The 72,089-nt window shown below is 32.9% G+C and overlaps 2 protein-coding genes across 4 annotated transcripts in view; both read left to right on the top strand.

The window, feature by feature from the left end:
* The first annotated feature begins 13,197 nt into the window (after positions 1-13,197).
* On the top strand, positions 13,198-52,771 carry LOC126770978 (guanine nucleotide-binding protein subunit gamma-e). Of its 3 annotated transcripts, none has more exons than XM_050490618.1 (4): positions 13,198-13,247; positions 18,478-18,540; positions 33,270-33,392; positions 49,833-52,771. In XM_050490618.1, the coding sequence occupies exons 3-4, from the start codon at positions 33,280-33,282 to the stop codon at positions 49,936-49,938; spliced, it is 219 nt and encodes a 72-aa protein (XP_050346575.1). In that variant the 5' UTR covers positions 13,198-13,247; positions 18,478-18,540; positions 33,270-33,279; the 3' UTR covers positions 49,939-52,771. The 3 variants fall into 3 exon arrangements, with proteins under 3 accessions (XP_050346575.1, XP_050346574.1, XP_050346576.1); XM_050490617.1 differs by lacking the exon at positions 13,198-13,247 and adding an exon at positions 13,587-13,720; XM_050490619.1 differs by lacking the exons at positions 13,198-13,247; positions 18,478-18,540 and adding an exon at positions 31,088-31,130.
* Positions 52,772-69,268: 16,497 nt separating this feature from the next.
* LOC126770968 (apolipoprotein D-like) overlaps positions 69,269-72,089 on the top strand; it is a 3,828-nt gene continuing 1,007 nt past the window's right edge. The window contains exons 1-4 of the mRNA XM_050490605.1: positions 69,269-69,436; positions 70,509-70,716; positions 71,177-71,266; positions 71,631-72,089. The exon at positions 71,631-72,089 is cut by the window's right edge and continues 1,007 nt beyond it. Coding sequence (XP_050346562.1) covers positions 69,323-69,436; positions 70,509-70,716; positions 71,177-71,266; positions 71,631-71,842 — 624 coding nt within the window. The 5' untranslated portion in view covers positions 69,269-69,322 and the 3' untranslated portion in view covers positions 71,843-72,089. The remainder of the gene's footprint in view (positions 69,437-70,508; positions 70,717-71,176; positions 71,267-71,630) is intronic.

Raw genomic sequence — 72,089 nt, 5'->3', positions numbered from 1 at the left:
TGTTTAACCTTGGTGTGGATAATCTTCAATGATTTTAATTTTTCATAACCCTTGGATGAAAGCCTAGATAAGGCAAACAAGAGAAAAATCCGGGATCCAAAAAGGAATATCGTAGTGAGAAATCCAATAATACTTGTGATCCGCAGAGATTTTGGACCAGAGATTATGATAGACTAGAGAAATAACAGATATGGTATATTTTCTTTGAATGTAATGTAACTTGCCATTAGTACTGTTTCCTGGGTACTCAGTTCTAGGACAAATAGTAACAGCCTGTTAATGTCCCACTGCTGGGCTAAGGCCTCCTCTCCATTTTGAGGAGAAAATTTGGACCTTATATTCAATGAAATTAGACACAAGCAGGTTTCCTCATGATGTTTTCCTTCACCGCGAAGCACGAGATGTATTATATATACACAATATAAAGTACTTAACATTTCAATGGTGCTTGCCCGGGTTTGCACCCCCGATCATCGGTTAAGATTCACGCGTTCCAACCGCTAGGCCATCTCGGCTTTTTTCTTCAGATAACTATAATTAACTTAACTTAATAACTTCAGATCACTATAATTAGATAGTTACTAGTGGAATAAACCAACACAAAAAAATTAGGTGTATCAAATTAAATTGTAATTAAAGGACAGAAAGGTCACTTTAATCGCTCTTGTACTCTGCTGGACGACAACATACTCCAACATCATTGATAACTAAAATATTAGTTTACTGTAATATTTACACTGGCTCACTCACCCAAGTCGGAGTTAGTACACCAATATTATACAAGATTATTATGGTATTAATATTTTGCAGTATTATTAGGCACTGATCAGTGGAATAGTAATAGAAACTGTAAATAATTGATTTTGCCTCCAAAAACCATATCTGTATCGTTGATCTATTAGAGTTGGGAAGGCAATATCAGAGTTATTGCATATGCTCATTCAGTAGCCACTGCGTACCTAAAGCGTATTGACTCAAAGGCGTCGGACCATATATATCTTTTACTCTTCGACGTTCGACATTATATATGTCGTATGTATGTTATATAAGAACATAATAAATAATATAAATTATAACTAACAATTGTATTGATTTTTACTCTGAAATAAATGTTTATTATTATAATTATTTTATAATAAAAATCATCATAGCCAAATGTGACGAAGATTTAAATTATGTTTTTTTTTTAAGTATATAAGCTAACGCTTGACTGTTATCACACCTGATGGAAATTGATGATACAGTCTAAGATGGAGCGCGCTTGCCTAGAAGATGCCTATTCACTCTAGACTTGAAGGTGTACCCATATTGTAGGTGGTGGGAAAAACGGCGGTCGGGAGGGTATTCCAGATCTTAGCGGTGCGTATCAGAAACGAGGAAGCAAGTCGTTTCGTACGTGTTTTAGATACATAAACAACGTACGGGTGCAGATCTTTACGCAGTTCTATGGTAAAAATGTGACGGAAGAACCAAATTAAATAGTTCCGGGGCACACTCTCCGAAATATATTCTGTAGAAAACCGATGTGAAATGTAGGACTTTGCAAAAGCTACTCTGTAATAGACTAGAAACTCACTAGAATTCACTTCATTACGCACCTTGTAACTATTAACTTGACATGTAATCTATTTCGATGCGTGTATTGTGTTGTAATTATTATGGTCAATGTCGCATGTCACTTTCTGATATTTCACGACCATTTTCTGCAGTGAGATGCGAGTTTGAATACAGAATAGTCCAACAGATTATGATTATCTAATGGCAAAGATATTCGACAAAGACTATAATAATTATAATGCGCGCATAGAAATAGAATAACACTATGTTTGCATATGAAAATTGCTTTTAACATAATATATTATTATATTAAAATTTTTAAAAACAATAATATCAGTATCATAAATTCTATCGAAAGTAATTAATGCGTTGAGCAATAATAAAATAATATTATTATATTTACTTATGTACATGAGTATTAATCCCGCCAGTCAAATGATAGTTGTCCAATGATATCTGTCTATTGGTTTCGGTATTTCAAGAAGTCATTTCTTATATACTAATTCGCTTCTGTTATATCCAGACTCAATTTTCTGTTATTGTCAGTTCTTTTATTTCCAGACTTCCAGTTTTGTACGATGAAAAAGAATTATGTTTATGATTACCGTTTGTTATACCGTTTTGTTTTTTTTAATATGTATTTGTGCTTATCACTGACCATAGACATTCCTTATATTCCTGGGAACTAAGATGTTATGTTCCTTGAGCTTGTGCGAGTAAGCCAATCAGTTCTGCTTAGTAGTAGAATAAATGATGAGCGGTGCCTAATTAGACGGGCTTATATAAAAATCATCGTAATGATTATGTAAGGTATGCGATTCTTCCCGCCGTGAGCGTCGCCGGGGCTAGGGGGTCTCTGTACCCCGAGAACCTTCTAGGATTTGGAGGCCTGCAGAAGCGGGCCAACCGTCGGGACGGCACGGTAGTATGCGCAAGCGATCCCGTGACGTCCCCCGACAACACGGAGTGGGTACCGCTGGTTTTTTAGTGGGTATTCCGGCGCCTTCAGCGCCGGCGAGTCCCACATACCCCCCCCCCTCATGTGGGGGAAACACATAAATGTGTTTTTCCAGCGAGAAAAAAAAAAGGTATGCGATTCTAAAAATATTTCACTGGTTATAAGCAAGTAATTAATGATGCTTTACGGTTAACTATAAGTTAATAGGTTTTTAGTACCTACTACCTACCTACAAGTAGAATCTAGAATATCACTTTTCTTGGCTTCGTAATTGAATTAAGAACAATACTCTGGGAAACATCAAAAACTTCGCACTGATCTAACAAAAAGTTCTCAGGTAAAAGGTTTTATGAGATAAAAAAAAAATCTAGAATTTCTTGGAATTGTTTTAAGTGAATAATTTAAAGACCGCTTTATTTCTCTTTAGGTAAGCAAGTTGTATAATTATTGATTTTACTTAGCTACATAAATTTACTAAAAGAATAAAACACACTTCCACATTAGAGCGAAACGGACGTGATGACGAAAAAAAAACAAATAGAAAAGTAATGCCAAGATGAATATGGGATCAAAAATTCCCAAGATTGTTCATTTTATTATTAATATATTCTTTATGTGGCCGTAACTAGTATTTACTGATGATCTGCGACACGATCATTTTTGTATCACTTGGTAGCGGAAGCGAGGACCTGGAGAAAGCTACATTCAAACTTGTACGGCTAACTTTGAAGTCTTTGTTGTATCACTGTATTACGCAGGTGTGGCTTCTACAGAATCCGCAGCATGGATAGCATTTAATTTTGAAATGAAGCTGTGTAATCTGTGTAATCTCGATAAATTTTGTTTAAGTGTAAAGTAACTACGTCGGAAACTATTTTTATGATATTTTTTATTCCCTAAGCAGAAAAGGCTGATAGAAAGAAAGCGTCTTAAAACATTTCCCATGAACGTTATGCTTTTTCTTAAAACAAAAAGAAAATAACTAAAGATAAGATGCTTAAGTCTTGTAAGAACTTGTTTTAAAGTTGTGTTTACAGGAATGTTCCTGAACAATTTGTAACAAACCTTAAGACTAAGGACTTCTTAGTGTTCCTTTTCTTTAGTACATCATTTAAAACTTGCAATGTTGTATTAAAGTTAAAAAAGTAATGTAAGCTTTAGTACCTGTAAATGTTCCACAAGTAGGATCTAATTTCCCCCACTCTACTCCAACCCAGGTTGGTTACAAAAGGCTGATTGTCGTCGGATACATGCAGGTTTTCTCATGATATTTTCCTTCACCTCCATGTACGAGACGCGTACACAAGACACAAACAAGCTCATGAAAATTCCTTGGTGCTTGGAATCTTCGGATATTGTAGTTTTATTTTATAATGGCCCAGCGGATGACTCAGTCGTTAGAACACGTGATTCTTAACCGATGATTCCGAGTTCAAGCCCAAGCAAGCACCAATGAAATTTGACCCGTAACCTTTAGCATGCCAGTAAAGTTTAGAAGCGTGATAACATATGTCAGAATTGAACCTTCGAACGTTAACAAACCATTGATGCAGTTTTATCTTCCGTCTACTTGGAAATAGTATCCCATCGCGGAACTTGAAATAAAAGCATCATTTGAACTCCGTACCTAAATACCTATTGAATTACTCATTACAGTTCATACATATATGTAATAAAGAGAGCAGGATAAGTATGCCGGTCCATAAATAGACGCGAATGGCATTATGACGTTGTATAGAAACTACGGCATTCTACAAGTAACTTGAATTTATTTCTAGTAGGGCTGCGGGTGTAATTAAAATGTTTGGTAAAAAATGATTTATTAAAATATGATTTAAGCATATTTGTCTACGCTCTTTTATTTTTTTATTAATAAAGACACGAAAAAATATTTTTTCGGTTTTATTCAGTTTTTGTGATAAATTATATCCTTAATATTGACCAATCATAGAACAGATTGATAGCTATAAATATAATTTTATTGGTTTAATTTATTTACATAGTGTGTTATTTTTAAAATTTCAATTGCATTGGATATTAGATAACTAACATTATAAATCAAATCAAATATTGGTTTGGAGCTTATTTCACCACGCTGCTCCAATGCGGGTTGGTGGAATACACATGTGGCAGAATTTTAATGAAATTAGACACATTCAGGTTTCCTCGCGAAGTTGTTCTTCACTGTTAAACACGAGATGAATTATAAACACAAATTAGGCACATGAAAATTCAATAGTGCTTGCCCAGGTTTGATCCCACGACTTCACGGTTAAGAATCACGCGTTCTAACCACTAGGCCATCTCGGCTTAGTGGCATCTTAGTAATCTTTATTAACTGTGTTAATTTTAAAACTGATTTAATGCTTACTTGCTACCCTGTGTAAAAACCTATTCGTTTTATTTACGGGTCTGATGTTTAAATATTTTTTTTTCATTTTTGAAACGGAAGTAACTGTCATTTATCCCGCTATCCGTCATCTGAACCAGTAGCAAGTTAACATTAGCTTTTGAATTACGCTTCTTAGGAAGTTCTACTACCCGAAAGCAAAACGAATTGTTTCTTGAATAGAGTTGAATAAACTAGCAAAATCATCTGACGAGCATCAATCATTATTTAAATACAAAAATACTAAAAAGTATTAATTAAGTTGTTACAATATAATATTACTAATAGATTTAAAATGCGCACAAAATACCCACCAGTCCAGACCGTCTCGAATGAATGGAAGGCATTCATCTCGCAAGCAAATTGGGAGCTGCTCCCTGGAGTTTTGAAGCAAGCTAGCACAAACGTGTGCGATTACGTTCATCGACCACTTGGGACCAATTTCATCACAGTTCGAGATGCTGTGAAGAATTTTAAAAGTAGATTTAGCGTTGTAAAACTATTCGGTATTCCGTAGTCAGATAATTTTGTTATCTAACTTTATTCCAGAGTGATTCTGGTTAGTGCTATAGAATAGTAATTTAGACGGGGATGTTGGAAAATAATGCGGCATTTACGACACGCCAGCAGAATTAAAGAAAATATTTTGACGAACCAGTTGGCGTGGTTGGTTGGATGTTTGCCTTTCACGCCAAAGGTTGTGGGCTCGATTCCCACCCAGGACAGATATTTCTGTGTATGAACATGTCTGTTTGTCCTAAGTCTGGGTGTAATTATTTATAAAAGTGTGTATTTACATAATTAAAATAGTATATGTAGTATATCAGTTGTCTGTTTTCCATAGTACAAGCTCTGTACAATCTAATTTGGGATCAGATGGCCGTGTGTGAAAAATGTCCCAGGATATTATTATTATTATAAACCCCAATGAAAGGGACGGAAGGATAGTGTCATGTCGTTTTCCGTCATGGCATACGATTCGGTCTTACCCCCAAGGCGTGCCAATAGATTTGATTGATTTTGATTTAATTTGTTTGACATCAAAATCGTCGATATATGTATAATTGGTATGAAATTTACTTGGTGATAGGGGTTTGTGATGCCGTTTTGGTAGGTATAGTTATATTTAGTATTTTTAAAGGGTGAGTGAGCCAGTGAAACCCCAGGCACAAGGGACATAACATCTTAGTTCCTACGGTGGTGATGCAGGGAATTGTTAATATTTCTTACGACGCAAATGGTGATGACCACTTACCAGGTGGTCCTTTGTCTACATTATAAAAAAAACATACTCAGGAAATAGTATGTATGCGTATATATAGTAACGCAGCTATTTGACTCAATAATAATAGTCAAATCTAATCAATTCTCTATCCACAAGGAATATTAGTTTCGATGTTAGGCGAATGAACGGCGGATAAGTAATACCTATCAGATTGGTTTGCAGAAATCCATTAATCGGTGGTAGAGCTTTATGTAAATTGGTCTGGTTAAGTTCCATCCATCCATACTTTATGATACCGCTAAATAGCATTATCTAATATTTCTGGTGAGTGACAAGTGGGTGGGCCAGTGTAATCATAGGACAAGGATATAATGCTAGTTATTAAAGTTGGTGGCGTATTGGCGATGTAAGGAATGGTTATATATATGGTAATATATCTCTATATATAGCAATATATATGGGCGATGTTGATCACTTACTACCAGGTAGCTCATTTGACAGTCCGCCTGCCTATTATATTAAAAAAAAAAGATTCATCACAGAAAATGTTTAATTAATAGTAATATCATATTTTATAAGAGACGTTCATTTGACATCCCTATAACACAATTGGACTGACAATAATTGTTCAACTGCCAACAGCGACAAGGGTACAACACAATAGAGATGAGACGTCATATGGAACCGTGTCACGTTACGTATTGATTTAGCGCCGTTTTGTTAATGTGCATAGGTTCTAAGTTATAACAGCTATCATTGAGTATTGAATTTTAAATACTTTTTCATATTAAATTCATAGATTTGAAATGGAAATATGTATTATGTGTTTTATTTATGTTATAATTAATCATTGAGAATATTAACATCGCAGCTTATACAATGAATATGTCTGTCTGTCAGCTAGCATCTCATGTTAAGCTCTTACTGTACGGGGAATTAAAAGATTTTATAATTTATTTTACTAACTCCCAGTTTCTGAACGTTGATCAATGTCAGATTAAAATATTTAATGTTGGTTGCATAATACGTGATCTCCTGCCATCGACCAATGGTCAAATAGTAGTGAAGTTAGTGAATCATAAAAGGAAACAAGAGATAAGAGGAGTAACATCACACCGCGTCGTCCCTCACTTCAATTATAACAACGCTGCAGTCTCAAGAATGCATAGATTAATTATTGTCTTAACTATAAATTGAAATAACTCGAAGAGCGTAATCAAGTGTGTATGTTTTTTTTTTTATAAAATAGGAAGACGGACGAGCATATGGGCCACCTGATGTTAAGTGGTCACCAAACGCCCTTAGACACTGGCATTGTAAGAAATGTCAACCATCGCTTACATAGCCAATGCGCCACCAACCTTGGGAACTAAGATTTTATGTCCCTTGTGCCTGTAGTTACACTGGCTCACTCACCCTTCAAACCGGAACACAACAATAATAAGTACTGCTGTTTTGCGGTAGAATATCTGATGAGTGGGTGGTACCTACCCAGACGAGCTTGCACAAAGCTCTACCACCAGTAATGTGTGCTTGTGCGCGTGTGTACATCAAATATGATTCGTATGTTTAAAAAAAAAGGGTGTCAAAGGTAGATGGACATTCAGCCGGTTGTTTCATCCAAGCGATAAAGCGACGATATTAAATACTTTGATTAAAATGATATGGTAATTTTAATTTCATTATCTTATAATAATTATCTTACAATATTAGCAAAGTATTCTCCAACCTACAGAATATTGAATCTGTATAACGAATTATGAGCAGTGACGCAAAGTATTGATATTTTAACCGATTCCTTGACGAAGTTGAAGGTAAAAACTAAGATGTTAGTCTTTATAATAATTTTTTTATTTATTAGATATATTATATTTATTAATTTTAATCATTTTTTTCAAGCACTCGACTGGAGATTACGTTATCAGAGTTGTACGTACCTGTAATAGTTTTATATATCAGATGAATGTTATTTCATTGTTTAGAATTGATGTGCCTTTTACAAATAATAAATATATTATTTTTTTGTAATACGGTTTTAGTATATAACATTATTATATAAGCTTCATAGTTTCACTCGTCTTAAGTTAAGATTATTTTCGTGATAAGAGTGAATTTCATGTTCAGGTAAATATATATAAGCACGCGGAGGAAAAGATTGTGAGAAATTCGCATAACGTGTCGAACGAAAATTTAAGTAATATCTCACTGTCTTTAGACAGGTAGCGTGGTAGATAAAAATCGTATGCTATTCAATTGTAAAGCATTTGCTCACCTGTGGAACATTAATTGCAGGGTACTACTTTACTTTTACCTTCTCCTTTTGATGTGAGATCTTAGAGCTTAATCCTGCTGCTCCAATTTGAGATGATAGAACACATGGGGCAGATTATAATACGATATATACAAGTCGCCAATCCAAGATGAATTAGAAAAATAAAAATCAATGAAGCATATTAAAATTCAGTGACGCTTGCCCGGGTTTGAGGCTGCAACCTTCGGTTAAGTGTACATTGCTACTAATGTGTCATTGTCTATTAAATAACTGTTTATAGTTTTAATGAGTGATTTCGTTTTAGTAATTGAGTTTTTATTGTAAAATTGATTTTAAAACGGTAAATAAGACACAAATAATATTATATATATAATGTACAAGAGTCGAGATGGTCCAGTGGTTAGAACGCGTGAATGTAAACCGATGACCGCGTGTCCAAGCCCGAGCAAGCACCATTGAATTTTTATGTGCTTAATTTGTGATGAATTGTGATGAAGGAAAACATCTTGAGGTAACATTAGTAACAGCCTGTGAATATCCCACTGCTGGGCTAAGGCCTCCTCTCCCTTTTTGAGGAGAAGGTTTTTGAGCTTATTCCACCATTCTGCACCAATGCGGGTTGGTAGAATACACATGTGGCACAATTTCACTGAAAAATTAGAGATATGCAAGTTTCCTTACTATGTTTTCCTTTACCGTCAAGCAAGAGATGAATCATAATCACAAATTAGCACATAAAAATTCAGTGGTGCTTGCCCGGATTTTAACCCACGATCATCGGTTAAGATTCACGCGTTCTTTCCACTGGGCCATCTCGGCTTCCCTGATAGCCAGGTATTTTGAGGTAACCTGCATGTGTCTAATTTCATCGAAATTCTGTCAAAAAAAGGTAAATCGAAATAAAAAAAACTTTATTAAATATAGAAGTGTTAGCATCGCGAGATAGCAGCACTGAGCGCTTTCTATCGTCTGTATCACGGCGAGTGCTCTGAGGAATTATTCTCTCTAATTCCTGCTTCCCCCTTCCTTCTTAAGTCCACGCGAGCTGGTTCCCGATGTCACCGCCTAACTGTGACATCAATTCCATCGCGCACAAAGAAATTTGGCAACTCCTTTCTTTGCCGCACCACCAAAGAACGGAATTCCTTACCAGCTCACGTGTTCCCCTCCTCTTACAACCCGGGTTCCTTCAAACGAGGCGTGAAGAGGCATCTTGCGGGCCGGCAAGGCGGGGACGGCTAGTACAGAACATTCTTCCCGACTGTACTGGCCGTCGTCGAGTTTGGAATCTACTACCACTTACCATCAGGTGGAGTAGAGCCATTTGCCATCCCGGGACATATATAAAAAAAAAAAAAAACACTAATTGATTGTCATAAGTCTACCACCAGTTCAGAAATAAACTCCTCAGAAATAATTGCCATTGTCACATATGCATCAAACCACATTGGAGCAGCGTGGTGGAATTAAGCCCTAAACATTTTCCTCAGGGAGAGGAGGCCTTAGCAAAGAAGTGAGACATTCACAGCGTTATAGTTTACTTTTTTTACTTTATGTACAATTGTGGTACTTTTTTGACTATTGTGACATTAAATTTAAAAAAACGGCGATGAGAATGTTCCTTATTATTTATTATCTATGTTTTATTGTTGTAACCCAATTATAAGTAAAATCAATCCGAGACAGCCGAAGCCATAAAAGTTATATAGTATATTTTAGAGGACAAAAATTCATTTTCAATTCTGTTTTTAAATAAATAACTATTTCATAATGTTTTTTTTTTAATTCCGATGACGATAATTTTTTTATTAAATAAATTTTCTAGAAACAAATCGATTAATATAGTATAAAATAAATTTGTATTAAAATATATCATGCAAAACACACATAGCTACATTTTTATATACAACGAAAAGAGATAAACTATTACGCAATTAAAAACTCTTGGCTTTTTGAACATTCCTTTGTCATTTTACGATCACTATTTCTTTCTTTTAAAACAAGTTATCATTTTCATACGAATGTAGAACAGTTGATATTATGGGAAATTTATACAATTTTGCACCTGTAAGCCCTATATACACAGCCGTATAAATTATACAGCGATGTTGCAGCGTCGTCCACCGCTATAGGGGATTGAGTTCGTTTCCATTGTTCTCGATAGAGCTGAATGCTGTTCATTATTAATACAGCTTGAATTCGAGCACTTTGAATTATAAATTGGTGTAATAATTTGAAATAAAAGTCATTCATTCATACATTGGTTTCTCATAATACTATTTATATTGGTTTTGTAAGCTTATAAATGACCACTAGTCCGTATTTGTGTATGAACGTGAATGTGGTGAGCGAGTCAGTGTAAATACACCCAAAAAGGCCCGCACTATTGCTGGCAGCGCATTAATAATATCAGTATGTTTATAGATTGAGGTTACTTATTGGCTAATTTGCTCTCCTGCATTTTTTTTGTTTTTAAAATATAGGTAGGCGTACAACTGCCTCGTTGGTCAAGTGGCTTGATATAAGGCTGCAGACTCGGAGGTCCTGGGTTCAATTCCCAGGTCGGGCCAATAAAAAAAAAGTTATTGGATTTTTCTATCAGAAAATTCTCAGCACCAGCCCGGATTCTGGAAGATGGATGTGTGTACACTCCCGTGCCTCGGAAAGCACGTAAAGCCGTTGGTCCTGCGCCTGAACTCTTTCCGATCGTGTCGGATTGCCGTCCCATCGGATTATGAGAGTTAGGGAATAGAGAGTGCACCTGTGTTTGCGCACACACTTGTGCACTATAATATCTCCTGCGTCGTTGGCTAATCTCACTTGAGATTGGCCGCCGTGGCCGAAATCGGTCTGGAGGACATTATTATTATTATTATTAGGCGTACAAGAAAATGAGTCACCTGATGGTAAGTTGTCACCAATACCCATAGACATTGGCATTGTAAGAAATGTAAACCATTGCTCACATCGCCAATGCGCCACCAACCTTGGGCACTAAGATGCTATGTCCCTTATGCCTGTAATTACACTAGCTCACTCACCCTTCAAACCGGAACACAACAATACCAAGTACTGCTGTTTTGCAGTAGAATATCTGGTGAATGGGTAGTACCTACCCAGACGAGCTTGCACAAAGCCACCAGTAGTAGTATTTTTAAATAAGCCTCACACAAACTAAATAAATACACACTATAACCAATCAAATACCTTCACCTTTTTAAGGCCTTAACTGTTAAATAAAATACTTTAACTCTATTAAGAGCCAGACGGCACCAGAAATCAAATATGGCGGACAATAGTCAATAAATCAAAGACTGTTTTAGTCGGATTTCTATATCTTTTAGAAATTAATAAACATTGAATTAAAACGAGTAAATTTTTATTTGGACATAAAAATATAAATGAATTCATAATACCTCAAGATACTAGGAAATTTATTAAGGTAATAACAATTCGAAAAGAGTAATACGATCTGAAAGTATCAAAATTGAAAGTTCGAATTTTATGACATACTTGTCGCCATTTCTACAACCGACGCGATATTGAATTTCGATCGTATTCACGTCATCCTTTCCACTTTCTGTTTCCACGATACAATCACATACGATTTTTATGCTAAAAAAACCCGTGTCATCGAACAGTGTGCACTAGATCACCTTACTCATAGGCATTAAACGGTCAATATGCATTCGTGTGTGAGCTGGTCTTTGTGTGTGTCTTGTTAGTGTGCAGGGCCCTTGTGGACGGTGTAATGCAGTAAATGTGCATTACGTAATCATATTTCTATAAGAATTTTAACCAGGAAGTGTTAACATGCTTATTTTTCTTTAGAGTGAAAATGAATTAATTTTTTGAACACCTATCACAAAATAAGAGTTATGTTTCGTATTTCTAACTACGTTAAATCATGCAAGCGTGTCTTAACAATTGTGAGCACAATTTTAATATCACTAAGCTCGATTATTAACTAAACAATTTTTAATAAAATAGTCACTGTTAGGGAGATGCTTTTCCGTGTTCTTGGCAGTAAACATTAAAACTCAATATATTATGAATAACATAGTAAAAATTTTAAAACGGAATTATTTTCTTATTCGGAAGGTTTAATGCAGTTTATTCACTTGAATTACTTGGTGATAGGGTTATGTGAAAGCCCATCTCGGTTGGTATCACCCACTCGTCATATAATCTACCGCTATCGTTGTATTCTGGTTTGAAGGGTAAGTAAGCCAGTGTAACTGCAGGCACAACGGACATATCTTAGTTCTCAAGGTTGGTGGCGCATTGGCGATATCTCATATCGCACAGTTCATAATTTAGATTAATAATATCGCCATTGTGTATGAGTAAATCATACCATTTATATAGTATGAGAATAATTACATTTGCTTTTTTTATTTCTTTCAGACTAATTGATGTATAATCAATTTATGCTTGTAAAAAAGCTGAATAGTGTGAGTGAGTCAGTGTATAGACATAAAGGTAATATAGTTAAATTGGATAAAATAAAAGAGAGTAACATTATTTATGTAAAGCTTAACGTAATTAATTTAATATTTGTTTGCTCATTTACCTTAATCTCAAAAACTTAGCGACTTAGAAAGCAATTCCACTTAAAATAATTCAATGATTAATGACAATGATTATAAAAGGATATAAATTTCTGAAACACGCGACAGAATATTTACTAGTACAATAAAATTAACCAATTAATATTTTTTACACTGTGCATAACACATTCTCAGTCAAATGGAGCGTGGACATTGAAACCATACTAGGTTTGTATTACAGTACGAGTGGCACTCAAGAACGCCGGTTGCTTATTTAATAGCCAACACGAATCACGGTATCAAAATTTTAAAATTAGAACGAAAAAAAAACAACAATTTTAATTCATTAAATATTCGTAATTGGAAACATACTAATTTGGTGATTTTTAAATTTATGAACAAAAGAAAACATTGTTAAATAATTAATAAACAAAACATAACGTTGTTCGAAATTTTTAAATGGAATTGAATTATTCAAAAAAAAGTTTGTTGTTTTTTTTTAAGTGTGTAGTGTGCCAGGATTTTCGTTTTTAATTGGGGACAGTGTTAACATGAAAATATATATGTGTACATGAAAATATATATCTCGGTTTGTGTTTATGTATGTGTGAGGCTTGCGGTAATAGAATTAGATTTAATTTAATTAGCTTTGCGGTCTTGTCTTTACTTGTAAATTGGATATTTTTTATTAGCGTTGTGTATATATTTTGATCAACGTATATTATTATAATAATATGTTAACGTTGTAAAAGTGCTACAAAGGAAATATGTAAGAGATTTTTATATTATTACCATAGATAAATTCAAAGACAATACAAACCTCATGGGAAATTTTCTGATGTGAATTAATTACAAATTCCGTTGCTATCTATGAATCTAATTGGTTTTAATTAATTTAGCTATTGCTTCACCTTCCATTTATACAAAACACCATATCCCTTAGGAAATGGAAATGGATGAGAATCGCTTAAATTTTTTTAAGTCTGCAATTTGCTTGGACATTTATCATTCATACTTATTATCATTCCTTTAGACTCTAATATTAAATATAATTCTTGTTCTGCGTACAAATGCATATACATATCTAATATAAATATTATAATCTTTTAACTACATTGGCAGAGTAATTTTTAAATTTTTTGATTATCTTATTCTTATTACAATGAAATCAATTTATATATTTTAATTTATATTTGGAATAATGGAACGTCTTATTTAAATTGTTCATATATTATGTTATTGCAACAAAGTTTTTTTTTTAAAAGTTAAATTATATCATAATAAATATAAGTATTATATATTATAAAAAAGAGACATTCATCACAATGAAATGGGCGTAACGTATAATTGTGTTATGACTGTGTTTATAAACCTGTTTTATCGCACTGGTTATAACATTTTGCATGTTGTGTTATATCTGTTGTTTTACTGGTGGTAGGGCTTTGTGCAAGCTCATCTGTGTAGGTACCACCCACTCATCAGATATTCTACCGCAAAACAGCAGTAATTGGTATTGTTATGTTCCGGTTTGAAGGGTGAGTGAGCCAGTATAATTACAGGCACAAGGGACATAACATCTTAGTCCCCAGGTTGGAGGTGCATTGGCGATGTAAGCGATGGTTAACATTTCTTACAATGTCGATGGGCGTTGGTGACCACTTACCATCAAGTGGCCCATATGCTCGTCCACCTTCCTCCATCCTATTCTATAAAAAAACTGTCTGTCTTTTGATTTTAGTGAAGCTATTATTTTTAATAGTAAATTATTTTACATAGGCTAGGTAAAAACTGTCGAACAGTCTTAAGCTCAACAGCTGTTTTCCTTGGCTTAGCCATGGGTGCTGTGCCACGTGTTCTGTAAGATGTAAGCTCTGGGTAGCTACACACAATTCTTGACATTCTTGACACAAATGTCGCGACACGAATTCTTTAAGAACTCGCTTCATATTTCACTCGTATAACGTTGATAGCAGATTTACGGTGATAATTAAAATAATATGATATGATAAAATTTATTTATAAATCGATTCTTTTAGGCGGTATCTTTGTACAAGCTCGTCTATGCAGGTACCACTCATTCATATATTCTACCGCCAAACAGCAATACTTTTTGTTACAGTTGTAAGGAATGGTTATTTGACATTCAATAATCAAGTTTGACGGTATATTGAATATTAGTTTTGACTTTGACATATTTGAAATATATAGGTACCTCGTTCCACAACGTGTAGGTAAGAAAGAAATTTGAAAAAATATATATTTTTGCAACTTATTTGTATCATTCTCGTTAGCATATCAAAGTAATTAATATGTTCGGGTATGTAGAGGTAAGACTAATCAAAACATTAATATCTATTTTAATACGAGATAAAATACACAAGAATCATAAAAATTGCGTGTTAAATATGACTTTTAACGATGTAGTCTCATAAACCAATAGCTAATGGCTTAATTGAGTGAATCAGTATTGAAAGGTCTCCTTGAATTAAAATTGTAATCTTGTTAGCGGGACCTAGAAACTGTGTTTTATTAGCTCGTTACTATTCGTTACTTCGTAGCGGAGTACAAAATGAAATACACGTTATTTTATAATTAAATTTCTATAAATAATCAATAGAAGAGCCGATATGGCTCGGTGGTTAGAACGCGTGAATCTTAACAAATGATTGTGGGTTCAAACTTAATTACTGCGCCGTATGTGTATCGACCAACTGTCGTTAGAGCAGCGTGGTGTAATAAGCTCCTAAACTTCTCATCAAAAGGGAGAGGAGGCGTTAGCACGGTATTGAGATATTATATAAGTCAGTTTGTATATTTTGACGCGCCTTTCTTGACGAACCGTTATCATCGCGAAACATGTCGAGCATTTCTCGTTAAATAGTCAACAGAAGTTTAAACGAATTATATAATAATAATAGCATAAATCAAGTAATTTTAAGCCCAAGGTTTCTTGTTATCGCAATTATTAAAAAAAAAAACATACTTAAATGGTATATGATATTTACTCGGGTTATTCTGGAATTTCATTCTTAATATCCACCACTTAATATCAAGTGGCCCACCTGCCAGTGGGTCACCGCCACAAAAAGACGTTGGTATTGTAAGAAATATTAACCATTCCTTATTTTATCTTTCAATGCGCCACCAACCTTGGGAACTAAGATGTTATGTCCCTTGTGCCATTAGTGACACTGACTCACCCTTCAAATTGGAGCACAAAAATACTAAGCTTTGCTGCTCGATGGTAAAATATATTATGAGTGGGTGGTAGATACCCAGGCAGGCTTGAACAAAACCCTACCACCAAGTAGAAGTAAACTGAATGTTTTTAGTAATAGCAATCATATATATATAAAGTATTTCTAACACATATTATAAATAAATTTTAACTTTTTTGTACTGTTTCTCCTGTAATGATGCAAATTTCACATCACTCCGTGCTCGCAATATACTTAAAATGGGGTACAAAATTTTCTTCACTTATTAATAATACATAGATTATAACATTACATTCAAAATCAAATATATTCATATTAGTCACAAGTAAATTTATTACAGTAATTTTGAATCGCAACGTAACATAGTTATTTTGAATGTTAAATTTCATTTGAGAAAATGAGTAACGATTTGTTTCTTGCCAGTCTATTCACGTAAAATATATGTAAATTCCAAGAGGCGGTAGATCAACAATAATTTAATTATCTTAAGTTACGCTTAAAAGTCTCTCTAAGTGCTTCGTACCAAATAGAAAGCATCTAGTTTTAACAAATTGAATCTCCAAATAACAATGCTTAAGAAATTTCATACGTAAAAATAAAACTGTGCCGTTAGTTCCGCAATTCACAAGAACAGTACTGTTGTAATTAATATCTCATTAGCTAACGTTTTAGATGAATATAATGCTTCACTAAACAATCTTATTACTTTTTATAGGATAAGTAACACGCCAACTTAATCACGCAACAATATGCAATTTACATTTCGTTTGCAGTTGATTGAAAGTAATCAATGACGTAAGTAATGGCAGAATTTTACTGGTGGTAGGGCTTTGTGCAAGCTTGTTGGCTAGGTACCACCATCAGATATTCCACCGCAAAACAGCAGTACTTTGTATTGTTGTGTTCCGGTTTAAATAGTGTGTGAGCCAGTGTAATTACAGGCACAAGGGACAAAACATCTTAGTTCTCAAGGTTGGTGACTCATTGGCGATGTAAGCGATGGTTAACATTTCTTACAATGCCAATGTCTATGGGCGTTGGTGACCACTTACCATCAGGTGGCCCATATGCTCGTCCGCCTACCTATATAAAAAAAGATAAAGGAATCCCTTAAGTGTATATTATATTCACTTATCACTTAAGTTTAAAAAGGAAGACGCGAAGTTTCTCGCAAAATTGAATATAATTTTCTTCTTTAATTTTCCTTTTTGTTTTATTACTTTAGTACTTGGAATATTCTTATAATTTATTTCAATTATCCAATTTCTTTTCATACTGTAATTCACCGCTGTGTATCTGCTTTATTTTTGTTCAGTTTATCTATACTGATAAAATTTTACGTTTTTTTTGTAAAGCCTTACTGAATAAATTACTAATCCAATATGCATAATACTTATATCAGAATATCAAGCGCGTTTCAGAAGTTTTAGTATATAATATTATATTATAAGTTACTGTGCAGTAAATATTATATTATAAGTAACTGTGTTTCGTTCGCTGTTTCACCCGCTATTTTATACTATTGACGTGACAAGCGTGAATTTCATCTTAGAAGTTAAATAAGCTATTTTAAAATGTCACGGAACGTTCTCTTTTCCATTATTTATTATATAATAGTTAATAAGCAACGAAAATGAAAGTTTTTTAAATTCTAAAACTCGACCAAAGTGCCGTCTAAGGACTAAGCGTGACGGAAAAACCCGATTTTTTTTTCTGACCTGAATCAGTGTTCGAACCCAGAACCATGGAATCTGTAGTATGCTAGACGAACGAGTAATTTCAATAGAATATAATTTAGTATGTATTACATCTAAGAGAGCAATATTTATTTATATCCCATAAAAATTAGACTTTATTATTTAAACCGAGAAAAAATATAATATATTATGCATTCAAAAGAAAAAAAAAAGTTTGTGGTTTTAACTTTAGTTCATAAACATCGTTGCTGAGAACGGGAAATAAAATTACCGTACCGTAACAGCTTGTGAATGTCCCACTGCTGGGCTAAAGGCCTCCTCTCCTCTTTTTGAGGAGAAGGTTTGGAGCTTATTCCACCACGCTGCTCCAATGCGGGTTGGTAGAATTCACATGTGGCAGAATTTCAGTGAAATTAGACACATGCAGGTTTCCTCACGATGTTTTCCTTCACCGTAAAGCACGAGATGAATTATAATCACAAATTAAGCACGTGAAAATTCGGTGGTGCTTGCCCGGGTTTGAACCCACGATCATCGGTTAAGATTCACGCGTTCTTACCACAGGGCCATCTCGGCTTTTAAATAAAATTAATTATACGTAATTGTTTCAGAATTTTCATTCAGCCGCTGCAGCAGCTGGACGTCGACTTTTTTTCATAGGAGCTTTTTCAAACGTAAGTTTTATTTATTTATTTATTAATCCTTTATTGCACACACTTTACAAACATTTAGTAAAGGCAAAGTATGCAAAGGCGGCCTTATCACTTATAGTGATCTCTTCCAGGTAACCTCTGTTTTATTTTGTTATATAAATTTTTTACGTGATTTTTATTAGCTGCACTTGACATAACTAACGAGGGCGTTCAGGTTCCTTCCTTGTATATAAATCACTCTGATTTAAACATGTTTCTAAGATTCGCATCTTAAAATTTTATAAGGTATTTTGTGATTATAATTATATTAATTTTCTTGGTGATGGGGATCTTTATAAATCCGTCTGGGTAGGTACCACTCATCATATACTCCACTGTTAAACACCAGTACTTAGTTTGTCTGAATGTTGATGGCGTATTCACGATATAAGGGTGGTTAATATTTCATAAAGTACCAATGTCTATGGAATGGTAGTGACAAGTTACCACCTGGTTGCTTATATTCTGCTTACCTATTTTAAATTAAACGAAATACCAACGGTCTGATTATACAAAAGATTATAGAAAGCTATTTGGGTTTGGGTTTATTCGTCCTAAGTCCCTTATTACATTATCACAAGCGCATTTTCGACTATTACGTTACATTATTTTTGCTAAATGTAATACATTCATGGAGCCGATATGGCGAAGTGTATAGAAGACGTGAATCTTAACTGATGCGATTCGTTAAAACTAATATGCTACTCTATTAAATTAACAAAGGTAATTAAGTTACTAATTTAGCTATGTTTTTTTTTTTTTTTTTTATAGAATAGGAAGGCGGACGAGCATATGGGCCACCTGATGGTAAGTGGTCACCAACGCTCTTAGACATTGGCATTGTAAGAAATGTCAACCATCGCTTACATATCCAATGCGCCACCAACCTTGGGAACTAAGATTTTATGTCCCTTGTGCCTGTAATTACACTGGCTCACTCACCCTTCAAACCGGAACACAACAATATCAAGTATTGCTGTTTTGCGGTAGAATATCTGATGAGTGGGTGGTACCTACCCAGACGAGCTTGCACAAAGCCCTACCACCAGTTTGTACTCATAATATTACATAATCCTTTCCTTTGTTGAGGCCGACCTTAACTAATTTTAATTATTGAGAAGCCGTTTCTGTTTGCGGTTCAGCCAAGACGCTGTTTAAGTATCTCACATAAAATTTAAATTGAGACTTAAGTAACGTATTTTGTTAATAGTACTCGCTCTTGGAAAGTTTCACTTATAATAAGAAAGACATATTCTCTCTTCGTTGCGAGACGTACTTCTGAATTTTCTTGTGGTTAATGTATTTTTATAATTCATCTCGTCCTTTGCGGTAAAAGAAAACATCCTGAATAAACCTGCATATGTCTAATTCGATTGAAATTCTATCACATGTGTATCGAACGGTCGATGGAATAACGTGTTGGAAAAATAATCCAAGCCTTCTTAGATGATGAGGAATCTTTAGCACAGTAGTAGAACATTTATTTGCTGTTACTTTAATACGCCTGCCCGAGTACTATAGTTAAAAAGCGATTTGTTTTGATAACGGATAGTGCAATTGTCTCCAAGGCGTAATTCAGACGCTACCAGCTCGCTACAAACGGATGAAAAGATCAAATTGACAATAATAAACGAAAAGATTTAAACATTCTTTTTTTTAAATATATATATCAACAGCAAATTATTGTCCACTGCTGAACATAGGCCTCGGTGCCCGCCACCTTCTTAAGGTCATCGGTCCACCTGGCTGGTTAATATAACAGTAACTAATTCATAAACATTGATAACGTTAGAAAATCATTATATTATTTCACAAATGAAATCTAATTCAAGCCGACAAGGCCTTACAAAGGATGAAAGCTAAAGATCAAAGATGATGTATCTTCGTATTATTATCTTCGATTTATATTCGTGTATCGAGTTATGTCTTAATTGTGTTTATAATACATCTCGTGCTCGAAAAATATCGTGAGGAAACCTGCATGTGTCGATTGAAATTCCGCAACATGTGTATCTTATAAACTGTGTTGGAAAGGCGTTGTGGAATAAGATAAACTTAGACCAGCACCGGGACATTCATAAATTAAATATAAGTTACTTTACATTAATTTATAATATTAAGTACAAAACATTGACAATGTCAGGAATGCGGTTAATGGCCAGACCACTTACGATCAGGTGGCATATTTGCTCGTTTACCGTCATGCTATTAATATAATATTAAAAATACTTCAACTTATGTGCGGTTACAAAAATAACTTTTATATTTAACCAACGCTAATGTACATACTATTTATAATATTACGGAATTAAATAATTAATACTGTTTGAATCTATTCATACAAGTAATAATACATACCTAATTATATATCTCGTAACAGCCCACAGTTCCACTGCTGGCCTAAGGCCTCCTCTCCTTATTTTGAGGAGAAGCTTAGAAGCTTATTCCACCATGCTGCTCCTGCTGGGTCGGTGGAATACACATGTGGCAGAATTTCGGTGAAATTAGACACATGCAGGTTTTATCACGATGTTTTCCTTCACCGTAAAGCACGAGATGAATTATAATCACAAATCACAAATTAAGCACATAAAAATTCAATATTGCTTGCTCGGGTTTGAACCCATAATCATCGGTTAAGATTCACGCGTTCTTACCACTGGGTCATCTCGGTCCATATATACATATAATATTTAAAAGAAAAAAAATTCAAAATGCCCTATCCGCATTATTCAAAACAATTCTAAACAAAGTGTTATTGGCGCCATTGCTTTTTTATACGTACCATTAGAGCAAGGTAAATACAGACATAAAAGGCATTACGTCTCGTATAAACATTATAAGAGCCATTGAAGTCTGTATCCGAAAACAGAGATCGCGATCACGCTCATTCGTAAACACACAACACATAAAACATTACAGCTTTGTTACTCCACACACGTTCAAATACAATATAATATTAACAAAATGAAATGTATGAGTGTGTGAATTTGTGGCGTTTGTGATTCTTTATGCTTAATTTAGAAAGTTATTACGTCGTTTCTATAATAAACGTTAGACTACGCAGATCTTGTGGTATCGTCTTCGTAAGTCTGGTGGTAGGGCTTTGTGCAAGCTCGTCTGGGTAGGTACCACCCACTCATCAGATATTCTACCACAAAACAGCAGTACTTGGTATTATTGTGTTCCGGTTTGAAGGGTGAGTGAGCCGGTGTAATTTTTACAGGCAATTATTACAGGCAAAAGACATAACATCTTAGTTCCCAAGGTTGGTGGCGCATTGGTGATGTAAGCGATGGTTAACATTTCTTACAATGCTAATGTCTATGAATGTTGGTGACCACTTACCAACAGGTGGCCCATATGCTCGTCCGCCTTTTTGTACTATATAAAAAAAGGAGCCACCGCTTAAATTGGTATAAAACCAATTAGTTCGAAGTTAGTTCTTACAGAATAGAACTAAACTTTTTAAGTCTTTTTTGTGCTATTTTTTTTTTAAATTAAATTAATAATAAAAGGTTAATGATGAGTCTGTATTTAAGCTATGACAGACGGATGTCATGATTTAACCATATATGTCTAGATGGAAGATATGCTGAGCTGTATGAATCATTTAAAATTTTGGGTCAGTTAGTGTGACAACACAAACCTTTGACTTAAACAATTATTAAATATTTTTGGTCAGTCATAATAACTTTATTCGGTTATATTATTAATTATTAGATAAACATATTTTTGAGATTAAATTGAGTGATTAAGGATTTATATTATTCGGAGAGGTTTTTTTTATTTTATTTCGAAGATTTCACAGTGAAAATGTAGTATTCATAATCTAACCAAAGTTATTATATGAATTTTCAGTCTAGGTCATTCTTACTATGTATGTATGTAATATTTGTTATCATTATGAAACTTCTCATATTTCTAGACTTCCATACTAATATTAATAATTATTATAAGAGATAAGGTTTGATTTTTCGTATATTTGTTTGTTATGGATAAACTCAAAAACTACTAAATCTATTTTAAAAATTCTTTCACCTAAAGAGAGATTCATTATCAGCGAGTAACATAGGTTATATTTCATTTTCAAAAAAAATTATAGATCCCTATGAAAATTGCAAGAATGTAACCCAAGACATCAAATGTGTCTACTAAGATAGATAATTGGTTAACCTGTACGAAGTCGAATTGGGCCGATAGTTTCTTTTATAAAACATTAAAAAAATGTACTTTGTACTTCGTTCAAAGTTCATTCTTAAGTTCAAAGTTATTGTACTCACGCTTTAATTGAATTACGCTGAGTGGCTGCACTTGACCACTGGAAGACACGTTAAATTGAATATGAGCTTTGTAATATATTTTGTCTCTTTCTAACATATACACATCTAGGTTCGCTGAAGATATCAAAATATTTATGTTTTTATATATTATAGCTGGTGTTAGCTTTGTATAGTTAGCTCGATATAACTAACTATATGATATTAGTTCTAAGTTTTCAAATTAATGTTAAATGTTTTGGATATTTTTCTATAAATATTTCTGATCGCCAAGCTTAATATATATAAACCATTAAAAACGGCTTAGAAACGAAAATCTCCATTCTGAAGATTTTATTATTTATATACTGTCATAAGTACATACATCATGCAAGGCCAGTCATTTTGTTAAAAGGAGTTAACTCCAGTTAAAGGGATTCAATCATATTTTCTTAAACGTAAGAATACTTATTGACTAAAGAACACACAATAAACATTACAAATAATATACAGATGATGCTGGATTTCGTTTGATGTAACAGTAACAGTAACAGCCTGTGAATGTCCAACTGCTGAGCTAAGGCCTCCTCTCCTTTTTGAGGAGAAGGTTTGGAGCTTATTCCACCACGCTGCTCAAATGCGGGTTGATGGAATACACATGTGGCAGAATTTCAGTGAAATTCGACATATGCAGGTTTCCTCACGATGTTTTCCTTCACCGTCAAGCACGAGATGAATTATAATAACAAATTAAGCACATGAAAATTCATTGGTGCTTGCCCGGGTTTGAACCCACGTTCATCGGTTAAGATTCACGCGTTCTTACCACTGGGCCATCGCGGCTTTTTTTTTCGTTTCGTTTGATGTGTAGGGGGCTAACTGAGACTTCGAGCGTCAGAGGAGTAAACGTAAGATTTCGAGTGTCAGATGACGTCAGCCTAAGATTTCTACTGTCAGATGACGTCAGCTTTAGATTTCTTATTTACAAATCTTTTTTTTTTTATAGAATAGGAAGGCGGACGTGCATATTGGCCACCTGATGGTAAGTGGTCACCAAATGCCCTCAGACATTGGCATTTTAAGAAATGGCAACCATCGCTTACATAGCCAATGCGCCACCAACCTTGGGAACTAAGATTTTATGTCCCTTGTGCCAGTAATTACACTGGCTCACTCCCCTTCAAACCGGAACACAACAATATCAAGTATTGCTGTTTTGCGGTAGAATATCTGATGAGTGAGTGGTACTTACCCAGACGAGCTTGCACAAAGCCCTACCACCAGTAAATATTCAAAAAGTGGCGTAACATGGCACTCACACCATTTTTTTATTATACGTATCACGATTCACACCATTGTAAAGAGGTGTGTTTCATATCATGTTCCAACCGGATTTACGCTAAATATACTTATCAGATTATCATATTGTTAGCTTCACGTTATAACGCTTTGTATTCTCAAAATGGATATGTACTGCAAAGTATGTTTATCTGTTGTACGTTTTATGAGATATAGTTGATTTTGTCAACGTAGACAAAATGAAAACTACTAATATACTAAAAATACTATATAAAAACTGAGATGGCTCAGTGGTAAGAAAGCGTGAATCTTAACAGATAATCGTGGGTTCGAGCCCGGGCAAGCACCACTGAATTTTCATGTGCTTAATACGTGATTATAATTCATCTCGTGCTTGACAGTGAATGAAAGCATCGTGAAGAAACCTGCATGTGTTTAATTAACTGAAATTCAGCCACGTGTGTATTCCACCAATCTCTAAGAGAATAAGCTCTAAAACCTTCTCCTCAAAAAGGGAGAGGAGGCCTTAGCCCAGCAGTGGGACATTCATGGGCTGTTACTGGTACTAATGTACCAAAACACTGAGTCAGAAATAATATATTTAAAATAATAATCTCAATAATTGCAAAATTTAATACATTACACTGTTCGCAGTTATGACAATAAATATTAAAATTTGTAACATAATTAATAAAAATAAACATAACATACGATGACGTCATTTTTTATTTAAATATAGTTGAAGTAGCAAATTGTTAGCTATCAGAATTTTATTAGTACTGTTCTTTAAACATGGCAGGTTTTTTTAAATTAACTTTACTCTAATAGGGTGACGTTGGGTGGAATAGCTAGTAGGTAGTATTTAAAATAGCAAAAAGTAAACCTAAAGACTGAATGTATCAATTCAACTTGCTGACCCTGTGGGAACGATGCCAGATAGAAAAGCATATTGCAGCTTGCACCGATCCAGGCTAACTAGCCTTTGGTATAAAGAATATGCTTCATCAATATTTTACTGATAAAAAATGAAAACTCCGAAATAAAATACTGCGGTTGGTTACTTTCCTTTCACGCCAAAGGTTATGGGTTCGATTCACCCAGGGCAGACATTTGTGTGCATGAACATGTCTGTTTGTACTGAGTCTGGGTGTAATTATCTATATAAGTATGTATTTACAAAAGAAAAGTAGTATATGTAGTATATCAGTTGTCTGGTTTCCATAGCACAAGCTTTGTACAAGCTTAATTTGGAATCAGACGGCCGTGTGTGAAAAATGTCCCAGGAAAAAAAATACTGCCCTTACTACTTACTGCCCTTACTTACTATATATATAATTGTTAATTATAATATAAGAATATATTAATAATTTATATTTATGCAGTATATATATATGTATAAGATCTATATTAAAAATAAATATTCAAATAATTCTCAGGCATATAATGCGTTCTATACGAAATAAAAAAGTAACATTCTAAACAATAAGATATAGAAGAAGACACTATATGTATATATATTCGGGACGTGATTAGTTAAGTAATGCTGTGTTCCCTTCTTTCTAATGTCAAATCATTGATGTAAGAAAGAGAGAAAACTGTGTTCGACTAAAACCTGCTAAACAAAATTTACAAGTAAAGCCGTTACTCATCATACTAATTTAATATATCATTAATAAAAAATATATGACATACAATAAAAGTCAATATCACTTTCTAAAGTATTTTTAGGAAGGCTATACATTAAATATTATATATACATAATCTAGCTATAAACATTTAAATTAAAATATATATATTGTATCCAATAGGTAGAAAAATAAATGCATAATCGTTTCCCTAATAATGTCGTCATCACTGACACTGACGTCATGATCACAATGAGAACACCCACGCAGCATTAACTTGGAATACATAATGTAGAGACTCGATTAAACAATGTTCATAATATTTCCTTACTTGTTTTAAAAGGTAAGTAAAGTAACGGCCTATATATGTTCCACTGCTGGACTAAGCCCTAAGTCCTCACTATGTGTTCTGGTTAGTAGCTTTCCTCGCATCAAAGCATGAGATGAATTATTAACACAAACTAAGCATATAAAAATTTTGTTGTACTTGCGCGCGTTTGAATCTTCAACCTTCGTTTAAAATTTAATGTACTAACCACTAGGCCATTTCAGCAATTTGTAACAATTACTAAATTTAATTTCGATATAAACTTATAAACAATTATGTCTTGGAATTATTTTTATAGCATGCGTCTGATTTAATTAGCAAAATATTTAGTTGAACGAAAATGTGACATTTATGCGTCCACCGTCCTCATTTAGGGCAACGTTATAAATATTTATCCGCAATCCTTGCTGATGTTATAAATGTGAAATTTACTCTGTGTATTCGTTTACTACGGTTTCATGTTTTAACTATTCAATCGATCATCATTAAATTTTGCATACACGTTGTTGGGCGTTGGTTAGAAATGGTCGTAGTTACCACCTTAACACCTTAATAACTTCCCCCTCACACATACACGGACGAAAACTCGTATACGGTGTAACAATATTGCCATTTGCCCAGCAGGTGAACATTTATTGCCTATTTATGTACTCTTAATTTATCCAAAAAAGTATCTCACAGCCATTGAATAAATTAGTGTATTTTCCATATGTGTGTGTACACACATACACAATGTATTGTAAATGACTTATCGATAAAATAACATTCTCACAATCTGTTTGTTTTGTTGAGACGATGGCTCAGGGAATGTCATTGTCTGGTGGCGCTGTGGCCGGATTATTAGCAAAGTTAATTATTCTAAGTCACACCGAAGCAGCGGCGTGTTTTGCTACTGACCATATCATACTTTATAAACAAGTTCTTGAATTTAGGAGTCAACGACTAGCAAATAGTAGAGCTATTTGACGGTATATGTCTTATTTAAGCGAATTCGGCTTGTAAATTTCCTTATCATTAAATTAAATTTTTTAATTAAAATAGCTGCTCTTCTGACTATGTACGAGTGAAATAAGAATTTTATTAATTATGTTTTAAAAAACAGAACCCTAAACGTCTCTGATTAGAGACGCAAACAAACAAACAAAAAAATAAATTTACCAAAATCCAGCCGTTGAGGAGCAGTGCAGTGATATATATATATTTTATAGAATAGGAAGGCGGACGAGCATTTGGACCACCTGATGGTAAGTGGTCACCAACGCCCTTAGACATTGGTATTGTAAGAAATGTCAACCATCGCTTATATAGCCCATGCGCCACCAACCTTGGGAACTAAGATTTTATGTCCCTTGTGCTTGTAATAACACTGGCTCACTCACCCTTCAAACCGGAACACAACAATATCAAGTACTGCTGTTTGTTTATTTGAGTATACATTGATGATGAAGTGGCTTAAGAATTTTATGTAACACTTAAACTGTTCGTCCTAATGTAAAATATTAATAGGGCAATCTAATTGTGTGAGGCTTGGATCGGAGATGACGACGTAACTCAATTTGTCACCCGAGCACTGCCCGCTGCATACAATTACGTCCAATTAGCGCCGTCTTAGCGAAGTCTTAGCAACTTATTTTCGCTAAATTGTTCGAATACTGCTACGGAGGTTTGTAAAGTTGGAAATGACGACACACCCTTTATTCATAAAAGAAATCATCTATACTAAAATATAAAGATAAAGAGCTTGATCGTTCGTCCCGTTTTCTAAAAAGGGTTTTTACATTACGTTTGTGAATGTCCAATGACTCGTCTTCTTTTTTTAAAATTAGGTTTGGATTTTGAGTGAGGCTTGGTGGACACAAATATGGAAGATTTTTATCCGACATTTGCAGGTTGCCTCACGATGTTGTCGTACACTTAAGAATACGAATGAATAAATTATAAATACAAAATAATCACACGAAAATTGGGCCATCAGTTCATCACTCATTCAATTTAATTTTCATATCTTATAATATTAAATGAGCAATTCTAGTATATACATAACTATACATACACATATATTTTGTGTATCTCGGAAACGGCTCCAACGATTTCGATGAAATTTAGTTGTTAGGTTAGATTTTGTTTTTAAAGTTTATCGATATGGGTATCTTCCTGATTAAACATAATTGCAACAATTTACAAAATATATATATATATATATCCTGGGACATTTTTCACACACGGCCATCTGATCCCAAATCAAGCTTGTACAAAGCTTGTGCTATGGGAACCAGACAACTGATATACTACATATACTACTTTTCTTTTGTAAATACATAATTATATAGAAAATTACACCCAGACTCAGGACAAACAGACATGTTCATGCACACAAATGTCTGTCCTGGGTGGGAATCGAACCCACAACCTTCGGCGTGAAAAGGCAAGTATCTACCAACCACGCCAACCGGCTCGTCGAATATGAATATGACTAATTATAAGCCGAGATGGCCTAGTGGTAAGAACGCGTGAATCTTAACCGATGATCGTGGGTTCAAACCCGGGCAAGCACCACTGAATTTTCATGTGCTTAATTTGTGTTTATAATTCATCTCGTGCTTAACGGTGAAGGAAAACATCGTGAGGAAACCTGCATGTGTCTAATTTCATTGAAATTCTGCCACGTGTGTATTCTACCAACCCGCATTGGAGCAGCGTGGTGGAATAAGCTCCAAACCTTCTCCTCAAAAGGGAGAGGAGGCCTTAGCTCAGCAGTGGGACATTAACAGGCTGTTACAATTACAAAAATTACAATAATTATTAGAGCCAAACGCAGTTGGGTCGTACAGGCACAAATTATTATTTCATAATAATTGATTTTGGAATTAGTTAAAACGACAAGGTTGTGTTATTAAGAATATCATTCGAAAGCTATATAAGTGGTCTATTCTTAGACTTTCAAGATTAATGTTTTTGAAATATATTGTATGTACTTTATTTCTATTTGGTGATAGGGCATGCAATCTTCTCTGGGTCAAACTACTATCGCTAATTAACTATACTTAGCATTCATCCCGGATCGAAGGGTGGGCCAAGAGTGAGCCAGTGTAAAAGTAAGTACAAGGTATCAAGGGAAGGCTCAAATAATCTTATCAAACTGACTCACTGACTGACCACTCTCACTTCGATCGATTTTATTGAATGAATTATGTTCAGAAATCACTAATAATGTCAATATCGCGAATTTCAATAGAAATATATACTATTTTTATAAGCACTGTCACTGTTTCATTAGTTAAGTATTTACCAATTATATAAATAACCGTGTAGCTTATTAAGTCACGCATTCACGGAATCTTATAATAGCGATAAAAACTATTTTTTAATTAAAATACTAAATGTCTGTGAGAAATATGTTAATTAACTAAAGTTTTATATACATTCAAACAATTAACTAAAATAGGAACGTGTGCAGTTCAATGATCTCGTTTTTTTTTTAAACAATAGAGTGAAAGTTATGTCGTGTATACACTGTCATTAAAAGCGGAAAGTGTTTGTTTGTTTAACATTTGCTTAATGACAAATAATGAAAAAAATAATTAGCAATTTGACAAAGTTTTAATAATTCTTATCAAAATAAAAAATCTAAAAAATGTAAAAGGCCTTTTAAATATTGCCTTTTACATTTTCCAATTCGTACCAGTAATTCAAGAAATATTATAAATTAAATAAACGCCTCAAAAATACGTGGCGTACGTTGTACGATGTATGAGCGCAGTACGGATGAATAGATTGGTTGGCTTATGTATAAACATAATAAACATAGTCCCAGGCGAAAACTATTGTTATAAAATATATAAATATAACAATAGCTTAAGCCCGCGGCTTGGCTAGAGGGCGGGAGGAAGGTTATGATTATGATAGGAATAAAAAGTAACGCATGTCCTTCCTTGGGAGTCAAGCTTGCTTCATACCAAATTTCATCAAAATCTGTTCTTTAGTGTAGTGAGAGCATAACAGACAGAACTACTTTCGAATTTATAATATTACTATAGATTAATTAAGAAATAGAGCAGGATAATTATACGCGAACGATGTCGGAACGGGTTGCTAGTATAAATCTTAATATTTTGTATGAGAAAATTTAATTAAAGTATTTGTTTGTTAGGCTCTCACGTCTTAATTACCCAACCGATGCTCATGAAATTTTGCATACACGTTGTCAGGAGTACATAAAAGGACATAAGGTACCTAATCTCCCACATGCAAAGACTAGGCTAGTATATAATAAGAACAAATAATAACAGAACTCGAAATACTACACAGTAATACACAATTAATTCGGTAGCGCATAAAATAATTTCGTAGTCTGTATTATGAGGATATTTCTATTAAACTAATTGCTTGACTATGCGCATTCACATTTTTGTATTTTCTGTCTATTTATTGCCTCAATGGCTTAGTAGCTAATATATAATGCAGAGTCCGAGGTTCTAAGTTCAAATTCTGTGCCAATAAAAAAGTTATACAGTTCCAAAATTGACACTTCCGTGCCCCGGAAAACACGTTAAGTCATTCTCCGCCTGAACTCGCTCCGATGTCGGAATGACATTCAATTGGATGATGAGAGTGCACTTGATTTGATACTTGAAATTGGACGGCGCGGTCGAAATTGAAAGACAACATTACCCTTTGAAAACGATACTTTACTATCACCAGTAATGTGTTCTTGAATACCATATTACCAAAATATTATGTACCCACTTAAAACAATATAGCATCATCAATTCTTGATTAAATAGCAAGAAAGAGAAAAAAGAGATGAGCTCCTAAAATTATTCGATTTCAATGCTTAAACAGTTAAGCTATATCTTAACTCTTTTTTATAAAATAGGTAGGCTGCAAATGGGCTTTAGGAAAATGATCACCACTACCCATAGATATTTGGCACTGTAAGAAATATTAACCATTCCTTACATTGTCTATGCGCCACCAACCTTGGGACGGAAGTGTTATGTCCCTCGTGCCTGTAGTTACACTGGCTCACTCACTCTTCACATCGGAACGCAACAATAAGTAGTAAGTATTGCTGTTTTGCGATAGAATATCTTATGAGTGGGTGGTATCTACTCAGACGGGCTTGCATACTTACCACCCTGTGGTACTCGATAAGCAATCTACAATCCACGTCCGATAATAAAAGAATTCAGTCTATCAACCATCAAGTTTTCAACGTACATATAGTTAGTTACATTAATATTGTTATTTCAATCTAATAAGTATTACTTATTGAAACAATAAAAGTAAAGTTGAAATTTATACCATTATGTAATATGAGAAATGTTATTAAATTTGAAGCAGAGATGGCCCAGCACTGAATTTTCATGTGCTTAATTTGTTATTATAATTCATCTCGTGCTTGACGGTGAAGGAAAACATCGTGAGGAAACCTGCATGTCTCTAATTTCACTGAAATTCTGCCACGTGAGTATTCCACCAACCCGCATTGGAGCAGCGTGGTGGAATAAGCTTAAAAACCTTCTACTCAAAAAGGGAGAGGCCTTAGCTCAGCAGTGGGACATTAGCATGCTGTTACTGGTTTTAAATTTGAATATTAACAGAATGTAGTCTAAAATATATGATTTATAGACGACGTTATTTGGTATTCTATTTAAAGTCTACCTTATTTAAATAAATAATACTAACTCTACACATTTTTGTCTTTTATTTTATGTTCTATCAACTAAAATCAATAATCAATATAATATACATTTGTTTAGATTTGAAATTTTAAAGTTATCCAAAATATATATACGTGTACAAACACAAGCGATGAATTGAAAGTCTCTTTAGATCACGGGTCTTATATTAGATATTGGATTTTCTACGAAAACACCAATTTATGTTTGTCAATAATATAACGGTATTAATATAATACTTAAACATATTAATTAAATAATTTATATATATTATCTATTTATAACCACCAACCCGCACTGGAGCAGCGTGGTGGTATAAGCTCCAAAACTTCTCAAAAAAAAGGGAGAGGAGGCCTTTAGCCAAGCAGTGGGACATTCATAGGCTGGTACTTTTTACTTTTTATATAAGTGTTTATCTGCAGGAATTTATAATACATTGAGAATAATTTTAATCTATCTTTTACATTATTGGCACCTAAACTTCATAAGCCGTGTGTAAATACGACTATAGATTGAATATATCTCAGACATTTATAATACGTTTGAGTATAAGCTATTACACTAATCATGACTTTTAATAAAACTGTTTATTTTTTATGAAATAATTTAACGAATGGGCAAAAGCCAACTGAGGGTAAAAGGTCACCAGCGAAATATTAACCGCCCCTAACATCGCCAATGTTCCACCAGTCTTGGGAACTAAGATTATGTATTTTCATAATAAAATAATTTTTCCGTAAGATATCCCATAGACAATTTCTTATATTACAATTTTTTTATTTATTTACAAAACAATGGTTGGAAATATTAATATACATATATTCAGCACACGTCTTTGCGTCATACGATGCATATTCAAAGTGCTGACACACTTGGACAACAGACTATTGCATAGTTGAGATGACGCGCAAAAGTCGCTTTTGTCATACAGCCATAGCGACTACAAAAGCTCTGTCGATTTTGACAGATGGTCCTCAGACATCCGCACGAGATGAAGAATAATGGGATACAAAACACAGCCGACTACCGGGCATTACGTCTAATTCATTAATTTTACACACATCACATCAATTCAAAAGAAACTCTATTGTTGAAGCAATTAAGTTCAATTTATAATTCAGAACGCATTAACTAAATTTGCGCAAGATATCACTGTGTGTGTGGAGGGGTTGTCATAGAAACTGTAACACCATGCGCGCGCATCGCACTTACACACACACCCTCAAAATTCTCCCCTTACAGCGAGCGAGATAGCTTACGTACATTCAATAACGTAACTCTTTTACTTTTACAATATGTATTAAAATAGATACTCTAATAAATTTTCCTCATATATTTTTATTAGTTATAACCGCAATTCATGTCAATGTATTAATTACAAGGAAATTAAAATATAAATGTTAAATTGATCTATTGTTTTATTTAATGAATTTCGACTTCGACTGTACGCAGTGCCGCTTACATAGACGGCAATACGTATACACGTCACTAACCTGTGTGTGGGTGTTTTATACCACAGATTCTGCGCGATGGATCCCAGTATTCTCGCAGCCATGGACAAAGAGGCACTGAAAAAGCAGATTGAAAACATGAAGTACCAGGCCTCCATGGAACGCTGGCCGCTATCGAAAAGCATTGCAGCGTGAGTAGAAACCATTCTTATTTTAAAAATCGAAGTCGCATAGTGACGTCATTATCGTGAAGTGCTAAATAATTAGGACGCTTGGCCGGGAGTGGTTGGATATGTGTGCACGCGAAATGCATGCTTTTAATATAACACGTATGGTTTACTGTCGGGTGACGCGTAAAAAGCGTTCATCTCTATTGGTATCGTTGTTTAAGGGGTCATTTTGAATGATTTGATGAAGTATTTCGTATGTTTACTATTTTATAACATTATGTTGATTTATGACGATCACATCTAACACTAAAAACGCGTTCCATTACTGCATTATTATATTTTAAATTACGCGAAACAAAAGCAGAAAATATTCTGCCTAAAATTTAATTTAATGTTTTATCTATTAAATATACGTTCGATGATTATTATTTTAAGTATGTTTTTGAGAAATTTATTAGTTATTTCTTATCATAAAGTAATTTATAAACGTATCTTTCAGAATTACACGAACCGAAGCTGGAAACGAATCATTTTTTCAACGTTCTTAGATTCTTTGTTACCGCTATAATTAGAAATGAATAGAATTTACAAGAAAATTTCTATTTTGAAATTTTCTACAATTAATAATAGTTATATAGACTAACCAACACATCAGCTAACAACTATTCGTAAAAAAAAAAACAATTAATTTCCATAGTATTTATTATCGTTTATTAATATATAATTCAATTGTGATTCTTAATAAATATTCTCTAATATTATATACATAAAACTATTAATGCATTTATGATTGTCATACTTATAAAGACAAGTAATGAATTCAATATTATTAATATTTATATTCGACTGCATATAATCTCTTTTGTATATAATGTATATTTTACAACAGGATTTCAAATAACGTAAAAATTGTGCGCAAAATATTTGTATAAAATGAAATGCATTGAGGCTATTTATTATATTGAAAGTTGTAAACGATTATGGATAAAAGTAAATAAATTTTCGGTGTTCATCCGTTGATTCTTGTAATATCTGAGCTTTTCTTAACCAATGATAATATTTAATTTTAATATCAATCATATGTGTAACGCGTCAGTATTTAATAAAGTCTTGATGCTTTTCACTTATAACAGTATTTTAATATTACTTTATGTATACAAAATAATAATAAGCTCCAAACCTTCCCCTCAAAAAAGGAGAGTAGGCCTTTAGTCCAGCAGTGGGACATTCACAGGCTGTTACGGATACAAAATATTCGTATAGTATAATCATAATCTTGGTTATGACGGTATATGGAGTTAATACTTTTTTAATCAATTTAGATATTTGATATTATTTTCATAAAACTTAGTAGCTCTTTCATTCCGTCCCATCCAAGTCCGTATTATAAGAAAGTACTAAAATAATTTACATAAAAGTCAAAATTACAACATTCAAAATATACGATGAACTAATGAGGTATAAATATAGCCTATGTATTTCCTCGGGGTTCAAGCTTTCTTTATTCTGAATTTCATCAAAATCGGTCCAGAGGTAGCCGCGAAAGCGTAAGACAGCCAGAGTTGCTTTTGATTTAAGATGTCTGTATATATGTTTCTACGCCGGGCAATGTTTGTACATAATATGACATCAAAACATTCGTTTTAATTATCCATACTGATATAAATCACATGATGGCCCAGTGGTTAGAAAATCAAGCAAAAACTGTTGAATCGTTTTAATAATTCAACTCGTCGGTGAAAAACAACGTCGTAACTATGTTTCATGAGAAACTCTGCCACTTGACTGAATACCCACTAATCCGCATTAAAGCAGCATGGTGGAATAATTTCCACACCACTTAAGAGGAGAGGACTACTAAGTACTGAAATATTTAAAGACATATTATTTTTTCTTTACTAATATATATGTTAAAGTATATGTGTTTGATCATATATCATGCAGCAATTGAGCATTTGATGGAAATGATTCTTGAACATATATTTTGATGAGTTAGGGATATAAGGACCTTTTAAGCTTCTAATTGTAAGAATACGCGAGTAAAACTGATCTATTTATTAAGATAAAAAATATTCTATTGAACTTTTATAAGGACTTATTTATAAACGATTGTTCTGTGTACGTTTTGGCACGAACTTCTAATATTTCTTATTACAAAACAGTCGTAGATTCCTTTAAATATTTATTTTAATATCTGACGACCACCTGACAGTCCGTCTACCTATATTATAAAAAATATATATAAACCTGTAAAAACATACTTAAAACTGACCATGGCACACGATCGTGAATTGTGATCGTGATCGTGAAATAGTAGTGGTGACGACTTACCGTCAGGTGGTCCACTTTACTATATATAAAATTAAAAAGTAATTGATTCCCGCATCAAAATATTGTATCACCGTAAGTCGCTTATCAACAGCTCATGAGAGAGAGAATAGCATTGCAGATCAAAGAAATATAAATGAAAAGATCCTTTGAAATAATGTTAATAGAGTTGTTATTTCTATAACGGCAACATTTCGATATTATTTATGTGTAATACTCTGTAGCTTTTACAATATAATACTATAAATATTGTAAGCCGAGATGGCCCAGTGGTAAGAACGCTGAATCTTAACCGATGATTGTTGGTTCAAACACGGGTAAGCACCACTGAATTTTCACGTGCTTAATACGTGATTATAATTCATCTCGTGCTTGACGGTAAAGGAAAACATCGTGAGGAAACCTGCATGTGTCGAATTTCATTGAAATTCTGCCACATATGTATTCCAACAACCCGAATTGGAGCAGCGTGGTGGAATAAGCTCCAAACCTTCTCCTCAAAAAGGGAGATAAGGCCTTAGCCCAACAGTGGGATATTCACAGGCTATTACTGTATTATTGAAAAAAGGCTATCGAATTTCCTTGTAGAAATAATCTCTATCAATAATATTGGTATTATATGAAACTACCTGGATGGTCTCGATGTCTAGATATAAGGTTGCAGATCCCGAATCCTGGGTTCAAGCCCCTGGTCCGGCTAACAAAAAATAATAGGTTTTTCTATCAAAAAATGATCAGTAGTAGCCTGGTGATTGAAAGTTACATTTCTAAAGCTGTATCCTGAATATGAACTTCCGGTAAAGTCAGATTTACCGTTCCGTCATATAATTACAGTGAATATTTCGTATTTGTTATAACTTATATTGGTTCATGTTTATGGTTACTGTCCAACTCCGCAGAGTAAGTGATATAGGATATATGCTATATAAATTTCCGTTTAAATGGAGCTTTTAAAGGCAGATATAATACTCAATCAATAAACAGGCTATCACGCGTAAATCACTTCTGAAATCAGACTGGTTTCTCTTCAGCTTTACTACAAAAATTCATCTTTTATTCTCTTCGTATCTGTAACCTTGAAAACGGCTCTTCGTATCTTACTTTGCCAGTTTAGAAACGTTTATATTGTCTTCTGTCTTTTTAAGAAGTATTTGTATATAATTTTGATTATACATAAATTATACAGATTTGTCACAAATAATTTAATCAATGTTTTGCTTGTAACATAATAACTTATTTAAATAGAGTATTATAAATTATTTGAACCTTTACAAAAGCCAGTCTTGATAATGTAATTTGTTTTAAGTTCGTGAAGTTATTTTTATTTACTTTTTTATAATGATATTAAAAACTATGAAATATTTACTTAATAATACGGATATATACAGACATTTTATAAAGTCTTTAAGATTAATAATTTTAAATTTCTAACGATAAATTAGTTCCAGAGATATTTTAACAAATATAAAGGTTTGCTTTACGTATCCATTGTATAACTTTATTTTTTTATAAGTTTTTTTTTTAAATCTTAACTCCTCTCAGTAGAACCTCATTACCGAAACAGTGACATCGCGACAGCACTTGACATTATTTTATTAATTAATGAAATAAAAAAAATGTTTGTGAAGCGAAATTTCACGTACTTGAACTGAAATTCAGAAAACATATTATTAAAATATTTTATGAATTTTTTTTTCAGAAAGATCGTCTGGTATAATTTCTTATGATTACTACCGAACACTAAACGGAAATCTTTCGATCTCTTTCAATTAAACCTCAAAAAATAAAATATCTGTACCATGTACGCATGCAGAATTATGTTTTATTTTAACCTTGAAACGAAGGATAACCAGGTAGTAATCAATAACAAGTACAACACACATAAAATATAGTCAACGCAAATCCGTCAACTATAATGAAAATTTTAGGAAGTATAGCAAAAAAAAACTGAACATTTATTCAAATATAACCCAAATGATGTTAGAAGTAAAACATCGGCTTTATCTTTTGCTCTACAGGCTCTTATTATAGAAATGAGCCACCTATATAATATTATCGTAATCTCATTTTCTGAGCGCTGTAACATACGAAATGCTCGATTACAATGCTCTATTACTCCTACAACATTACTCACGATGGACTACTGTAATGGAACATTTTTAAATGAAATATTAATAATAATTATGAAATCAGTCATTAAGAATATACATATTATGTACTTACTCCTCAAAAAGGGAGAGGAGGACTTAGCCCAGAAGTGGGACATTCACAGGCTGTTACTGTGATGTACTTACTTCGGGCTATTGCAGCCCCCAATCTTAGCACATTTACGCGTCATTTAGTCCCCATAACACAAAAGTGTAAATATAAATATTAATAATTATTTAATGAGCATTAGATTATAATAATTAAAATACAGGTATACCATTCTACACGTTTGTTTTGTCCCATATGACTTTATATGGGTTCATTTAATTTTACATTAAAACAATGGGTATCCATAGCTGAATATTATTCAGGCCGCAAGCAATGTATAAGTCGTAAGTTCGTTACCACTCGTAACTTATTTTACAATAACCCAGATGTTAAACAAGTAATAGTAGTCGTAGAAATAGTAGTTCTTTGGACGCTATTGGATACTATCATTATAAATATTTAGTACAAAGACAAATTTGACCCCGATTTCGATGAAACCTGTAGACCCCAAAATATTGTCAGGCCTGTCTATTCGATAATAACATTTGTGAAAACGAATAATTAAAATATATATTATTAACTACTTGGCTTCCAGTATTCCTTAAAAAACTATTAAAGCAACTTATTTAAACAACAAATGCACACAGATGATCTTTGGAACGCGTGAATGTTCACCGAAGATTGCGAGCGATTTAGACAATAACCCGAGTTTGCTGTGATTAATTCATGTTTATAATCCATCGGATGTCTTTCGGAGCATGGCGGAAGCATGAATAAACTGTTACTTATAACAATTTCTTAGTTAAGAACAATTACATGTCTCAAATGAAAACATTGTTTTGTTTTGAGAATAATCGAGGAAAATAAATCATTGTTGTATTGGCTAATTACAACGTGGATAATTATCGTATTATTGTTTTCCTGTTAGAACATTTGCTGATTAACCTCTTACACAATTACTAATTTAATAATATACGTAATATTTTTCGTTCGTTTGTTTATTTATTATAACGAAAGTCATTTTAATTTTAATTATTTACGTGAAGGAAATTAAATTCAATTTCTACTTTATTGTTTATTTTTATTTGTCTTAAAAATATATGTATATTAACTAATCAGCCGGATTTCTCTTAATCACTTCGTAACTGATTAGACGTTTCAAACATTTAAATAACTATTACTTACATACAAATATAAATTGCATACAAATTATAGGACTTTATTTATGAATTATTTTACAATTTGTGATACAATTAAAAAATATTCAGTCAAAATTTTTATTGTATGCGGTACAGACGCGGCGCTTAGCTCACCAATTCTAAAAATTCTTGAAACAATTTTGTAACCTTCATTGCCTGTTCTGTAATCCGGTGAAAATAAATTAAATTCTAGTTCTATAATATTTTTAGGTTTACATCGGTTCAGTCGTAATTGTATTCAAATCTCGTCGTCCTTTTTTTCTCAGCAAGACCCTTGTCATGGTTTACGACTTTAGGGTTAAAGAGAGCGAAGTTAAGGTCACAGATATTTCATACGCAGACGGACAAAATGCTTTTAGTTAATTTAATATTTTGCTACATACATGAGTTTATACGATGTCATCATAGTATATAACATAAATAACAGAATCCTGCAACTAAACTTTTATTAAAATATCAGACAGCTGAATTTTATAATTTTGGACACGTTTTAAGAACTTACAAGCACCAATGGTTAAATTTCCAATGATTTGCGTTTTAATTCATTTTTAAAGTTTCGAAAACCTATAAAAATATAGCCTTGTATATAAAATATATATACATAAAATATATATACAAAATATATATAATATTGTATATATATTATATATAAAATATATATACAAGGCTATATTCACACAGCGGCCCATTTTTGTAGTACACGTCTTTTTTAAGGTGATGGCGTATATCATTAAGAGCGAGTACACACACGTAGATACGGATCCAGTAAACACACAACGCAACATATGCTCTAGTACCGACAAATCCTTTAAAAATGACAGGATCGTTACTAAATAAAAATATTCTATGTGAATGTGCACTAATATGGTTTTTACATCCTTATAAATAAAAATCCAAAGTATTTAGAAATTGTTGCATACTGTTATTGAAGACCTTATGTTGTCTTTGCTTATAATATTGGTCTTAAAAGGCTATCGAGAAAAGAGTTCTGACCTAAGTTTCTGTTTTTGGACTTTTCATACATACCGAATATATTATGATATCGAACATATGATAAGAGTAATAGAGTAATTATTATATAATCGACTTAGGACCTCGAGCGTTTCTCTGTAACCATAAGACCGAATTGGAGCAATGAGGTGAAATGACCTCCAGACCTTTTCTTCAAAAAGAGGTGGTCTTAGACCAGCATCGGACATTAACAGACTGTAAATTATCTTTTTATGTAACCACAAGTCACACTCGGTATTACAGATATTCTACCGCAAAACAGCAATACTTGATTTTGTTGTGTTCCGGTTTGAAGGGTGAGTGAGCCAGTGTAATTACAGGCACAAGGGACATAAAATCTTAGTTCCCAAGGTTGGTGGCGCATTGGCTATAAGCGATGGTTGACATTTCTTACAATGCAAATGTCTAAGGGCGTTTGGTGACCACTTACCATCAGGTGGCCCATATGCTCGTCCACCTTCCTATTCTATAATAAAAAAAAAAACAATCCACGAACGAACATAGTACTTTTCCGTAGAACATGGATGATGACAATGATATTGATGATTATGTCCTCCTGACCGATTTCAGCCACGGCAAATAATCTCAAGAAAGGTTAGCTTACTGCTCAGGATATATTATACAAGCATGTGCAAAGACACTAAAACAATCCGGACTGTTGCCGAGATTCTTCGAGAGAAAAACCCAATAATATTTTTATTGGTCCAACCTGTGGTTTGAAAAAAGGACTTCGGAATCTGTAGCCTTATATCTAGCCTAGACCAACGAGGCAGTCGTAACAAAGAACACAGCTGCCGATTCATACATAACTATGTACATATTTGTGTATATATTTCGTTGTGTGTAGTTCGTTTCGCATCGTAAAATATTTCCCTCGAGATCCCCTTTATGGGGGGTGGACCAATAACTTCTAATGCTTTTAATTATTTGTTTAATGTTTTCATAGCTTAGCTATTATGAAAACTACTTGATATGAATATTGTAGTTTGTGAATATAAATAAAGTTAAAAAAAATCTAGTATTTAACTTTTTAAAGGGTTTAGAGCTGATCCAATCAAGTGCTAGTGGTCCCAAGTCGTATAGTGTAACTCTTCCATTGGACTGTTAGAGTAAGAGAATGAATAGTTCTACTGTTGCGTGCACACTTGTATTATGTCCCCCGTGCATTAAAACTACGTTGAAAATAACCAGCTGGGCCGAAATCATTGAGAACATCATTATCAGCCATTATATACATAATCTATTTTAACGTTTATTCTATAAACATATTAGCCGTTGCAATTGTTAACATAGTTTATTCGAAGCCGTTTTTTTATTATTAATATTTGTCATTAAAGGTAAAAATAAATGTCCTGTTTTTATTTAATAGCTAGGCAAAGAACTCCTGTTAAAGAAAAAAAGTTTGGAGCTTTTCCCATTAGGCCAATCTATATGTCATACTTCTATCCATCACATCATGGTTGTTTTCTCACAGTTAACTTGTTTTTATATGATTTGATTGTTAATGTTATATGGTTTTTAAAATTTCAATTTATGCCTGTATATATCGAAAAATTCTTGGTTTGATTATATAGTTGTAGAATGACATGAAAAATATTACTCAACATATTATATGATTTGCGTTAAATATAAGATGCGTTCGGTCAAAGGCTCAGTGTAATCTATCTGAGAAAATGCTTGGTAAAATCAATAAGCATACAAAGGATATATGAGGAGACGGTCACAAAGGCGTAATTTCAGGCACGAGACATACCGTCTCAGACATCAGAGCACAGCAAAGCTTCCAAGATTAAAAAATATCTATAAGTTGATGAACGATATTATCCCATGGACTATGAAAATTAAAAGTTACATCCTATGTATATCCTACGTTGGCGATGTAAGAAATAGTTAATATTTCTTACATCGTCTGTGGGTAATGGCTACTTAACATCAGATAGCCCATATGCCCATCCGCCTACATATAACAAAAAAAAAATTGAGTTGAATAGTTTGTAATTAGTAGAAATTGAAGTTTCAATTATAGTAAAATTCATGAGCTTCTTGAGACTTAAATCACAAATGTCTAATTTTGACTATCAAATGATAGTCAAAATTATCAGTATTAAAAATTTACATATATTGAGTACAAGTAAAATAATCTGCTTGTACATAACATAAAACTTGCTAGTGCAAGTTATGAATTTAAGATCATTTGTAAGATATCTAAGCGTAGCTATTCAGAGGTAAATGTCAGTATCCTGGGTATCGTAGGGCACACACGTCATCCAAGAAATATTTTGGATGACGTGTTTTTACTATTATTTGTATTTCATGCCTGTATAGTTTTATTTATTTTAATGTTCTTTTTTCAATTGATATTATTTAAAACAAGTCACATAAATGTTTCCTGTGATGACCATAACAAATTAATTTACAATATTTTAGCCAAAAGTATCCACTAATTTGAATTATATCTTCTTTGATAATATCGTTGAGATGCAATGGATTAAATTATAATATCCCCTAATTTTTTAATATCATCGTTCTTCGTACCTATTGAAACAATTTTATCAGCATCTAGTTGGTTCGTCGTTCTTCCAGAAAGTTTTTCCTACAACGCTGATGACTATATAAAAACAACTGTAATGTAAAGAAAAATAATAATATGCTTGTACAATAACGTATTATTATCGCTTAATAGTGTTTTTCTCGACGCGATCTTAGCATAGACTTGAACTCTTAACGGCATCTTATCCTTATCCAAATATACATAATGTTTATGCATAACCTTTTTGCTCCATAAAACTAATATCATAATTATCATCAGACAATTGACTGTTACTGTTTCTTTTAAGTCTTTTGGGTTCTACGATTACCAAGCCTGATTCTTACCGATTTATTTGTCTTTTGATAGCCGATTCGAAACATGCAAGTCTATCCAGCTGCTTAAAACAAGTGAAATTATGGCACATATATCACCTCTTCTTTTACCAACCGAGTTGGGATCTGGTCATACAAGATTTCAATGAACCTATAAATATAACATAAATGATGAACTAAACAGTAAGTCTAGGTGATGTCGCATTTTTAATACAGTGTTATCCAATTGAGCTGTTGGTGTAAGGCCATATATTCTTATATATACCAGTATCTTACAAAGGCTCTTCTTAAGTAGAACGCTTGGAACTTATCCCACCGCGCTGCTTCACTGAGCTTATATGCGTCTAATGGCTGAATTTTATCCGACATATGCACACTCTAAGTTTCCCACAATAAGTTTTTTTTCACCACTGTGCTCGAGATGAATTATGAATACAAACAAACATGAAAACTCAATGGTGCTTTTCTATTTTAAATTGGCTAAAATGTACGTATTATATTATATTATATAGATACTTTAGTATCTAGTGGTCGATATATATAGACTTTAGTCTAATCAGATAATACTAGATTTTTATATACTGTATTTCATCCTCACCTTTCAAATTGAACAGATTAATGCGATTTTATGGACTAGTTATTGAATTTTCAGAATCCAATTCCATTATCTAACCTAAATCAACTTTTGAAGTAAAGTCAGGATACACAACACTTGATTTGATTTCCAATTTGAAACCACATGTTCGTAAATTCAAACCTTGGGGTGTCGTAACGGTAAGTCTACGGTTGGTTGAAGAGGAAATGATATATATTAGTATTGCTTTAAGCTGATGTTCAATATTTATATTTATTATTGGTTCGTTAATATTATATTTTACGGCCTTGCTTATAAACATTATTTAGCTGCTGCTTAGTAACACCGATTTCTCTCTGTCTGACATTATTGATTTTACATTCGAAAGAAGAAGACAACATTGTTTAACTAATCACCCGCTTATAAATAAAGCTATTGAAAAATTGTATTTCTTATGAAAACAATTTTAATGGAACATTAAAATAAATATTTAGCTTTCGAACTTTCATTTGTAAGCTTCTAAATTTTGTTAAATTACTCAAATGTTCTCCTAAGGGCCTACAAAATAAAATAAACTCTTATTTTCATTTGAAAGTTATTAAAACTAACAACTAACTGTTTGATATCTAAATGTAAATATCATATTTAAATTTACTTTGTATATATATATACTTACTTTATATATAAATTTACTTATTACTTCTACATATAAATTTACTTCTATATATATAGGCTGACAAAATAGTTCAGTGGCTCTATTTATCAGCCAATTTTCGCAGTTATTAAAGCGCTTCAGTATTATCAATAAATGAAATTTGAATATATTGTTAACCACAAATTTTAAATGTTTATGGCCGAATTTTAACCACTGAACGAAAACTTGTTTTATAAAAGCCGGTAGATAAATTATTTAATAAATCGGATTCATGTATCATCTAAAACTCGTCTCGTTTCAAACAGCTCTTAAATTGAGTTACCTCTTGTTCGTGACTCCAGAAGATGTTCCTATAACGAGATTAAATAAGTAACTTATTGAGTGGAAACAATTACACTGACTTGATCTTATTGATACTTATAGATAGGCTCAATACAATATTAAAAAAAGGACTTTTAAGACATTCTTAAGAAGTGCGTGAAAAAAAATTTACAAGATGATTGTTCATATTTACAAATACAAATACACACATCTAACAATATATAAATACATAACGATACATTATATCACGCATTATAATATGTAATTAAATAGAGTAACCACGACTTGTGATGACTGTGTATGATATTACAAATATCTAATAATTATATCATAAAATTTTTTTTTAAATATTTATTTATATGGAATAAGCTAACATACATTAATTATTAATTCATAAAAATAAATAAGTCTTGTAGACAAAATTAATTGAACTATACTAGTAATAAGATAAGACATGTGAAATTATATTAGCAAAATTCTACCTTAAAATTTTTAAATATTTGTATGTTACACGTTGATCGAACTTCGCATTAAAAGGATCTGAGAATGCACACACGCAGGCTAACATATTTGTACCTATTTAAAATGCCGTAATGTTAAGGTAGAAAAGATGACAAATATTAGATCAATCGGTTTCAAATTTTGAAGCGTTTAATGATGACGTGTAGAAATCATATAACACTACAGTGAGCTGAGACGCCCAGTGGTTAGAACGCGAGAATTTTAATCGATGATCGTAGTGAAATTTTCGTGTGCTTAATTTGTGTTTATAATTCATCTCGTGCTTGATGATGTAGGAAAACATCGTGAGGAAACGTGCATGTGTCTAATTTCATTGAAATTCTGCCACATGTGTATTCCACCAACCCGCATTAGAGCAGCGTGGTGGAATAAGCTCCAAAACCTTCTCCTCAAAAAAAAAAAAAGGAAAGGAGGTCTTATCCCAGCAGTGGGACATTCACAGGCTTTTACTAATAATACTTCAGTAAATATCTAGAACAACGCGATAATTAAATGCATTATTTTATTGAATACAACATTCAATTTTTTTTGCTTTCACAAGTCAACATTGTCTATTACCATCGCCACAAACTTTTATTATCAATAGGAAAATCTAAATAGTTTAAACAAAAAAGGTTTTATATTAGGTTTTATAAAAATTTAAGAAATAGTTTGATGACGGCGCACTACGCGTATGTTATTATAGACCCGTCTGTGTTAGCAAATTATCGATGTTTGTACAGCTGGACTCTGATTAAACAAACAAATAACAGATGGCGACACAATATAGTCGCAGTATCTGGTCTTTATAAATAGTTTATTAATACTAGTCTAAGCTTACGGCTCTTTTTAATCCTAGATAATTAAGGAAAAATTATGCGACGATAATCGTTTTTGGATACTTATTAAATAACATTTTACTATTAATCTTATGAATGTAACTAAATTATAATAAATAGATTCAGCATAATTCTTTAAGCTAACGAAAGAAATAGCAATATATTTAGATCTCTCAAATTAGTTCAGGCAGAGATTATGTGTAACAGATACGGTAACTGTATCGATTTTGTATGATTTCACAGTAGTTTTGCCATCTATGATTAAAATTAAAATTGATTTACAATATTTAATTAACATGTATATCGTTTTGTATAAAACCTTTCTTTTTTATAAATATTTTACCGTATCACTATTTCATTGTTGGGTCATTGACTCTTTCCATTATCAAATATCTAATATTAAGCTAGTTTTAGATAAATAAATTTAGCAAAGATATTAGAATATGTGAATATTCACCGAAAGTATTATGTCCAAACCCGGGCAAGATATATATTTTCATGTACCTAATTTGTGTTTATGAACCGATGAAATTCTGTCAAATTTATTTCCATCAACCAGCATTGAAGCGGTATGGTTCAATTTTTCTGAAGAGGAGAGGAAGCTTTTGTCTATTAGGATATAAAGGCTGTTCTTAAACAAAAGTCAATGATAAGCAATATTAAAGTTGCAGAAATTATCAAAAGCCAAGATATTCAGCTAGATCTCGTACATTTAGAAATAAAAGCGAGTTCCTTTTCACTTTATAATAGTCTCGCGAAGAGTCATTTGTTTCCAAAAAAACATTCAATCTTCTTAAAAACTGTAGAGTATTTACGAAAGCATTTCTTGAAAATATCGTTCCATCCTTTCATAAATTATTCACTGTATAAAAATGTCTTCGAATTGATGTACGGTGTACCCATTACCGAGCCATTTGGAAAATTGCTCTTGTTAATCCAGTTTCGTTATAAAATACCAGGAGTGTATTCAAATAGACAACAAATCTAATTCCATAACCCAAGTCGGCCCAGTAGTTGTAACTTGTGAATCTTAACTGAAGCAGGTTCGTATTCGGATCATTGAATTTTCGTGTGCTTCATTTGTCAGTGAAATACTGCCATAAGTGTATCTGCAAATGTCTCATTCAAACATTTGTAAATTGTTACTTAAATAATATCGTTTTAACTAGACGCGATGCGAGAAAAATGGAACTATGGAATGGAACTATTTGATTTATTTTTAAGCAATGCATTGTAATTTAAATGTGATAATTTATCTTAATATGATTAATATTATATATATATAATTATATATATTTTTTAATTAAAACTCAAGCAAAGATCCTTTTCTTGATCCCGCAATTATGCGGGTTGCTGATTATTTCATGTGTCAGAATTTTCCCGGTGATGCCAGTTTGAACTCGGGATCTTATGATCCTCGTATTATGCCATCTGACTGTAATTATGATCTTGATTATACTATTTCATGTTATAGCTATTTTATTGCTTTGCAAAGATTATCAAACCACTTTAATATTCGAAATATAAAAGATATCATACGTCTTCTAAATTTCATTTTAAAGAAATTGCACTAATAGCATTTATGATATTGTGTGCTACTAAACAATCTTGCGTACACATAAGCTATATCGTTTCCGTCACGAAAAGGGCTCGAGAAATAAAATAGCTCTAAAGCTTCTATATCAATTTCAACGATGCAAGTGGTTGTTCATATTCACATTCTGAGATTCTCAAATTAATTTTACTTACGATATATGATACGAAAAATGTGTTACGATAAAAAAATATATATCTTTTTGTATTTTTTTAATAAAATTGGAACGCAAGTGAGCTAGTACTTTTTGGATGATAAGGGCTTACCACTATAGATAACGACACTGTAAAAAACGTTAACGGTTCTCTTAAGCCCGCACTGCCAACAATGGGAACTAAGATAATATGTGTCTTATGTAAATAATTAACCAATTCAAAGCAATATTACAAATTAAATAATAGAAATAATCTTTAAAATGGGATAAAGTGTAGCCTTAATATAGACAATAGTCCTAGTTTGACTGTCTCGTTGGTCTAGTGGCTTGATGTAAGGCCGCAGACCCGGTCCTGGGTTCAATTCCCAGGTTGGGCCAGTAAAAATTTATTAGGTTATCGGTAGCAGATCGGAATCTAAAAGTTGGAAGTGTGTCACGGTTCAGGTCACTCCCGTGCCTGAACCGTTCCGTGTTGGTCCTGCGCCTGAACTGTTTCCGGTCGTGTCGGATTGCCGTCCCATTGGATTATGAGAGTGAGGGAAGAGGTGCACTCTGCACCTGTGTTTACTTTTAGTTGCACACACTTATGCACTATAATATCTCCTGCGTAGTTGGGTAATCTCTCTTGAGATTAGCCACCGTGGCAGAAATTGGCTTGGAGGACATTAGTCCTAGCTTTTGAAAAATATAACGTAAAAAAGTACGAAAAAAAATGAAACGAAATGATAATGTTCAACGTATGCTACCAATGCAACTATAGAATAATAATAAAAAATACTAAGTATTACTACTAACTACTACTAACTGGTGGTGTACTAACTGGTGGTAGGGCTTTGTGCAAGCTCGTCTGGGTAGGTACCACCCACTCATCAGTTATTCTACCGCAAAACAGCAATACTTGATATTGTTGTGTTCCGGTTTGAAGGGTGAGTGAGCCAGTGTAATTACAGGCACAAGGGACATAAGTTCCCAAGGTTGGTGGCGCATTGGATATGTAAGCGATGGTTGACATTTCTTACAATGCCAATGTCTAAGAGCGTTGGTGACCACTTACCATCAGGTGGCCCATATGCTCGTCCGCCTTCCTATTCTATAAAAAAAAAAAAAAAAAAAAAAAAAAAAAAAAAAAAAAAAAAAAAAAAAAAAAAATTTTTTGTATTTTGTGATAAAATGCCTAAAATTTTATTTCTTATTATTTAATAATCTTAAGATCTTTGAAATGCCTTTTGCAAATTTTGAAACTTTTACTCAAAGTATCTAATTAAAATTGTCAGTTCATCAGTCTCCTCCTAGTATAGAATATTAACTTAATAAACAAACAAACATTTGTATATTTTCCTTTTAGAAACTTACTAAAATATTTATAAAAAAGTAAAATATAATGATCGAAACGAACGCCTTTAAGCTATTAAGCTATATGGACATTGAAATTGTTTCGTTAACTAAAGAAATAAAAAAAAAACACTAAGTTTCATTCTTTGACTATCAATAAATATAACATAATGCTTAAATATTCAATTGAATATAAATCAAAGTGGGAGTTTTATTAAAAAAAAAAACTTATTTCAAAGTCAAGAAAAATATTAAAGGCGGAAGTTTACATAACATTAAAAATTTAGACGATGCCATAAATATCTTCAACTGGCGAACTTTGCGTAGATCTTTGACGCCTTTATAAAACTCTTAGAACGTGATTTATTACGCAATAGAATCGATTGCTTTATTCACACGTGTAATCGCCCACATGCTATATTAGTAAGTGGCGTACTCGGGGAGTAATGGCAAGATATAATACATTTATCACTCAATTAGCAGTGAAAGGTTAACTTTTTGGGCTTTGTGCAAACGCGTCTGGGTAGGTACAACCCACTCATCACTCCGTACCGTCAAACAGCACTATCTAGTATTGTTTTGTTCTGAGTTTTATGTCTGAGTAAGCCAGTATAAATATAGAGGAAAGGGTCGTAACTTCTGCTTCCTAAAGTTAGTGACGCATTAACGATATAAGAATTGGTCAATATTTCTTTATATTTCTTTCTATTACAGTACCAAAGTCTACGGCCAGTGTTGATCACTTACCAGTTGTCTACTTTGCCAGTCTTCCTAGCTGTTATATATAATCATTAAAAAAAATTAAAAGATCACTTGGCCGTTCTACATTATACCTTCGATGAAATGTCAATTTATTTATTATAACAAAATGACCAATAATTTTGTTTTGTTTCAGGATGAGAGAATACGTAGAGGAAAATGAGAAGAATGATCCTCTCATACATGCCCCTGACAAGAAAAACAACCCTTGGGCTGAAAAAGGAAAATGCATCATCATGTAATCGTATAACCTAAGTAAAAAATAATATCACCAAAAAATTCTAAAAGACATACGTTTTGGCACGAGTAATTAGCTGGTCTGGTCCAACCATCGACTTAGTGCTGGTAATGGGAAATAATAATAATCAAGAGAAATCGAAGGTTTCCGAATGATATCGAATTAATGCAACTGCCAGACAATATGAAGAAACAAAAAATAGTACCATAGTAACAAGTCCACCGGACGTACGAAGTACGCCGCGCCAAAACTGTAGAATCGTAATCCGACGTTTTCAGTACACGGTTTTTGTTCCCCAATTAAATCTAGTCCTCGTAACGCTAATATTGTAAAGAATGTACATTTAGACTGTGCGCGAAGCAAGTATGTACTTATGAATGTTTTGTTAAAAGATTTAAAAAAAATGGTTGTAAATACGTTAAATTTTGTATTTCTAGTAAAGTAACGTTCGGTCGAATCTATCGGTAGAGGATAAAAATGAAAAGTTAATGTTGGACAAGTAAAAATTGTAAATTTAAACTTTAAAACGTATGTTCATACCGACGTATTTTACTTTCGTGTTAAATGTGATTATAATTTAATTATAAGGGAACTTCTTATAAATGGTCAAAATGAAAGCGAAACGATTTACGGAATCCTAGTACTTCCACGCAAAGCAAAGCAACTTCCTCCTAGAAATTTGCGTGGATCCGCTTTGGATTCTGATTTAAACCGACCGAGGTATGTTGAACTAGTTTCTACTGCTTCGGTTAGTTTTAGAACTAACAAAAAAATCTCAATTCCTTAAAATAGAACAAAAACTTTGACATCGCGATTTAGTTAATAAAATACGATTCTTAAATGTGAAGATTCATTGAGCTCGTGAATCTTTATATTTAAATTATTATGTAATATTTAATAAAGATAATTAAAATATAGGGTAATGTCGCACATCACAACTTAACATCTATTTGCTGGATCACAGAAATAAGGCAAACTATCAGGAATTATAATTAGGTATTGGCAATAAAGAAATCGTAGGCGATGACTTAAAATGAAATGTTAAACGTAGCGCATTGAAAAATTAATATTAAGGTAACTATCATGGATTAAAAGCAACATAATCTCGTTCGAAAACTAACGATAAGTTTATTTAGGATAATTTTTTATAAACACAGGTACGTTCCGCGGTGCCATTATCTTGTAATGCTTCTATAAAATAAATCTTAGCGTCTTATCTTCTACGCTCCTCATTATATCTTATTATATAAGTTAATTATTTATAAATTCATTCTTTGAAATCTCCTTTAGTATTCTAGCTATTTTATTTACATATATATATATATATATATATATATATATATATATATATATATATATATATATTTATTTATATATTTATTTATATATATCATTATCCCTTCCCTGACATTTAAAATTTAGATAAATAAATCTATTGACTACAATTTTAAATCTAGCACTTGGATAGCTTAGTAATAATTCAAAATTTAAAATGAACTAAACTTTACTATTCATGAAAATTATTCACTAATGCGAACTATTGTAGTTACCAAAATAAACTTCTTCTAAATTATCTAAGATTATTGGATTTGAAATGCTATTAAAAATCTTCATGATTAAAACTTTTATCTACGCCGTTTCGGAGATATTGCAGTTAATCATGAAGTATAATAGCAAAATTAATCTCATGTAGTGCTATTAATCTATCATTCCATTAAAAAGGATTGCATTTCTAATCCTTATTTTGATTAAATAGAAAATTTAAACTAAAGCACTGTAGTTATTTATAGATTAAAATTAAACCTAAAATTTAAACTAAAACTTATTAAAAAAAATATCCCTCTTCCTTACCATATCTAGACATGAACAATGAGAAATCATTCTGGCTGTGAGTACTTCCCATTTATTTAGATGCTTCTCATTATCATTTGTTCGATCAAATTTGCTAATACCGACAATAAAGTTTAAATCATAAATTAACTTCTTAGACATCTTGACTTCCATAACCAGTGCATAAAAAATCATTTCGATTTCATAACATCCTTCCTAATCTTTACTATCAACGTTTATCGCTTCATCTCTTTTCAACTTATCTGAATCATATCTTTCATCTCTCTTATCATTTATAAGTTTCATTAAAACAGTCCTCTCTTAGACAAGAATAGTTTTTAAAATAGGAAATTAGAGCGTAATACGTAGTTTTAGCGATAAATTAAAAGCAAAAATCAATCAAAAAGTTGTTTGTTAACTTATACGATAAAATTTGCAATTCAGAGAATTAGCCGTAGTTATAATAAATTAAAAATGTAACGAGTTTATTTAAAATGTTCTAGATGATAAATATAAGAGATCCCGTATGATATTACGCGACGCCAAAGTTTTGACTGTTCGAAAAGTTTCTGAACAAAATCCTCTTCGTTCGGACCATTTATAAGATGACTGCCTATATATTATTTGTTGAGCGTATCGTTTTTAATCTATAAATCATTTTATTTACTAAGTTTTTTTGTTAACCTTGATTGTAAACCAAAGATTTTTTCATTAATATCAAACGAGTGGGACGCTCGTCTGATTTTTAACTTGGATATTAAATGAAAATTAAAATACATTACATTTGTTTCAGATTTTATCTCCAACAAGGGCTTTCTATTTAATATCCATGTTTTATTTAAGCTAATTATTAACTTAATCGGTACTTTTTAACGGATTAATCAAAAAATTAATAACTAGATAAGATGGTATTGGAAATGATTTTTTTAGAATCAATAGGTTAAGCTATTATATGTTATTATATTAATATGTAATCAGTAATCACTGAAATAAATCAAAATCTGTAACGAACGTGTTTGCTTGTAAAATACCACTTTCAGAATGCTTATAATAAAGTTGTAGCAAATAATTTAAAGGTCAAGCCGACTAAGTTTCTTTCCTTAGAATATTTTTATTGGTAAAATGTAGTACATTCATGGCTAAGAACAATGCTAAATATTATGATAATATTTTTATTATTATTCATGAAAGGAGTAATACTTTCTATGTCCTGTGCAAGTGTGCGTATATTATATAGATGGAAAGTTGGACGACAATATTATTAAAATTACTCTGGAATCCTATTCTGACTTTCACATAAAAAGAGAACATATGGAGAAAGACTTTCCAATTTGGTGGCTTAGCTACTGCTTAGATAGTGCTTATATACTGACTATGAATCCATTAAAAATAAAACAAAATAGTTAACACAATCTCCAAAATTGCTTGCAAATGAGAGATTTTCATAACCTTTAATTTGTTCCCTCTCCTCATTACATCAAAACTAGATCATCATGTCAATTATAAATATTTTAAAGATTCACATCGTAGACATTGTTTTGAAAATAAGTTATGACGAATCAAGTGAGCGTAAGTGATTGTGTCAATCACCAATCCCATCTAAAGTAACAAGTCAAGAAAATCACATGATTCATGTTTTTACCACCGAAATGCTTCTATTTTTTGACAATTTATGTATCATGATAAATAAGCCTTTTAATAATATTGGAGGTTTTAGGTTGATAAAATGAATTTGAAATAAAATAATTGATTTTTATTATAAATAACACAAGACATCATTGAATACTGAAAAAATACAATATGAAAACAAATAGGCTACAAAATTAGTCATCGTATAAATAAAATTATCAATAATTATAACGAGTTATATGATAAAATATGAGCATAGTTTGAAACAGCAACTAACCCACTGCCGTCTCAACAACCCGGATCCAATTATACATAAACATACATATGCCGTACTTAAGTGAAGTGCAGACGTGTAGATAAGTATCTACACGTGTAGGGCCTTCCGAATATATCCTAACCTAACCACTATTTTATTTTAAATTTTCATGATGTAACATAATTTTAATTCGAAGAATATGAACATTATTAATTTATAATAGCACATTAAAATCAAATCACATAAAATAATGGTAATAATAGTCGCTTTGACAATATTAATCTTTGTGATAACTTAGTAATGCTAAATAACATTTGATACGCAGTTTTCTTTATAATATATTCGTTAAATAATTATTAATATTATTAGAGTTTAAACAGTCAAACTCGTTATAATTATCTTCTCTTCATTATTTTCGATGGACGTCTTCAAGGTTGTTGGGTATTATTAGTGCTAAATGAGTATCTGATAAGATAATCAACTCATACACATTGCTTATTTTGAGAGTACTTAATAAGCCGGACAAAATGATGTACAACAAATACATCGTTTAGCATATTCAATGCTATAACTCCTTAATCTTGCACAAGACCGTACCATTAATCTCCTAATATAACATCCAAATTGTAAATAATTAAACGGAAATCGGTTTTAAGGCATATTGACAATATTTTTATTACTATTAAGCTACTGTTTCTTTATTTTATTTTTATCCCTACTACAAATATAGACGAAATCTGAATACTAACTTAAGTTTAATAACAAAAATCCTGCCTACTTTTCGTTTATCCTGTTGCCCTATTTCGGTGTTATTACAGTATATTACTATTTTCAGTGGCTCGTGAATCATTCGACGAATCCCTTAAGCCAGTATTCCACCGCTCGCCCACCGGTAAGAGTCGGTTTTAGCTGGTTTGAGCCGCTTTTAACCGGCTTTCTCAGTACGTGTCTGCTTTGATTCGGTTTTATGATATTCATAGCCAAAATGACTTTCATTTGGTAGGATTAAGCGTTTGGTTTATGTATTCTACTTCTTAGTCATAAATAATCTTATTGATATACAAGTTAAAATTGCTGGCCTGTCAGAAGAGTTATTTGAGTCAATTCCACGCAACCGATTGAGAGAAAATTTTATATAAACTCAATTTTATTCGTTTTTCTATTTGTTTTTAATAATTTATTTTATGTATTAGTTTAAATACAGTGGGTTAACTTAACATTTAATTAATTAACGTATAGTAATATAAAAATTTCCAAGTGAAAAACACATTTAAACAATCTCACCAAAATAAATTAATGTAAAATGATAATTAAAAGCAATTCGAGCAAGTTAATGTCAGGCAAAACAGACGGTAAGGGTATTATAGTTATGCAAATGAAAATAAGTTATTCCTACGGTCATTTCGTGTGTATTTTCTGTATATATTAATTGTAATAAACTGCATAAATTTATAATTAAAGTACATCAAATATTCTAGAAATTATTTATATAGTAGTAGTAATTTCAAATTTATTTCACCACGCTGCTCTAATACAGGTGACGTGATACACATGGCAGAATCCCATTCTACATATGCAGATTCCTCACGATATTGTCCTTAGCCACCTAGCACGATATTTTTTTTATATCGTCGGGAAAGCAAATGACTACTCTACCTGATGGTAAGTGGTAGTAGAGTCCAAGCGTACGACGGCCAGTACAGTCGGAAAGAACAATCTGTACTAGCCGCTCCCGCCTCGCCGGCCCGCAAGATGCCTCTTCACGCCTCGTTTGAGGGAACCCAAGTTATTTATATTATAAACACAAATTAGGCGCATGAAGACCCAGTATTGCTAGACCAGATTTAAGCCCACAACCACGCCCGGACTTAGACATCACAGGCCCTTATGACATTTGTGGCTTCTCATCGAAGTGGTAAGGGTTAAATAATATTATTTTAGTCTTTGCCCCTAGGCCGCTGCCTTGTCGGCCTAGGCATAAAACCATGGCTGCTTCTCACCTTGGTTTATGATCCACATGAACTATAAAATATTTAATAATAAAATCAATAGTAAATACCGATGTTTTGAGGCAATTACAATAGATAATGGTGGGCGTGTAACGGCCATATAGTCGAGCTTACAAACAACCAAAACACCGGCTAAACTCTTCAGCTATTAATTATTGTTAAATATTATTGCTCTATACTTTATTACAGGCGGTATAGGTAAAAAAATACATAGTCTACAAATTATACTAACTAGACGCTTTTCTTGTATTCAATAATATTAGGCGTTATATTTTTTTTAAACGTAATATTTAAATTTATTCATTGGCAAAGTGAAGGTAAAACATATATAAATTTGAAGTAACAAGAGCTTATAATTGGCAAGCAGTAAAAATCAATGAAATATAAAAAGGTTAATATTTGAAACAAATTTAGATTATTTAAGGTCCAATTCCCACAATGGTCTTTACTCAACATAATATGTACAAACAGACACATCACTTGTCTTCCGTGAAGGCAGCATATGTTCGCATGGAGACCTTCCAATTTTTTTTTTAATTTAAAATGAATTATGGTCTGTATTACACTGTCTTTTTACAAATATATTTTTAAGCAGAATTATTCGTGATCATTTTAAATAATTATTATTATCATATTCAAAAATTGAAATTTCACTTCTAGAACCTACCCGTTATAATATAAATTTTGTTTAAAATACTTTGATATATCGCCTTGGTTTCCGACATAACAGTCTAGCTGGCATGATCCCAAAACCATGTTCTCGACGTCAATACAACGTTTAGACTAGTCGTTTCTGATAACAAAAAGCAACATACATTTTGAAACAATGATCTTGTATTCGATACATAAATCTTTTATATAAAAACGGATTTTCGTATATCTGTTTAAGGTATATAGATATTGATATCTTTTGACACAATCCCACGATAGGTGGATATGTGTATATGTATATTTTTATGCTTTCTATTTTGCTGTCACTCGCCGATAGATGGCGTTGTATGAACTTCTATACCGTCGATTTCCATGACAGTTGGTATGAACGCGAAGGCAGGACGTCTGCATGGTTTGGTTAGTAAAATCAAAAAAATTTGAATTAAATGCACTCTATTCAAACGAATATCCATGTACCTACATAGATGGGTTTTGTGCAAGCTCGTCTGGGTAATAGCAATACTTTGTTGTGTTTCGGTTTAAAGGGTGAATGAACCAGTGTAACAACAGGCATAAGGGACACAACATCTTTGTTCCCAGAGTTGGTGGCACATTGGAGGAACGGTTAATATTTCTTAGAGTGCCAATGTCTTTATGCGGTGTTGAACACTTATCACCATGTGGCCCATTTACCGTCCGCCTATCTATTTTAGATAAATAAATATTAATAAAAATCGTTATTTCTTAATACTGCCGGTTTAAAATGATGAAATCCGTTCTTAGTGAGCGTCTACGTCACGTAAGGAGTTATATGCTGAATTTCAAATCAATCGGGTCTCGGAGATCTCGTAATATGTCAGCCGGTCAAATTAATTTAAAAATAGCATGTGCAAATTAAATAAAAGTGCTGCCTTAGTTAAGTTTTCACGTTCAAACAACCCCTTGTGATGTAAATCTCTTAGAGTTAGCCGGGTGTCGACAGTGGGTAATTATTTCAGGCGAGGGTGGAACAGGCAAGCAAATTTGTGCTGGACCCAAATTTATGAGGCGAGAATGTGTGCCTCATCGTTCGTTTAAGTAAGTTTGTGTGATTTATACTTCTGAAGAAGAACACCATATAAACCGTCCACTGCATGAAAAAGAAAATATAGTTTAATGATAGTTTTTTTTATATCGTCGTTCCCATCAATAAAATCAAATAAAATAATTATTATTTCAAGTAGGCTTATAAGGGCGCTTATTATTACTTATTCGACATTAGGATCTAACCACAGAAAAAGATTATCTGAAATGTTTTGGCTTTGTTTCCAAACAATAGATTCGTTGATGTTGAAGTAATAATATATGAATAAGGCAAGTTGTAAAGTGGCTGTAAAGTAATAATAAATACAATAACTATGTGATATTTATTTTATATTAATATTGTTTGATTTGTATATTTTTTTTAGAAGTTAAATATCGTCACACCGAAGTTAAATATCGTTAATTTATAAATAATAAATTAATACATAAATATCGAAAATTGAGGAATTATAAGTACTTATTATAAATTAAAAAAGCAGAATGGAAGAATAGAACTCTTTAGAAAAACATGACACGGGTTGTAAATAATTTAGTAAAAAAAAAATATTATAAAAGATAAAGTAAATTATTGTCATTATTGTCAGGTTGACACGTGACAGAAATTAAACTTTTAAAGAAATCTCTTATTAAAAGTAAAATGTAGTGCATTGAATGGGTAGCATATACATAACTCTTGAGAGTTATGTATACGCAGTATACGACCTTGATGTCGCATATTATTTCTTCTCTCGTATTGTAATTCACATCAAGGTGCCGTGACCTTAAAATTTAACTCTTAATATTTCTCATTCAACTATTCTCGAATCGCCGACTAAGAAGTTTTACTTCGAAAAGATAGAAATAATAAATATATTTATAAAAAAAAAAACAAGTAATTTCCCGATTTGTCGTATTTCGATAACCGACAGCTTCATCCAATGCACTACGCCATGACGTTTTAACCTACATACGAAAAGAAAAGATTCGTGACACGCCGTTTGAGAAGGAGCGCGTCAAACTGGATGATTTGACATGGGAACAAAAAGCTTTGGAAAGCACACCCAGACACGAGGCCCGCCAGGAGGCATTTTTGAGATAGTGAGAAATTAGCTTTTGTGAATAGAGGAATCCTTTAAGAATGCTTTTATCATATTTCGCTAACAAATATATACTGTCGACTGTTATTTCATCAAATAGATAAATGATATTTTGGGTGGTACATAAAGAAATACATATTATGTTACAACTGAATTAGCCAATTAACTTATAGAGTAAAAACGTTGAGTATCACTGAATAAATAAATATCACTGTTGCTTTAGATGAAGAAAATATAGTCGCAATGTGACGTCACTTTGTAAAATGATTTTGTATCTCAATGCGATGCGTTGAATTAACGCAAACAATTCATCGCATACGGCAGACGTGTAAGTAAACTCCGCCGATAAGTTTAGTTTCCAGTGTGACATGGACCTCACTACTACCCTACATCTGCTTGCAGCAGGTCGTCGTAAATTCGTCGCCCGTAGATTTTTACGACACAAATTCACATTGCATCGTTAAGGCTTCGCCCTAACATTATTAACTTGCCAAATAGTACCTGTTCAAGGTTGAGGAGAAAAAATAGAGCTTAGTTTGTTCATGAGCTAAAAACCAGCCAATTCTCGCTCATAAATTTAGTTCTTGAAATGAAGCAGACATGAAACACATCACAACAGCCTTAGTGCTTTTAGTAAAAATATAATTATATGGGATATAACTGACTTAGTAATATTTAATTAACAAACGGACATACAGTACCATTACCTTAACATTTCTATAAGCCAAAATAATGAAATATTTGAAATGGTGTGAGTGCCCAGGTACTCGTGAGTACCGAGAATGCGAGCTCATGTACCGATCTCATGCACATATTAGCGCACTTACAATAACAAATCTTACGTTGACGTCATGTGACGCTCGATATCTTATGCTTCTGACGCTCTGACGCTCGAAACCACAGTTAGCCCCTACCATGTACCGATCGCTAAGATGTTTTCACATAAAAAAATAATTAAACACGACTACTGTCAGTGAAACCTTAGACATAAATATATTTGAAGGGCCGATTGGCGTGGTTGGTAGATTCTTACTTTCACGCCGAAGGTTGTAGGTTCGATTCCCACCCAGGACAGACATTTGTGTGCAGAAACATGCCACTTTGTCCTGATTCTGGGTGTAATTATCTATATAAGTATGTATTTACAAAAGAAAAATAATATATATGGTATAATAGTTGTCTGTTTCCATAGTACAAGCTCTGCTTAGCTTGGGATCAGATGGCCGTGTGTGAATAATGTCCTAGGATATTATTAAATAATATCAAAACAAAAATTACTTCATAAAATAATTTACTCATGTAACGCTCCAACCCTTATCAAAATTAGCATCGCTCTGTTTCGAATTGGAGGGTGAATGAGGCATTGTGATTTCAGGCAAAAGGGACATACTTATTATTTTACTTGGTGGTAGGACTTAGTGCAAGTTCGCCTGGGTAGGTTATAACCCAAAAACTTAAGTATTTAGTTTGTTGTATTCCAGTTAGAGGTGTGAGTGAGCCAGTGTAACTACAGGCTCGAGGTACATAACATCTTAGTTCCCACAGTTGGTGGCGCATTAGCAATATAATGGATGCTTAATATTTCTTACAATGCCGATTTCTATGGGCGGCGTTAAACACCATACCATCATAAGGTGGCCCGTTTGCCTGTCCACCTACTTAAGTCATAAAAAATACTATGCGCAAAAGGTCTTGGCCTCTGGTGAGTAGATTGTATAGCAGTAGGTTCGAATAGCTTCAGCAGGAGCCATTACCTCTCTATTTCTAGTAAAATAGAGCTGCGATGACACGCAGAACTACTTGATAAAACTTGTTTAGATTTTAATGGCTTAAGTAGATGCTAGCATAGAAATGAAGCTGTAATACTAACAGCAGTGATGACCCATTAAGCCACAGCCAGATCATGTGGATTTAAACCGAAGGTCGCAGATTCAAGCCCAGACAAAATCTAATGAATTTTCATGTGCTTAATTTATTGATAATTCATCTCGACTCGGTGCAAGCAAAATATTTGGAAACCTGCTTGTGTCGTATGAAAATCTGTATTCACAAATATTCACATGTGGCACCAACAGATTGCACCCGCTTTGAAGGCCTTGTAATTGAATAAGTTCGCTTTAAAAAAGATGAGGATTTAGCCCAGCAGTGGGTCATTCCTAACTGTTACGTGATATAATATTATTATCTATCATATCAGCCACATATTCTTTTACAGGACAAATGTCCTTGTATTTCCAAGTATATTCAGTTCATATTTAATGAGGTCACGTGCCAGACCGTCGTCATCTTATGAAGCACTCTGGTCACGAGTTCCGTCCACAAGAACCTAACTCACGTGCGTTCATTGACGTCTCGCCAGATGACAGATCGCCATAGGTTAAGTTAAAAATATACTAATTGTTTATCTCATATATAAATAAAAAATGGTTTGTATGTTTGTCCTGTATGCGTTTCTAAACCAATGAACCTATTGTGATGAAAACTAGATGAGGTGTTCTTGTTTGTTGTTTGGAAGGTTCATGGCACAACAAAATTCTTAGAATTTCTTTTTATGTGTTTCTCCTTTAATTAATGAACGTTTAATGGAAGCCCTTATTCTACTCATGCCAGCCATGCATGAAGCTAATATGGGTAGCTAGTCAATTACAAACAAAATACAATTTTATCTTTTGAAAATATTAGAACGCCCATGTTACATGCGTAACGTGATTTTTGTTGTATTTTTTATCAAAATCGCTATGTTAACCTTATTTCCAAGCTCTCGTTCTCGGGAAAGTGTAAATAAATTATAGAGCGAGTGACGTAGTACAGGTCACGTTTTAACTCAAACGTTACACAAAACGTTGCACGACGTGACCTCGAAATATTAGCTTACAAACAATATGATATATTAACAATAATTATGAGTCCCATATCTCTAACTGGTTAAATTTATAATATTAATTTGTTTAAGAATACAAAGTACAATATCTTTATATAATTGTAAGCAGATGTAAAGCTTAATGTATATCAATTTGGGATAATTCATAGATATTACAAGAACATGAAATTCACGCTTGTCACGTCAAGCGCAGCTACTTATATAATTATATTATATCCAAAAACCTTCTACGAAATGCGCCGCGTCGTCTGGTATAGGTTTTATGTATATTGTTTTAATAGTTTTTGGACGGACTGGCGTCGATGTCGAAATTATCGCGAAGGAGAGTATAGAATACGATATACGACATTATTTCTTTTATTTTAAAATTCAAATTGTCAGTATTCAAATTATCAACGCTTTCCTATAACATATACCTTTAACATAATAATATAAAATTTACAAACTCAAAAATTTATGAGTGGATTAATCGTAATAAAATAAAATGAAAGAATTTTACGACAAATCGCTTTGAAGCAGTCCTAGCTTATTTTTAAACTTACAAAATTAATTATTAATTTATTGATAACCCATACCCATATAATTACAAGTTTAAATCAGCTAAATTTAATGATTTCGAGTTTTTTTTTCTTTCTTTCTTTCAAATATATAATGTAGATTACATACAATATTTTGTTTTTAACTTTGAACAGGATTTAGCCATACAAAATCTAATAAAAGAAAAATTTCTTTCAGACTTAATCGAAAATTAAGATCAACGCTTCTAGATTTCTAAAATACAAATAAAACATATATATATACATGTCGTTGAAGTTATAATTTTCGCACTTGTTTAATTCACATCAGAATTATAATTTCATATAGCTGGCTCTATGGACATGACATTTCGTGACTAGCCAGCTCTTCAATTATTTTACTTATACAACGTTAAAAATTGGAACTCGAAAGGGACACTTGGTGTTGAAGCATAAAACTCAACCCCTTTTTATTAGCCCTGACTCCATTACACACAATAGCTCCGAACGAAATTGCTTTTTACAGGAATGACGTCATCAATACATATCAAAATCCATGTCAGTTTTACCGATTAATGTATTTATATAAAATAGTTGTTATCACGTGACTTAAAGTCACATTCATTCAATTTCTTTTTCAACAGATTTTTTTCAAGTTAGCCTTTTCGAATTATCTTCTTGTATTATATATTGATTTTTATAGCTTCGTCAAATTCTTGTTGTGTACATAATAGAAATGCTACCCGATTTAAACCCATCTAGTAATAATCATCTTTAAACGTACAAACCCCAATATTTTGGTAGCCTTATCTCGTTGTATACTACTGTAAGGACTTGATATCAACTCAGAAATAAAACGAGATTTTTATTAAATGGATGAATGATCCCTAAAAAAACAATTTTGGTATAATACAAACAAATATAAGGGATATAAATATTTACACACAAATTATTTACTACGAAATACTCGTAAGAGGGGATTCAATATCAATTAATTTCCCGCTATAAATCTGTCAATCTGCATCTGCCATCTGTCAATGTTCTTGTTGCCAGATTAAAAATGTAGATTATTATTGTTTAATAACAATAATGAAAGATTCTCCAGTAACATATACACACAATAATTTATGATCGAGTCAATCTGATTGAGTCTTACAATATGATATTAATATTCTAATCATTCATTCAATTATATTGATTACGTTGTTTTATTTATAATAGTTGTATTATTTCTAACAGTAGCAACGAAAATCTTTAAAGTAACCTTTCAATCTCCTACTTGACATTAGCAGAATACTCTTACTCGGTGGTAGGAAATTGTGCAAATCCGTCTGGAGGTACCTCATGAGTGGGTACTCATAACATATTCACGGCAATAAATCTATACTTGTTATTCTTGTGTTCCAATTTGAAGGGTGACGTAACATCTTAGTTCCCAAGATTGATGGCGCATTGGCGATGTAAGGAATGGTAATTTCTTACATAGCTAATGTCTTTGGGTGGTGGGGACGACTCACCATCAGGTGGCCCTAATGCCCATCCACATACCTATGCTATAAAAAAAAATCAAATAAATATAGTACCTAGTAATACAATAAAAAAAGTACAAATTATTCCTATAAAATGTAAATGGTTTTTATAAAATACAACAAATTATATATTATGAAATAAAATTAAAAGAAGGGAAGTAGTACCGAGTAGACATCCCACTTCTGGGCTACGGCTTCCTCTTCTCTGTATGAGAAGGTTTTGAGCCTACCCAGTCGGGCATGATGCACAAAGCGTAAGGCTTAAATGCACAACCTCATTTTATGTGTTTCTTGCAAGCTGATTATTTCTTCAATAGTATTAAATTTATTAGTTTTAATATATAATTTATTTTTGACATTGCAATTTTTTTAGCTAATTTTGCCTTTATTATTAACTCAAAAGATGAATTGTTATTCCAGACAAAATATTTTAATTTCATAAATAAAATTTTATAAAGCGTACGTAATGAATTGAAACATTTCAATAGATGGTGGGAAGACCCTAACTGATTACCTGATATAAAACAAATTACAAATATTTTATCTATTATTGAATCTTTAAATAAGTATGTTCAATAACGTTGACTTATAATTTCTACAAGCACTTGAAAATAACAATCACCTCATGATTCACTATAAAATAATATTAGAACGAGTGTTCAAAGTAATAATATGATATAATTTTTGTGTTATATTCATGTTATTTATTTAATAATATAACTAAATAAATTAAATGATGGCACTACAAAAACCACGAAAGTTTATCTTCAGTGGCTTTCCGTCTATGGATTTATATACAATATACGATATAATTATCTTAAATAATACGTAGTTAAATAGCATAATTGTTAAAATATCATAAAACTCCCGTTTTTCTTTTTAAATCAACTACGCCTTATCATTTTAATGTAATAATAATGATTATAATAGTCAACGCTTTTGACTACCTCGTTGGTCTAGTAGCTAGATGTAAGGCGGCAGACCCGGAGATCCTGGATTCAAATCCCAGATCGGGCCAATAAAAAATTTATTGAGTTTAGAGCCCGGAGTGTGTCTTAATTTTTTAAAGTGATGTTTATATTATTTGTAAGCGAACGGACTAATGGTCATAGACAATGGCGCCGTAAGGAAAATTAACCATTCCTGACATCGTCTACATTATCGAAATCGCACTATTCCTCATAACTATTTATATTCATTTTAATTTTACTTCCAAAGTTTCGATAACATCTGCGCCGCCATTTAAATCGCCATTTTTTCACGAATCCATCAGGACTACCATAGATTATTATATTTAGATCGACCAATGACGTCCTGACTTAAATCACGGCTTAAGTTATTAATTTATCTACTTTTTTTATTAGAATACTAATTTTAGATTATTTTATATTTCGGTGGTTAATATTTATTTTTAGACATATCCATTAAGTATTTAGAAATGCAGGGTAGATACAATTGCCGGACAAGTTTAAAGCAATTCACTGTTATTAGCATTTTAAAACGGGGTGCTGTCTGCGATGTGCTCATTTCTAGTGTATCATACAAATATTTTAAAGTAATTTTCTCTTTTTTTTCAATTTATTTCATAATCGAAATAGTTTTTCAACTTCATTTCTATGAGTATAATCTACCGCAAAACAGCAGAACCTGGTATTGTTGTGTTCCGGTTTGAAGGGTGAGTGAGCCAGTGTAATTACAGGCACAAGGTCCCTTGTAACATCTTAGTTCTCAAGGTTGGTGGCGCATTGGAGATGTAAGCGATGGTTAACATATCTTACAATGCTATGGGCATTGGTGACCACTTACCATCAGGTGTCCCAAATGCTCGTCCGCCTTCCTATTCTATAAAAAAAGAGTTTTTTCCCCTCTTCCCTCCCTCTGTGGTACTCCGCTGGTGATGCAAAGCAAAATCGCCATGCTGGGGATTGACGTTCGCTGCGACCTTAGTCCAAGGGATTACATCGAGGCTGTTATAAAAACAGTTTCATGGAAACTCGGAGTTCTGAACAAGGTGCGGCGATTTTTCACGCCACAACAACTGTGCTTGCTGTACAAAACACAGGTACGGTCTTGCGTGGAATATTGTTCGCACCTTTGGGATGGCTCCGCTAAGTACCTATTTGAGGCCTTGGACCGGTTGCAGCGACGTGCCGTACGCATTATTGGCGACGTAAAGGTCACACCCTTGAACCTTTACAATTGCGTCGTGAGATAGCAGCACTGAGCGCTTTCTATCGACTGTATCACGGCGAGTGCTCTGAGGAATTATTCTCTCTAATTTCCGCTTCCCCCTTCCTTCTTAAGTCCACGCGAGCTGGTTCTCGATGTCACCGCCTAACTGTGACATCAATTCCATCGCGAACAAAGAAATTTGGCAACTCCTTTCTTTGTCGCACTTCCAAAAAATGGAATTCCTTACCAGCTCACGTGTTCCCCTCCTCTTACAACCCGGGTTCCTTCAAACGAGGCGTGAAGAGGCATCTTGCGGGCCGGCAAGGCGAAGGCGGCTAGTGCAGAACGTTTTTCCCGTCTGTACTGGCCGTCGTCGCGTTTGGACTACCACTTACCATCAGGTGGAGTAGAGTCATTTGCCCTCCCGGCGAATATAAAAAAAAAAAAAAAGTACTTACACCGTTGGTTACCTGGGAGAGATCGCTATGAAGCGATAAGGTCGCCAAAGTTGTATGCTGCCCATAATTAGGTTGCATCCATGTTTTGTATTTTTTTTAATCTTTGTGGTATACAATAAAGTAAGTAAGTTTTTAGTTTTAAAACATTGAATATCACGTGCAACTTATTGGAAACTCATCATGTTATTGTTCGAGGCCATATGTCCTCCTTATGATATTGTTATTATCTATTGCTCACTATCACGCTACTAGGACTGTGTCTCTGACTTTTATGACATCGGAGTTATTTTATTGAAATAGCAATTCTACGTATTTCTATTAAATATCGTCATTTACCTTATGCTATTAACGCTCCCACACCGATTCAACTTGTTGTATAACATCGTATAACATTATGTAACCATCAGTTCGTGTCTGCCTACATAATCTCTATATAAGATCTGCATACATAATTATAATCTGTTGCGTAACAACGTATATGTATGTGTATATACACAACAAAAGTTATAATTTGTTGTATCATGTTGTAATTAGTTGTATAATTTTTGTTACAATTTGCTTAAAAAAAGTTAGACAACAAATGTTATGCAACATTTTATAAAATTATATAACTGCTGTGTGGGACCTACCTTTTACAAAAATTTGATCGATTTAAATCATCATTATTTAAATAATTATCAAAGTCAGCGAGTCAGTCGATGATATAGTGTAAACTTTTCTCTTATGAAACAAGTAGTGTCATCATTTTAAAACGTATGATAAAATGTACTTCACTTTGCGTGATAAATGATTGCGAATATAAAGTAGAGAGCATAATAATTATATTCGTAATAACGATTGACTGGCTCATTGGTCTAAAGAAGAACAATAACTGTAACCTATAACAACCAGCTATTAAGGAAAAGGTAAGGAATAGAAAAGTGTAACTGATTCTCGTTTGAGATATTCAGGTTTCCTAAATTTGTTTTCCTTGAGATGAGATGAGTTATAAACTCAAATACTTTTCATGAAAATTAAATGGTAAATTAAATGTGACATATTAAAATTTAACAGAAGGGCTGATTCATTTTTTGCCCAGAGAATCGGAATTGCGATTCAAAAGGGAAATGCTGCTAGCATTCATAGTACGATAACTATTTTTAATTTTTATTTCTCTTTATTTAAGACTTTAATGACGGGCCATTGGACACCCAGGACAGTCATCTGTGTGCATGAGCATTTCTGTTTGTCCTGAGTCTGGGTGTAATTATTCGTATAAGAATGTATTTACAAAAGAGAAGTAGTATATGTAGTATATCAGTTGTCTGGTTTCCAACGTACAAGCTCTGCTTAGTTTGGGATCAGATGGCCACGTGTGAATAATGTCCCAGGATATTATATTATATTGTAAAATAAATGTTGTATTATTATTAATAAAAAAAATGGTAATTTCCCAGAACTGGAATCGTAAGCATCGCTCTTATTCTTACCACAGTGCCTTGCTTTTGTAGTTGCTGACTAGCATACTTTAATCTACATGTCATTTATATGCAACATAGTAATTGACTAATATAACTGACTACTGCTATTGGCTTAGCAGCTCAAGGCAAAAGATTCCGAGGTCCTTGGATAGTGCTAATAAAAAAAACTGGAAAATCCACCACCTTGAACTCTTTCCCGTAATGTCAACTTGCAGTCCCATTGAATTATGTAAGGAAGAGATAGGAGAGTTCTGATGTGCTTGCGCATAAGGTATCAATATATATCGAGTGTATAGCGCAATACATCAGGTATGATGTATTGCGCTATACACTCGAATATCTGTTGCATAATTGGCTAGTATTGTATTTTTCAAACTTTTCATAAGGGTATAGAAACATGCTAATATATTAGGACCAGTTTTGGTTATACCATAAAATAAAACTTTATTCTAATTTTCAGCTTTCTAAGCGTAATAATTTTCAGACGACAGACGATAGATAACTTCTGTTATAAATTTTGCTACTTTATAACTAACCTGAAATAGGGCAGCACAGTATCATAACCTTCAAAACCTTCTCAAAATTGAAGGGGGAGACCGTGGCTTATTGAGACATTGGTGAACTTAAAGCCAGTACTTGAAGCATTCACTGGTAGTAAGCCTTTTGCGAAAATATGCAGTAGGAGCGCGAAGCCAGGGCGTCCGCCAACCCGCTTCGCCGAAAAAGACCGGAGAGTAGGGCGTCGGCACTATGCACACCTTCTTCTTCCGCCATGTTGCCGGGGCTAGGGGGTCTCTGTACCCCGAGAACCCCCTAGGATTTCGGAGGCCCGCAGAGGCGGGCCAACCGTCGGGGTGACACGATAGTATGGAGGTGTGGGTACCGCTGGTTTTTAGTGGGTATTCCGGCGCATGCTTCAGCGCTGGCGAGTCCCACATACACCCCCATTTCAAGTGGGGAAAAACCACCCAATTTTCCAGCGTAAAAAAAGGTTGGTAGCGCATTGGCGATGTAAGCGATGGTTAAAATTTCTTACAATGCCAACGTATATGGGCGTTAGTGAAAACTTACCTTCAGGTGGCCCATATGCTCTTCCGCTTATCTATTCTGTATAAAATGCCTTATGTTATATTATTATAATATTACAATGTTTTTATTTTTGACACAGGAGAAATCTTCAAATGATCCGGTTCCTAGATGGAATGAGACAATATAGGATTCTTACCCACTAAAATGCGATGGCATGGCTTGGGCTTCTTAGGGGAATGCCATGCCATAGTATGCTATGCTTTCGATCACTCTCGATCACTACAATAGTCGATAAGCAGTCCTCGCGTGTAGTGTTTTGAGACGTTCGTGATGTTAGACGTTAAAATTTATCTAAATAAAATATGTTATAATAATATAGATTAAACTAGCTTTATTACTTATCAAACCGGAAGATATACATATTCAAGCCAAACAGTTATGTTAGTTTTTTAGGCTCCGGTTTGAATTGTGGATGCGCTAGTGTAACTACAGGCATAAAGGACATTACATCTTAGAAGTCAAGGTTGGTGGTGCATTGATGATATACGGGACGGTTAATAAATTTTACAGCTCTAATGATTGTGAGCTGAGGTGACCGATTACCATCAAATGGCATATTTGCCAATATACCTCAATTGATTTATTCAATTGCAATTGATAAAATATATATTTTATTACAAATGAAATAGTATGCACCAAGCTTTAAAAAAGATAAGGACAGGGCATACGTAGGATAGTATTTAAAATACCGCAAATCGTATACCGCATTAGCTTAGTTAGAGTTTTCAATCGTAAGAGAGAGTTGTAATAATGTATCGCCTAACCAGTCTCCTGTTTCTCATCTCCATCTCCAACGGACTTCAACTTCAGGGACCTTGTGATTCGACGAACATTACTCATATTTTAGCTGTTGATGTAAAAGAGGTGACTATCATATATAAGTTGGTAGGGCATTGTGTGAGCTCGTCTGAGTAGGTACCACCCACTCATCAGATTTTCTACCGCAAAACAGCAGTACTCGGTATTGTTGTGTACCGGTTTGAAGGGTGAGTGAGCCAGTGTAATTACAGGCACAAGGGACTTAACATCTTAGTTCCCAAGGTTGGTGGCGCATTAGCGAAGTAAGCGATTAGTAAAATTTCTTACAATGCCAATATCTATGGTGACCAATTACCATCAGGTGACCCATATTCTCGTCCGCCTAGCTATACTATAAAAAAAACTTCTTTACACAGCTCCGGATTCATTGTTTTTTAATATTTTTAAAGTCTTAAGGAACTAGCTTCCGCCCACGGCTATGCCCATGCGCATGTGTGCGGAGGAGGCAAATGTTATGGGCCTATGTTTTAATTCAGTCATCTAAATTCGTTCCAAATTTGTTAAAATCGTTCCTTTTGTGTTTTCAACATGGAAGTTGATATTCAATGAGCTTATAACAAAATTGAAAGGAATTATTGCTATTTACAAAATGAGCTCATTAATTATTATAATCAATATCTATACAAATATTTTAAAATGTGAAAGTAACTCCATTTGTATATTTATTATGCTTTCAAGGATAAATCATTAAACCGATTTTGATGAAATTTGGCACGAAGCAAGCACAATATAATTTTTTAAGCTACGTGTTCAGCTAGTATTTTATATATCATAATTATATATATTGTGCTTAAAATTAAATAATGAGTGATGTATAAAATAAAAATAATTAGTTATAAATATATAATTAATATAAAAATAATAAAAACAATTAGTTATTAAAAAAATAAGAAAACAAATGACTGCCAGCTCTCACATTTCTTGTATTTTCAAACAAATTTTAAATATTATCATAAATATTCTGCTATATAAACAATTGAATTATAGCGCTTGAGCTATTCTGTAAGGACAAGCTCGAACTCAACAAAGAGAATCGTAGACACTGGGGGAAATAATACGATTTTTAAATATTACGAAAAAATTTCAATTTGCAACTTGAAATATAATATTATTTAAGGTGGTGGGAAAATGGTACGAAATTGAAAGGATTCCGAACAATTATCAAAAGGGTGATTGTCCCTCATGGACAATAACCGGTACCATCCAAAATGATGCAACTAGTCCTATAGACATATCAATTCAAGAGGTCGTGGATGGAAAAGTTGTTACGCGTGACGGAAATATCACCACAGCGGGTAACGGGATTTTTCAAGCTACATTTTCGGGTGAGTTGTATGTTTTTGTTGTTTATATATATTATGTATATTTTCGTCAACAAATTCTCAATATCAGCCCGGAGTACCGAAATTGACAGTGCTTACGCTCCCGTGCCTACAGCCTTTGTTCCTGCACCTGGACTTGTCAAATTTGTCTTGCACACACTTTATTTATTTATTTATTTGGTTCATCAGCCGTGGTCACAATAACACATTAGTATAAACTTTACAAATAAATAATATAAGCTTAATTGGACAACTAATTAAGATGAACACAGGATGCTTATAACTTAACTTATAGACTACAAATATGAAAATGCAAATGTAGCATGAAAATAATAATGATAAATAATAAAATGTGATACGATACGAGACAAATGGGTAAAAAATAGTCAAGTATTATTTAAATATTTCATGAGGACAGCATCACATCTCAACTGTTATTAAATATATTTTTGTTTTTTTTCAGACGGCATATTACCTTTTGTAATACTGAAAACTAATTACAAGGAGTACGCAATATTATACAGTTGCACTAATCAAAACGCAAACAGTGAAGGTAATTAAAGTTTTATTTAAAACCTGAGAAACGGACGGTGTTGACCACTTACCATTAGAATATTTAAAAAAAATATATTAATTGAACAAAAACTTAAAAAATATGGGTGTCATTGCAGCGTGCTTAGTGCTTAGTTTGTTATAAGTTTTGGCAGAAAGAAAATACAATTATTTCTCTTAACCAGTTTCGGCTAATAGCGAATCTATAATACTAATAAACCTGACCTAAAATTACGATTCAATATTTGATGTAGATATTTTATATTTAAGTTCTTTGTTTAAGGGCATTAATATATATATATATATATATATATATATATATATATATATATATATATACATATATAATTATTTTCTTTTTACAGTTTTAGCTTGGAAACTAAGTCGAACCCAGGTAACATCAAATACAACGAAAACGGCTTTTGAAGAATATACAGACTTATCTAAAGGAGGTAATTGGACACTGTTATCACATACCGCGTCAGCCTGCAAAGCTGGTAACAACGCAATCAACATACATATTAGCCCAGTTATATTATTAATAGCCGGCTTTCTTATAACTAAGGAGTTATTTTAACTATCGTGCTATACGTATCGTCGTTCGTTATATAATAATTAATTAAATGCGAGCTTTGGGATTATTATTTTATACGACATGTTAAAATAGAGTTGTTTAAATATATTACCAGGTTTACCACCAAAGGAAGCCGCTCACCTCTTGAAGGTTTTGAAATATATATATTTAAAAAATAAAAAGTTAGTCAAAATCGATCATCTTTGTTAAATAATATGAATTATCATTTTATTTCCTGTAAACCTGACAA

The sequence above is a fragment of the Nymphalis io genome, chromosome 9 (assembly GCF_905147045.1).
Source record: "Nymphalis io chromosome 9, ilAglIoxx1.1, whole genome shotgun sequence".
Taxonomy (NCBI): domain Eukaryota; kingdom Metazoa; phylum Arthropoda; class Insecta; order Lepidoptera; family Nymphalidae; genus Nymphalis; species Nymphalis io.
Note: the sequence above shows the minus strand (reverse complement) of the source record. Positions and strands in the feature narration are given on the sequence as shown.

Coding starts and splice junctions, on each gene's coding strand:
- LOC126770978 (XM_050490618.1), top strand. CDS start 33,280: ATGGATCCCAGTATTCTCGCAGCCATGGACAAAGAGGCACTGAAAAAG. Junction 33,393..49,832: donor CTATCGAAAAGCATTGCAGC/GTGAGTAGAAAC, acceptor GTTTTGTTTCAG/GATGAGAGAATACGTAGAGG.